The sequence below is a fragment of the Mauremys mutica genome, chromosome 1 (assembly GCF_020497125.1).
Source record: "Mauremys mutica isolate MM-2020 ecotype Southern chromosome 1, ASM2049712v1, whole genome shotgun sequence".
Taxonomy (NCBI): Eukaryota; Metazoa; Chordata; order Testudines; family Geoemydidae; genus Mauremys; species Mauremys mutica.
Genome location: NC_059072.1, coordinates 181,263,144 through 181,335,232, shown reverse-complemented (window position 1 = coordinate 181,335,232; position 72,089 = coordinate 181,263,144). Strand labels below are relative to the sequence as shown.

General features: G+C 43.0%; 1 long non-coding RNA gene across 1 annotated transcript; it reads right to left on the bottom strand.

Annotated features, from left to right (window-relative positions):
* Positions 1-33,052: 33,052 nt before the first annotated feature.
* On the bottom strand, positions 33,053-52,016 carry LOC123361795. The gene is made up of 3 exons (XR_006576231.1): positions 51,929-52,016; positions 40,011-40,077; positions 33,053-33,191 (listed from the first exon to the last, which is right to left on the bottom strand). It is a non-coding gene; the product is annotated as an uncharacterized LOC123361795 (long non-coding RNA).
* Between the last annotated feature and the right edge of the window lie 20,073 nt (positions 52,017-72,089).

The following is a 72,089-nucleotide window of genomic DNA, read 5'->3' as shown; positions in this document are numbered from 1 at the left end:
ACAAGTTCCTGCAAGATTTAATGGTTGATGAAAGTACAGCAATTTCTAATTTCCAATGGGAACAACAACATGTAGGTGTAGTAACCTGCAATAAGTTACAAATAATGTACCTCAACTGTACTTAATAAGGCTATAATTCCATCAAGGGCTTCTGGGGACATCATAAACCATAGGAGTGAAACTTGAGTGGTTTCTCACGTTACTAGCAGGCTGCGACAGAATTACAGCCTTAATTTATATTCATTTTGAAGGAGCCTTATTTAATATTACACATTGATCATGATTAATGCCCATGGAGCCACTAAAACCTACTAGCTGTGTTCGTGGCCTTTTAAAGACATGTTAAGTCGGGTATGCCAATGAAAGCCATTAGAAATGCTCAAGAGTGGAGTGTTCTTGTTTTTTTTTTTAAATAGGTGATGGTCCTGTATCACTACCAGTTGAACTGGAGTCAGAGGGCCCATGTTTCCTGCAGGGATTGTTATTGATGGGACACCAGTGGAACAGATGAAGAAAAGCTAGAAGCAACTTCATCACATGGACAGAGCAGTCCATAACATTTAAAAGAGTTCCACTTGTTCGTCTTAAGCTGTGTTCAGCTTCACTTTTTGCTAATGAACCAGGATGGCCGCAGCTGAGCTGTGAGTTCTCTGAAGTACAGCAGCTGGCAGCATGAGCCATGGAACTCTGTCTGAAGCCCCTTAGAGCTCAGGATTTTGCAAACACAAACCTATACCAGCAATGGCCCCTGTGGAAGGAAGAATTTGATCTGTACAGACTTGACCATCAGGAAGATGAAAACAGCAGGACAACTATTCTTTTATCTGACTGGAGAATGAGGCAGAGATGACTCCAACCATTCTGAAGCTCACTACTGCCTCAAGCCTCAGAGTAGTCCTAAGAACCCTAGGGACCTATTGCTCCCAAAAGCAAAATGAAACTGTGAAGCAACACAGGTTTTTCATTAGAGACCAAATCAAATAGGACGGGACAGATCCCTACACATTATCGCATTATGCACACTGGCTCATACATGCAATCTTGGGGATTTGACAGACTCCCTGATTCAAGACAGATAGTCTGGAGCACTTGGGCTTGGCACTGGGGGAGCAACTGCTCTGTGAAAGCAATCTCACACTAGACTGATGCTTAGACATGAGGCACGCACTGGCAGCCTCAGAAGAAAGGATTGAGGCCTTAGGAGGCACACCAGAACTAAATGCAGTGGGACAACAACAAAGGAGAGGAGGTGGCCAGTGTACGAGACAGCATATTTGGATAAAGGAAAAGTGCCCCAACCTAGGACAGCATTGCAAGGAACGTAGAAAGCAGAATCCCAACTCAGTGTGTGCAAAAGGAATGTCCCAGAAAAAGATTCCTTCGGATTTGTACAAAAGGATGATGGCACATCTGACAGCAGTGATGACATCATGACTCTCTCCTTGAGTTCAAGATCATATCAGATTCAGACTTCTGTGACAGGAAAACAACCCAAGACAATACCAACCTCCATACATGCAATAGCGATAACAGGAAAACACTCTGTGATTTCAGCTGATGAATAGGGCCTTCTACAATGTTATTAGTGAAGGTGAATTGGACTTGAACACACCCATTACAAAAAGCAGGCACGATCTAAGGGCAGGTCTACACTACGGGGCTCAGTTGACCTAAGTTACCTAACTCCAGCTATATGAATAATATAGCTGGAGTTGACATAGCTTAGGTCAACCTTTTGCGGTGTCTACACTGTGCTGGGTCAATGAGAGAAACTCTCGTGTTGACTTATCTTATGCTTCTCATTCCGGTGGAGCACCGAAGTCAACAGGAGAGTGATCGGCAGTTGATTTAGTGGGTCTTCACCTCTAAATCAACCCCTGGTGGATTACTCGCTGTGCATTGATCCCCCGGTAAGTGGAGACAAGTCTTAAGACTGTACAATGAAAGCATAATACAGCCTGACCTGTAGGAAAATGTAGGATCTCATAGTAACTAATCTGAAAAATAACAGATGGTACCAATTGAAGTTTGTGTATTGGGGAATACAGATATACAAGCTATAGATCTGATCATGATGTAGCATCAGAATTTTATAGCTGCAGAGCAAGAAGCAAAAATATTTTCATGGACAATGGAGAAAATTTTAAAATCATGGGGCAGTTTCAAAGGCAACAGGTGCTTTGAAGGAAAGCTGCAACAGGAAGACCTCACAGTGAGACCTGGAAAATTTCAGTGTCACTACGTAATCCAGTAAGCAAGGAGCTCAAAACTCTGCAAGCAGGGGTATCATAGCACCTGTAGAGGCCAGTTCAGCCTAGCTAAAGAAGCCACCAGGCAATTTACAAATCTGCATAGATCCAAAACCACTGAACAGGGCATTGAAAATATGCCATTATCCAATGCTCACAATTCATGACATTTTGCCAGAATTTTCCAAAGCCAGAATCTCTACAGTCTGTGGTGTGATTAATGGGATTTGGCATGTAAGCCTGGATAAAGAATCCAGAATGTTGACAACCTTTGTAACCCCATTAGGTCACTACAGATGGTTGTACATGCTGATGGGAATAAGCACCAGAGATGTTCCAGAGAAGATTCACCCAAGTGCAGTAAGTACTTCCTGGAGTGAGAATAATTGCAGATGATATCCTCATTGTAGGTGAAGTGAGCAATGATACAGAAGCTGAACCAGATCATAACAGAGAACTCCAAGCTTTTCTACAGTGATGCAGGGACACAAACATAAAATTCAACCCAGAAAGTATGAGGTGACATATATTGGATATCTGCTCACAGCAAAGAGGTTGAAAACAGATCCGAACAAGATCAAGGTGGTCATAGACATGCCATCTCCAATGGATGTAACAGGGCTACAGTGCTTCATAGATATGATACATTTTCTGTCCAAGTTCTTTCCAGCAGTGGACCCCATACACCAGATCCCAGGGCAGGATGTTGAATGGAACTGGGAAGGTCCCCAACAGCATGCATTTAATATGCTGAAACAAGTAACTGATGCCCCTGTCCTGAAATACTACAAGCTAAGAGACCCACTGAAACTGCAATGTGATGCAATGGAAAATAGTCTGGGTGTAGCTTTTTTTCAGGAGCAGCCAGTCACTTATGCCAGCTGATCCCCGTTAGAGGCTGAACAGGGGTAGGCCCAAATAGAGAAACAGCTCATGGCTGTGGTATTTGGAGTGGAGCAATTCCATCGGTACACCTCTGGCCGTCTAGTGATAGCACAATGAGATGCCAAACCCCTACAGACAATCATGGTAAAGCCCTTTCTTAGTGCTCCAAAAGGACTGCAGCACATGTTGCTTTGCCTCCAGAGCTACCAGATAGAGATATTGTCCAGGACCATTGCTGGTGTTAGCTGACACTCTGAGTAGGGTATATATACCTGGCATCAATAATTTGGGGGGAAGATCAGGACACTGAGAATCTACTAACATGATGAACTATCTCCCCGTTTCAACAGTGAAGCTGATGAAAAACAACAGGTCAACAGAACAAGACATCAACTGCAGGCAGTCAAGAGAATGATACCAATGAGGCTCAGAAAACAAAAGCCAGGTATGGGTAGAAGAACCATATTTTCAAATTAAAGATGAGCTGAGCATGTAGGATAGAATCATGTTTTGAGGATTGAGAGCTGTTCTCCCTGTCTTGCTACATAAAGATGTCAGGCAAGAAATGTATGCCTCAGACCTGGGCACTGACAGCTATCTTAGATGGGCTCGAGAGTGCATTTGGTTTCAGTGTGTTTATTGGCTTGGAACGAATACCACAACTGTTTCTTGATAAAAGGGTGTGACACCTGCCAGTTGTGTGATAACTGCCAAGAAATGGAGACTCTGTTACCACATTGCTCCCTCCTTTTCCCATAAGTTGGGTGGGCAGCTGACTTATTTATCTTCAAGGAGAAGCAATATTTGATTACAGTTCAAATTTTTGGGAGGTCATTTCCCTGCCTGATACAAGAAGCAAGTCAATGATTGGCAAACTGAAGGCCCACTTTGCAAGATGGTGAATACAGTATCCGGAATACCTTAACAATGGACTCCAATTTGCATCAAAAGAATTAAAGGAATTTTAACACAAATAGGAGTTTGACCATCACACCTCCTCCTCAGCATATCTACAGCTGTGGAATCAGCTGTGAAACCAGCTAAGACTATCACACAAGGCTGTTTCTTCTGGTAAAGGCCCCTTTGTAGAATTTTTGGCACACAGGAATACCCCATATCATGTGTGCCAGAACAGTCCAGTGCAGGCTCTGATGGGACAAAGGACCAAAACTTTGCCACCAATGTAGGGAGACCTGTTGCAGCCATAAGTTATTGAGCGAGGTCCTTTATGAAAGCCTATGACACACTAGTGATTAATATAATTGTGAATTGTATTTATTAATATTACATAAGGAATTATGAATACTTATTATGATTTACAGTCTGAACCAAAGGGAGAAAAAGGTCTCTCCCAGACCAGAGGGAACATCACAGCTATCTTCCTGTCACCAAAGAAATTAAGCAAATTGTAACCAACGGAAGCCCCATTTACAAAGAAATGAGAAGTGGGATAGGAATACCACAGGAAGGAAAAACAACATGAAGTCATCCTGCCTCTTGCAGCTAAATCAATGAACTTTGAGAGATAGGCTTTTCTAACGTTTACTGAACTATAAAGGGAGGGGCAGAGAACTCCTAAATTATCCATCACTAGACAGATACATGGGAACAGAGCTCTTGCAAGCTGAGAAAGATAGGTCCTTCAGCCCCGGGGGAGGGGGTCTCTGCAAAATGAATATAGGTGAGAAACCATGCTGAACAAAGCCTGTACCTTGCTAAACTACGTTTTAGATTTTAGACATGTGTTTTCACTTCTATTTGCTTGTAGCCCTTTCTAACTTTATTCCTTTTACTTGGCATCACGTACAGGGGCAGCTCAAGGTATTTTGCCGCCCCATGCACAGCAGGCAGGCTGCCCTCGGCGGCTTGCCTGTGGGAGGTCCCCGGTCCCGCGGATTTGGTGGCCCGCCTGCGGGAGGTCCGCCGAAGCCGCGGGACCAGCGGAACCTCCACAGGCAAGCCGCCGAAGGCAACCTGCCTGCCGCCCTCGCGGCAACCGGCAGAGCGTCCCCCGTGGCTTGCCGCCCCAGGCACGCGCTTGGCATGCTGGTGCCTGGAGCCGCCCCTGATCACGTAATCCATTTGGTTTATTCTGACTATAAACCAACTCAGTGCAGTGTTTAAATGGAAGGGTGTATTTACTCCAGATAAGTTAATAAGCTGTTATGTGCTTTTGTGTCTTTAGAGTAACAAATTACTTCTACTCTGCCTCTGAACTGTCCAGGAGAAGGCAGAGCACACAATTTTTGGAAAATTAGGGACCAGGATTGTGTTAGGGTCACCTTTCTGGTTGTAACAAGGCTGGTGGAAGCCAAAGTGGGGCTGTAGACAGACTTCTGGGGTCAGAGCTGCTGAACCAGGATTGTCTAGCACACAGACACTTAAGGCACACTTGTAGGCTGACTATGAGCATCACAGGCTGGGAGCTACAGCAGCAAAGCATTGTGAGGCACCCAGGGTTGCAGGGCAAGTGATGACACAACCCTTCACTGGTCTGGATTGCATCTCAGAATCACTATTTCTGAGGTATCCAGTCACACCTTATATCAGGGTGGCAACCGCCTCTCGCAAGCATCCCTGCCCCCCTCAGCTGATGGCTCTCTTGGCAGGTCTTTAGTGACACAGCCCTCCAGCTGAGCCGCATGCACTCTCCCCCCTTACAGTGTGTACAGTCCAAGTTCCTATCATGGTCCTGGTATGCGGCCATAGCTCTAAGGCTTCTCCCAGGATCACTGACTTCTTCAACCACCCAGCCGGGGCCCATCTTGGTACTCACAGCTGGTGGTGTTTCAGCAAGCTTCCCTGGGCTCAGTCTTCAACCAGACCAGAAGGGCCCATCTCGGTACCCTCACTGGCTTGCACAGGTTCTGTGTTCAGTCCCCTTGGGCTTCAGCCTACCTACACTGACCTTCTGTTGGTCCTGCTGCTCTTCCCGCCAGCCAGACACCCAGTCTTCAGCATCCTTCCCAGGGTTTCAGACCTTTCAGCAGTGCGCTCTCCACAGTACTGCTACTCTTCCAGCCAGCCAGTCACCCAGTCTTCACTCCTCAAGCTCCACACAGCAATTCAACTTCTCTGCTCTGCTGCTTGTCTTATATAGGGCCATTCTGTTCCAGATTGGCTGCTTCATCGGCCCCTCTTATTGGCCGCTCTTCTGCAGCCACTCCAGGCTGCCTGGAGGACTTCTTTCTGCTGTATTCTTGGGCAAGGTGATGCAGGGCCATGAGGCCTCCAGCAGGGGACCTCCAGACCTTGTCCACCTTCCCACAATTTCCTAGTTCATGTTGTGAACTTTTCCCCTTCTATTTAAAAATCCATCTCCCACCACCTACAAGAGAGATTCCAATTTTCAAGACAATGTGTTGTTTATAAAGCACTATCCTCCAAAATCTGGGTTGGCACAAGCTGATGCTCTACAACATATGTGTGTATGTGCATACATGCACACAAAACTAATTTTCTTCTTTCCTCCCTTTGCATTCCCTTCCACCTTATTTCACATTCTCTCCAAAATGGAATATGAATTCAACATTTCATTTCAAGATGTAAACCCAATATTTGAATTTCACTAATAATTAAGCTTTTTACAGCAGTTTTCCCACTATCTCAGGTGATGCTACCCTGTAGTCAATTTATTTTAATCTGGACAGCATTTTTTTTTCATTACAATTATTTGTTTCTTGGATTATTTGTATATATAGTGCCATTAAACAAAAACTTGTTGAAAGGCAAGATTATTTTATATTTGCTGGTGGGTTGCAGAATCAAAGGTGCTGATAACTGGAATATAATCCAAGATTAAGAGCATTTTACTAATCTAGTGTAGAAACCCAATTTGCAGGGAATCCATATAAAGTGATATGAGTGTTGGTGTTATGTAGGAAAAAGCAAAATTAAAAGCTCTCTTTTTCCCCCTCCATCCTGGCATCCATTAAACCATACCCCAAAATACCCTTTAAACTTTTCTTGAAACTATTAAGTGATCTAATAGAAGGTAATGATATAGCACATTTGCAAGGCACAGGTTAATAAAAGTAACTGGTGTGGTATAAGGTTTGAGATTCAGCTGGCTTCAGAATGATATCTGGAACAAAGTACTGTATGAGGTTTGGGGTGGATGCTCCCCTATAAATTAGCAGAGGAAAGTAGTAGCAGGTGGGAATGGGGCAAGAAGCATTGAATGAGAAACAATAGCTCAGAGGCTTGCTGTCCTCCTCTTCCTCCAAGCACACAAAAAACCCACAGAGTTGAGCATCAGCAAGCTGGGAGGTGGTATCTGAAGTCTGGGATGCAGACTTCCTATGTTATATAGTCTCCTCTGAGCATGTTAGATTCTCAATATGAGATAATAGGAGTGCTAAGAAGACTCCTCTGCTAACTGCCCCTCTGCTTCCTACCCACCACTCCCTACGCTGTTTTGAGGGAGTGGAAAAAGAGCATGAATTCAGGAAAGGAGAGCCAACAGCAGCTCATCTGATGTGAAGCCATGCTCCTAAGAAGGATGGAGGGAAAGAAACCATAGTGCCCCATGTGGTTGCCAGTGACTATGGTTACACTGCCTGGTTTCTGAAAGACAAGAGTTTGCAGAGTTATCAGATGACATCTCCTCTCCATGTGTGAGGATCGAAGCCTTTCCTTGTGGAAGGGGAAGCTTTGCAAGATAAATGTCTCAGAATGTCCAGTGTGTTTTCCTTCTCCCATAGTTTTTAATTCAGAAAGAGATGATGGAGCCATTAGTTATTAATTTGGTGGAGACTCTGTCTCTTTCTGTTGCGTTTTCAAGTAGATTGCACAATATTTTTATGCTAACTCCAAATTCTCTTGAGCTAAAGGAGCCTTCCGCACCCAATATCTGAAAAAATCTCCCTTTACTAGTTGGTGTCACATTAACCAGCTGTGTCTTGAAACATAAAAATAGCCAACCTAAATTTTGCTGAATAGTTTGTTTTAAATGTGGATTTCATCTTCTAACATTCCATATTATAATATTAATTAGCTCAGTGTGAAAATGTTGTTCTGTATATCTAGCAATGCTGAAATGGAGAAAGAAAGAATTAAATATTCTCTTGATATCAAGAAGAGCTGAAAAACTCCTCATCAGGTGCATCTGTAGTCACGGGCAGACACACACACAAAATAAGTGCCTTAATCTGTATCTAACCAAATCAAAGGTCCTTTCTTCATGAACCACCCACCTCCTTCACTTTATTTTAGGACAGATTTTCACAACTGTACATATGCAACCATTGCATCTTCAATGTGCATTTGCAACCACTGCAGGGATAAGTAAATCATCATTGGAGATGTACAACTGATCATTAACAAATATGTTCGCCATCATTGCATGTATTCCCATTGTAATTGTATGTTAAAATTAGGGCCCCAAACCAGCATAATACTTTAGGAGGTGCTTAATTTCAAGTCTTTAGGCAGTGTTTTAAATCAAGTACATGCTTAACTGCTTTGCAGTATCAGGAACAAAGTGCACATTTACACAATCAAAAATGTGCAGGCATAGTTCTGAAAAGCTGGGCATATATGTCCCTTTATAAGGTAATTTATTTATTTCTTCTGGGAATGGTCATCAAAAACCACTACCTAACACTGATGATGAAATAATATGGCATTTCAGTGTAGCCAATGTTTGAAATTAGTTTGCCATTCTGTGCCCTGAAAAACTATCATAAAATACTCAAGCATTACATTTATGCCATATTTACCATTGACTTTCTATCAGAGCTCCTCATTGATTTTAAATGAGGAGTTCTCATTAAACATCACTGGCCACCTGTATTGGATTGATTTAAAAAAGCTAGTTAGTAAACATGATTATTATTAGTAACAAGAATTGTGTCCCATATTGTGAGCAACAGTAGTAACAGTTATCTAACCTATACCATAGAAGTAATTGTAGTGTGAAAACAGCATTTTAGATAAATCTCCAGTTCCTCAGGAACTAGAACTATGCAGGTTACACAGTATGAACCAGGATTACTTTTTGAAGAAGTAAAAAAATAAATCTTTCAGAGCCCAGAAGTTTCCCCGCAGTGGGAGCCATCTTGTGGAGAAAAAATATTTTCCCTCTCTTCCCCCTACATAGCATAAAAAACACATTTGCTTTTGCTGAATCAGGAAAATATTCACAGTATGTGTAGACAGCATCCCTGAGTAATTCTCCATTTCACAGAATCCTAAAAGAACAAGCAAACTAGCCATATGTATCAGGCTCCTTTTCTGTTGCTTTTCCCCCCCATATTAGACACTGGAGATTTATTTCTTGGAGATCTCTAGTCAAGATCCAGGTCCATTGGTGGGTGAAGCCAATAAAAAATTCCCTCTACAAGGAAAAGATCTTGAGCACTGTTTAAAAATAAGTTTCCAGTTGTGTAGGAACTGCAGGTATGCTGTAGTGCCTGCATTTCTATCTGCCCACGGAACTTATATGGTTCCTATTACCTACTATTACCATTGTCTCATAATCTTTAATGTATTTATCCTCACAACACAGCCATGCTATTATCCCCATTTTACAGATGGGGAATCTAACACACAGAGATTCAATTATTTCCCTATGGTCACACAGGAAATCTGTGTCAAAGCATGGAACCAAACCCAGGTTTCCCAGCTCAGCTTTCTCACTACTGGACCACACTTCTTTTCTATTAGTTACACCACCTAAAATTCTCCATGCATTCTGGAAGTTTCAGCACAGAGAGCTGTGTAAAATGTAGAACAATCATTTTTATAGATGTTTGATTTTCTGTCCCTGAAATTGTTTATGTAGTTCTTTACCTATTTTAGAAATATTACAATTTAGCTAGCTACAGTTTTGGACCTTATATCTGGGCCTTATATCAGTTGGTGATGTGGACTGGGGGCCCCGTGCACTCATTTTTATTCCATAGGGTCTGGAAATGCTCTCTTTCCTACTAAGCAAACCATCACTGACAGGAAAGAAATCATGTCAGTTCTTGCTGCCCTCCCTTAGGTGCATGTCTGATGTGCACATTCTGTTCTTTTGTTCTTTCACTCTTGCCACTAAGTGCTCTGCTTTTGCAGTGAGCTTGTTCTAGCCCCAGTTTCCATTAGTCATGTTGGGATCCAAGGTTGTTATTCAGTCTTCATATGCTGGGATCCACTCTTGTAAAAGAGTCAGTCTCATTGTCTAACTTCTATACTGCAGAGTTCATTTCTTTAATGATCTGAGCATTGTTAGCTTTCATTTCTGCCTTTACAAGTTGAACTGGTATCTCACTGTTGGCTGTCTGAGGAGAGAACGATAGGCCTGCTGCTTCTCAAAGGAATTCAGCAAGGCTGGCGAATCTTTCAGGAAATTAGTTTTCCCTTGCTCTAAGATTATTCTTTAGTCCTAGCTTTTGTATTAGGTGTATTTACCCCAGATTTCCTGCCTTTTGGAAATGACAGAGACCAGCTTTTCATCGGAATTATTTCAAAAGGGGAGGTGGGTGAGACACTGCTCCATTAGTTAAAGGGAGCGGCGATATAGAAGAACGGCTTTCTAACTCCCTCAAAAAAAATATTATAAAGTACATTTTCCATCAGATTTTCTCCAGGCTTATCATTTCTATAGGAAACAGTTACTTTATGGATATGCAAACTTCAAAAGGAAACAGAAATCAACACAAAACTAGAACCTATCCAACTTCCTTGTGTAGCACTGAACCATCACACATGAATTCCATTCTTTGTGATATCCCAGATTTATGCATTCTAGGACACTGATAGCAAACCTGCAACATGTCAACAAGTTTTGAGAAACCTACAAAGACTGTTTTAAGGGTTAATATATTTACATGCTGCTCCAAGTAACTAGACTGCAGAGGCAGAGATCATTTGGTACATTTCTGTGTTTGGTTCAATTTTTGTTTTTCTTTTTGCAGTTCACCATGAAAGTTCAGATCGGTTCAGAAATGCATCACCACTCTGTGACTCCGAATATCTTCTCCTACACCTCCTCAACATGCCCACTCAGGTTCCCCCATCTTTGATATTCTCATTCAAAGGTCAACTCAAAGACTTCAGTGCTTCCCCCAGGGACAGAGATGTATAATTCCCTCTAGTTGCCTCTGACCTACAAAACTAGAAGAGCAACCAATCTGAACAGAGCAGCGATTGAGGCAGAAGAAAAAGAGCACAGCTTTCAAGATGAAAATATCAACTCAGGCAAGCAGTTTACTGAGGGTTAAAGGAGAAGAGAGACTTAAAAATATTAAGGTAAGCATCCAAATTTTTAGGGGCTTTGAATATATATATATTCATTCTCAAAGCCATGTGAGGCTTAAGCCTTTATTCTGTGTTCCTTTTGTGGCAGTTTCATCTTATGTACTTTTCCAAACAAATCTAGCAAAAACAGCTGTAAAGTAGAACTCCTAATACAGGCTTTCAAATCTAATGGCTAGTCATGTTACATTGTAATTGGTCAGCACTTAGTTCCTGTAACCAACATATATATATATGTAGTGTAGTTTTCCCCCACACAGATCACTCTAAAGTATACTCTTGAATGGTTAAGGCTCAAAATTTGATCAGCTTTACTATTGTCTGCTGCACAAATTCCTCTGGATTATAAGTATCTAGAATTTTGTTGTTGCTGTTTTAAGCTGAATAATTAGGGTCAAAGGGCCTGAATAGATTATTATTATTATACATGTAAACAAGCAATCACTTTCCAGTAGTTATTTATTATTCATATTTCAGTAATATCTAACGGTACTGATCAGGATTAACGCCCCAGTGTACAAGATACTGTACAGACACACAGTAAAGACAATTCCTGCCCCCAAAGTTCACAATCTAGGGTTCTCTCTCTCTTCCCTATATCACATTCTGGGCTTACTCAGCCCAGTTCACACATTCCATGGCACTCATCACCATTGCAGGTCATCCACACTACCAAAGATTTTCTCTTCTACTTAATTTTATGGCAAACTGACTCAGTCCCATCATTTATTCCAATAAGAGCAACTAACTTTCCCTAAAACTTCATTCAGGGCCAGTTTCTTCACACTGTGTAGTACTTTCTTCCACAAGAAGTCCCATTGAAATGAACAGGCACACATTTGGGATAATCTGTTAGCCAGTATAAGCAGGGTATCAGAGGCCTGCCCTTACATCTGCAAGTCCTTAAACGTCCATGTTTTATTTCAAAATCCTGATTTATACCAGTTAGCAAGATGAAAACCAGGCCCACACAGGCAGACATATAAATAAGTATTTGTAGAAAGGATTTAAAAGACTATAAAATAGATTTCAGGGAGAAATATGATAATTAAGATACCCTCAGTGAGGCCTTAATTAAAAATATCAGCATTTTTTTTTGGTTCCTGAGTTACAAGGGCCAGATCTTGAACTGGTGTCAATTGCACCAGCTAAGCAATTGGCCCATAGCATTTTCCCTCCATTGAGTTTATCTGCATAAATGGCAGAATAGTAATCCAAGTTGTTTAATACGTTTTCATTTCTGATGTGGGGGCAACCATCACTCAACTGGGACAATTTGACCCATATCCGTACTGTTGCTCCCCGTATTAAGCAACATCACTCCTCCACCCATCCATTGTAAGGATAGTACAGCTAGAATGTTGAGAAGATCAGGACAACCCTGAGACTACCACTCTGCACTGACCTTTTCAACCACGACTGTCACTGAGGCCCCCCATTGTGGACCAACTTGTCCTGTCCATATTGCTCCATGACCTCAATGTGGCACAAAGAATAGTCTGCAGCCAACATCAGAAACCAGTTTCTTATAACTAACCTGGCCATGTGTTTACCTGGATTTGATATGCCACACCGCTCATGGGTCCTTCTGAAATAATTTAGAATGGGCCTAAGTGAATGGGCAGCCACCCTTCAAAACGAGATGATCCCACATGCAGCAATTGCCAAAGACAGGCAATGCCACACATCACTGATGACTGCTTTCTGAACACATTGGATAGTGATCTGATGAGGCTGTCGCATATTAGCTTGGCAAGCTTCTCATCCAATAAGAACATTTCTGACATCTTCTCTTTCACAAATTTTCTAGATTTGTTAATTGAATTTGACTGTAGACGCATGCATAAATAGGTCAAAGCAAGGCGGTTTAAATCAACCTAACTTTGTAGCATAGACCAGACCTGAGTAACCCCAATGTTAATAAAAAAGGAAAGAACTCTTTCCTTCATTGATTTGATTTATGAGCAATATATATTAAAATATTAATCTGTTCTTTAAACTGAGCTCATAATTATCAGGTAATGTTGCTGATTTTATTAAGACAAAGGTGTAATTTATGTAGGTCTCATTCAATAGCTTTTAACTGCTTAATAAAATCATAGACCTCAATCCAGAAACTATTAACAGAATCACACTCATACAACATATGAGCTGCAGTTACCCTCGGAATTAGTACAGGACCAGTAAATGTCATTGCCATTAAGCCTGGCTCTTTAGGATTTCAGTGGAGTCCACCTAACATTGTAGGGAATGAAGAAAGCTGAGTGATTGGAACAGATGAGGAGGCCTTCGTGTTTCTGGACCAGATTTTATTCCATCTGTATCACATAGTTAACACAAGAAGAAATTGTCATCTGCAATGCCTCTAATCTACCCCATCACAATAAATAAAATGGGGACTAATTTAAAATAGAATTTGTCAAGATACTCTTCAGACTGTTGACTTTAGACACATGCATAAATAGGTCAATGCAAGGTGGCTTACATCAACCTAACTTTGTTAGTTCATGGTCAGATTGGCTGTTTCCCCCCACATTATGTTTAAACTACACCTACATATTTTTTTTTCCTGAAAGGACTGTAATAGAAGCCAACTGTGTAAGCAGGATATATTAAGGACTAGAATTCAGACATATACAAGGTAATTGTTTAAGCTGAAATTTTTTGTCAATCGGAGAAAAAGATGAATCGAGAAATATGGATTCAAAATATATAACAGAAGATGATCTCCAATAGAGAGAAATCTTAGAATATGAAGAATACTGAAATTCCTGAAATTGCCACAATTTCTCAAATAACTATGACTGCCCCTTTTGTAAAGAAAATTGAGTAGAAGCTTCATCTCAGAATTAGAAGCACATATCCTATTAACTGGTTTGCCACCATAGGCAATGAGCAGCAGTTGCCTCAGTTGCAGGGTGTCATAAACAGATAGTTAAGGGTTAATGTCTCTTTTACCTGTAAAGGGTTAAGAAGCTCAGTAAACCTGGCTGACACCTGACCAGAGGACCAATAAGGGGACAAGATACTTTCAAATCTTGGTGGAGGGAAGTCTTTTGTTTGTGCTCTTTGTTTGGGGGTTGTTTGCTCTTGGGACTAAGAGGGGCCAGACATCAATCCAGGCTCTCCAAATCTTTCTGAATCAGTCTCTCATGTTTCAAACTTGTAAGTAATAGCCAGGCAAGGCGTGTTAGTCTTTTTGTTTTCTCAACTTGTAAATGTTCCTTTTGGCTGAGAGGATTTTACCTCTGTTTGCTGTAACTTTGAATCTAAGGCTAGAGGGGGTCCCTCTGGGCTATATGAATCTGATTACCCTGTAAAGTATTTTCCATCCTGATTTTACAGAGATAATTTTTACCTTTCTTTCTTTAATTAAAAGCTTTATTTTTAAGAACCGGATTGATTTTTATCTTGTGTTAAGATCCAAGGGGATTGGATCTGGACTCACCAGGAATTGGTGGGGGAAGGGAGGCGGGATGGTTAAATTCTCCTTGTGTTAAGATCCAAGGCGTTGGATCGGTGTTCACCAGGAACTTGGTGAAAAAGCCTCTCAAGGCTGCCCAGGGAGAGGAAGGTTTTGGGGGGACAGAAAGAGATCCAGACACTGAAATTTCTGGATGGTGGCAGTGTTACCAGATATAAACTAGTAATTAAGCTTAGAAGTGTCCATGCAGGTCCCCACATCTGTACCCTAAAGTTCAGAGTGGGGAAGGAACCTTGACACAGGCCTTGAAAGGGATAAAGGGAATCACACTTTGATGAGTCCGTTCTTTTTTTCTTGGAGAGGTCCTAGAGGATGATGTTAGCTTATGTATCTTAAGGAGACTCACCTGGGTGGTACCACTAGTTTCTCTTTAGTTATCTGTTTTAATCAGATGTGTGTGAAGTCACTAGAAGAATGGTGTGGCCTGCAGCATCATCAGCACACAACTGACACTTATCTCTACTTCTCTTTTTCATCACATCATAACAATGCAGTTATTGTCCAAGATTGGCTCAAGCTCAATATTGTGAATACTGAGTTGATTCCCATAAGCAAGAGAAATATCCCGATGATTTTGTTGAAGTGGCATGTACTCTACTGAGGCAATGTGCCCAAAGGTTGTCAAGGAGGGTTGCCACATAAGGATGCTCTTGGATCCCTAACTGATCTTGGAATTGCAGAGTGAATTACCACTCACATTGAGTTAGAAGCTTTTAACCTTTATTACTATTATTATTTCTATTATTATGGTACTGCCTAGAGAAGTTGTTTTCAAACTTTTTTTCTGGGGACCCAGTTGAAGAAAATTGTTGATGCCTGCAACCCAACGGAGCTGCAGTTGAGAGGTTTGGGGTGTGGGAATGAGGACTGTGGGGTGGGGCTGGGAATGAGGAGTTCAGGGTGTGGGAGGGAGCTCTGGGATGGGGAAGGGAGTTGGGGTGCAGGAGGGGGTCAGGGCTCTGATCTGGGGTGCAGGCTCTGGGGTGAGGCCAGAGATGAGGGGTTTGGAGCACAGGAAGGGGTTTTGGCTTTGGTGGGTGCTCAGGGCTGGGGCAGGGGATTGGGCACGCGGTTGGGGCATGGACTTATCTCTGGCGGCTCCCGGTCAGGGGCACAGCCGGAGTGCAGAGGCAGGCTTCCCACCTGTCCTGGCGCTGCGGGCCATGCTGCACCCTGGAAGCAGTCAGCAGCAGGTCCGCGTGGCTCTCACCTGCAGGCACCACCCCCCACCAGATCCTATTGGCCAGGGGTGCAGAGCCAGTGGTCAGGGCAGGGACAGCGCATGGAGCCCCGTGGCCCCCCTGCCTAGAAGCCAGACCCACAGCTGGGCTCCGGGGCGCAGAGCGGTGTCAGAATAGGTAGGCACTAGCCTGCCTTAGAAGGGCAGCACCTCCGACAGGACTTCTAACGTCCCGGACAGCAGTGTTGACCAGAGCCACTAGGGTCCCTGGGTGCTGAGCAAGGCAACCCAATGCCTTACATGCCGCAACCCAGTACTGGGTCACAACCCGAACTTTGAAAGACACTGGCCTAGACTTCCTAACTGAGATCAAGACCATGTTGTCTATACGCTTAGTCAAAGATAGACAAGGTCTTGAAGATGTTACAGTCTGAATAGATAGGACAGACAAAGCATGCCAAAAGTTTTATCATCTCTATTTTACAGATGAGGGATTGAGGCACAGGGAGATGAAATGACTTGCCTAAAGACAACTAAGAAATCTGTGGCAGAGTCAGAACATGAGTCTAGATCAGCTGAGTTTCAATCCAGTTCCTTAACCACAAGACTACTTTTCTGCAAGAACTTCAGATCCTTACCATGGATCAGTTGCGGAGAGCATTAAGGCATGACTGATCATTGTAAAGTTCTCTACCACTTGAAAACTATTCAGAAACTACAGTTAGTGCAGAAGGCCCCAGTGCGAGGAATAGCAAACCCATGTAGAGCATTTTTCAGTTGTGTCATTCATGATTTCTAGATTCTCTTTCATTTTTAATTCAAATCAACATGGAGTGCTTATGCTAACTGTCCCAAACGTAGGAGAGCTGAAGGAAAACAGTCTCAGTGATGGCCCTTATTGCTAGAACTTGCTTCCATAGATAATCTGCCATAGGTCAAGCAAACAAGCTCTGTCACTTTATCACAGTGAACAAATTCCAGGGTCACAGACCATTTCTGAAAATGATCTGACCTACTCTTGAGGTGCATAGACAGCTGCAGCGGCACAGGAGCCAGCAAACAGAGCTGTAAACAGGGGAGTTTCAGTGGGAGTTCTGTTGGAAAATAAGGTTTTTGTATTTTGTGTATTGTATTTTGTAGTTATATGTGTGGAGGCTGGTAGGGGCAGTGTGCTGGGAGAGAAGCTGAGCCCTGATTAGGGGGCGGGGCTTCTCTGCTTAAGGGTCCTATAAAGGAAGCCAGCCAGTCAGGCAGTGGTATAGACAGCTGCAACAGCACAGGAGCCAGCAAACAGAGCTGTAAACAGGGGAGTTTCAGTGGGAGTTTACAGGGGGAGACTAAGAGACCTAGGCAGAGGAATTGACAGGCTAGTGAAGGGAGGGGGTGGTGTTCTGGTGCCTGTTGGGGGTTTGTTTTGCTGTAGATGGTGGTGGTTCGTTTTGGTTTGTGTTTCCTGGACTAACAGGTTTTAAGTGGGAAGGCTATGACCGATACAGAGGCAGCAGTGAAAGACACAATGAGGATGACTGGATGTGGAAGCTGCAGCATGTACATGATCCTGGAGGGGGTACCTGAAAAGAGTTTCATCTGCATGAAGTGCCGCCTGATAGAGCTGATGGAAGAAAAGATCTGAGGACTGGAGATGCAGGTGGAAACTCTGGTCAAGTTTAGAAGGGGGTTCGAGCTGATGATGGAGCAAAGACATGAGGAGGCTGAAGGGAAAAGCTCAGACTTGCAGAAGGAAGCAGGATCAAATAACTCTGAGGGGAGAATGCTGGGTGAGGAAAGTGGACGGTGGAAGCATGTGACTAAGAGAACCAGGCAGAGGAAAAGACAGGCTAGTGAAGGAGAAATAGAGCTCAGGAACAGGTTTGCAGAGTTGGAAAATGAAGAAGGGGCACAGCAGGTGGTCACTGAAGGTGAGAGGGCAAGGAAGAAGAGAAGAGCAGTTAGTCCTATAGGAAGAGGCGAAGAGTCAATAGAGACAACACCAAATATGAGCCTCAGGAGGACAGAGGATGGGTTGCGGAGGATTGCAAGGGACAGTAGAAATCGAGAGGACTTGCAGCCAGAGGGAACAGAGGATAGATCGGAGAATCGCACTGTCACCAGGAAAAGGCAGGTCTACGTGATTGGGGACTCCTTACTGAGAAGAATAGACAGTCCTGTAACTAGAGCTGATCCGGAGAACAGAAGAGTGTGCTGCCTGCCAGGTGCTAAGATATGGGATGTGGACCTGTGGCTGAAAAGGATCCTAACGGGGGAAGAATCTGCAGGAAAGAATCTGCTGATTGTCCTTCATGTGGGAACGAATGATATGGCTAGATTCTCGCTGGAACGTATCAAGGGAGACTATGCCAGACTGGAGAAGACGCTTAAGGAAATCGAGGCTCAGGTGATCTTCAGTGGGATTCTGCCTGTTCCTAGAGAAGGGCAACAAAGGTGTGACAAGATTATGGCAATCAACAGACGGCTCAGGCAGTGGTGCTATAAGGAGGGCTTTGGGATGTATGGCCACTGGGAAGCATTCATGGACAGAAGACTGTTCTCTCAGGATGGACTTCACCTGAATAAGGAGGGAAATAGACTTCTAGGATGGAGGCTGACACAACTGATTAAGAGAGCATTAATATAGGAATTTGGGGGAGATGGTTGGGAGATGTCCAGGTAATCTCCACGCCGGAATTTAACATTGAGAGGGAAGAAAACAAAGTAAGAAAGGATACAGCCATGGGTACGAGAATTGACATAAGGAGAAAGGGTAGTGTAGATACCAGTCTAATAGGTGATACTGGTGGTAGAATGTCTGTGCCTAATCGGGTAAAGAATGTGAGAGAAGCCAAACAGTAAAAATTAAGATGTTTGTACACTAATGCGAGGAGACTAGGTAACAAAATGGAGGAACTAGAGCTACCGGTGCAGGAAGTGAAACTGGATATTATAGGGATAACAGAAACATGGTGGAATAGTAGTCATGACTGGAGTACAGGTATTGAAGCTATGTGCTATTTAGGAAAGACAGAAATAAAGGCAAAGGTGGTGGAATAGCATTGTATGTCAATGATGAGGTAAACTATAAAAAAATAAGAAGGGATGGAATGGATAAGACATAGTCTGTCTGGGCAAAAATTACATTGGGAAAGAAAGCTACTAGAGCCTCCCCTGAGATAGTGCTTGGGGTGTGCTACAGACTGCCGAGATCTGATTTGGATATGGATAGAGACCTCTTTAATGTTTTTAATGAAATAAACACTAACGGGAATTGTGTGATCATGGGAGACTTTAACTTCCCAGATATAGACTGGAGAACAAGTGCTAGTAATAATAATAGGGCTCAGATTTTTCTGGATGCGATAGCTGATGGATTCCTTCACCAAGTAGTTGAAGAACCAACATGGGGGGATGCCATTTTAGATTTGGTTTTGGTGAGTAGTGAGGCCCTCATAGAAGAAATGGTTGTAGGGGACAACCTTGGTTCGAGTGATCATGAGCGAATTCAGTTCAAACTACATGGAAGGATAAACAAAAATAGATCTGGGACTAGGGTTTTTTATTTCAAAAGGGCTATGTCATAGGTTTGTTCCCCACTTTGAACTTTAGCGTCCAAAAGGTGGGGACCTGCATGTACCCTTCTAAGCTTAAATCCTAGCTTAGATCTGATAGTGCTGCCACCAACCAAAAATATAGTGTTTTGGTACACTTTCCATTCCCCCCAGGCCTTCCTTGGGGAATCCAAGACTCAAACTCCTTGGGTCTCAACACAAAGGGAAATAAACCTTTCCCCCACCTTTCCCCCTCCCAGACTTTCCCTCCCTTGGTCGCCTGGAGAGACTCCACTGATTCAAACTCCTTGAACATTAACAATGTTTAAAAGGGGACTGGATAAATTCATGGTGGCTAAGTCCATAAATGGCTATTAGCCAGGATGGGTAAGAATGGTGTCCCTAGCCTCTGTTCGTCAGAGGATGGAGATGGATGGCAGGAGAGAGATCACTTGATCATTGCCTGTTAGGTTCACTCCCTCAGGGGCACCTGGCATTGGCCACTGTCGGTAGACAGATACTGGGCTAGATGGACCTTTGGTCTGACCCAGTACGGCCTTTCTTATGTTCTTATGTTCTTAATCTAAAACAGAGAGGGATTCACCTTCCCCCTCCTCTTCTCCCCCCACCTATCCCTGGTGAGTCAGACTAATCTCCTGCAGTCTCAAACAAGGGAAAAAATCACTCAGGTTCTTAAAAAGAAAAGCTTTTAATTAAAGAAAGTTTTTACTTTTTCTTTCTCTGTAAAATCAGGATGGAAATGCTTACAGGGTATACAGCTTATAAAACGAAAGGGGCTCCCTCCCTCCTAGCATAAGTACAAGTTACAGCAACCAGAGGTAAAATATTCTTCCAGCAAAATACACATTTGCAAATATAGAAAACAAACAAAAGACTAATCCGCCTTTTTATTTAATACTCACTATATTGAACAGAAGAGACTATTTCAGGAAGCTCGGAGAGCCTGGATGTACGTCTGGCCCCTCTTAGATCCAAGAGAGAACAACCCCCAAAACAAAGAACCCAAACAAAGACTTTCCTCCACCGAGATTTGAAAGTATCTTGTCCCTTCATTGGTCCTCTGGTCAGGTGTCAGCCAGATTCACTGAGCTTGTTAACCCTTTATAGGTAAAAGAGACATTAACGCTTAACTATCTGTTTATGACAGGCTAACTTTAAAGAATTAAGGAAATTAGTTAGGGAAGTGAATTGGACTGAAGAACTTGTGGATCTAAAGGTGGAGGAGGCCTGGAATTACTTCAAGTCAAAGTTGCAGAAACTATCAGAAGCCTGCATCTCAAGAAAGGGGGAAAAAATCATAGGCAGGAGTTGTAGACCAAGCTGGATGAGCAAGCATCTCAGAGAGGTGATTAAGAAAAAGCAGAAAGCCTACAAGCAGTGGAAGATGGGAAGGATTAGCAAGGAAAGCTACCTTATTGAGGTCAGAACATGTAGGGATAAAGTGAGAAAGGCCAAAAGCCATGTAGAGTTGGACCTTGCAAAGGGAATTAAAACCAATAGTAAAAGGTTCAATAGCCATATAAATAAGAAGAAAACAAAGGAAGAAGAAGAAGTGGGACCGCTAAACACTCAGGATGGATTGGACGTTAAGGATAATCTAGGCATGGCCCTATATCTAAACAAATACTTTGCCTCAGTCTTTAATGAGGCTAATGAGGAGCTTAGGGATAATGGCAGGATGACAAATGGGAATGAAAATATGGAGGGAGATATTACCACATCCAAGGTAGAAGCCAAACTCGAACAGCTTAATGGGATGAAATCAGAGGACCCAGATAATGTTCATCAAAAAATATTAAAGGAACTGGCACATGAAATTGCAAGCCCATTAGCAAGAATTTTTAATGAATCAGTAAACTCAGGGGTTGTACCATACGACTGGAGAATTGCTAACATAGTTCCTATTTTTAAGAAAGGGAAAAAAAGTGATCCGAGTAACTATAGGCCTGTTACTTTGACATCTGTAGTATGCAAGATCTTGAAAAAAAATTTGAGGGAGAAAGTAGTTAAGGACATTGAGGTCAATGGTAATTGGGACAAAATATAACATAGTTTTACAAAAGGTAGATCATGCCAAACAAACCTAATCTCCTTCTTTGAGAAGGTAATAGATTTTTTAGACAAAGGAAACATAGTGGATCTAATTTACCTCGATTTCAGTAAGGCATTTGATATGGTTCCACATGGGGAATTATTAGTTAAATTGGAAAAGATGGGGATCAATATGAAAACTGAAAGGTGCATAAGGAACTGGTTAAAGGGGAGACTACAATGGGTCATACTGAAAGGTGAACTGTCAGGCTGGAAGGAGGTTACTAGTGGAGTTCCTCAGGGATCGGTTTTGGGACCAATCTTATTTGATCTTTTTAATACTGACCTTGGCACAAAAAGTGGGAATGTGCTAATAAAGTTTGCGGATGACACAAAGCTGGGAGGTATTGCTAACACAGAGAAGGACCAGGATATCATACAGGAAGATCTGGATGACCTTGTAAACTGGAGTAATAGGATGAAATTTAATAGTGAAAAGTGCAAGGTCATGCATTTAGTGATTAATAACAAGAATTTTGGTTATAAATAGGGGACACATCAGTTAGAAGTAACAGAGGAGGAGAAGGACCTTGGAGTATTGGTTGATCACAGGATGACTATGAGCTGCCAATGTGATATGGCCATGAAAAAAAGCTAATGCGGTATTGGGATGCATCAGGCAAGGTATTTCCAGTAGAGATAAGGAGGTGTTAGTATCATTATACAAGGCACCGGTGAGACCTCACCTGGAATACTCTGTGCAGTTCTGGTGTCCCATGTTTAAGAAGGATGAATTCAAACTGGAACAGGTTCAGAGAAGGGCTACTAGGATGATCCAAGGAATAGAAAACCTGTCATATGAAAGGAGACTCAAAGAGCTTGGCTTGTTTAGCATAACTCCCCTCAGCCTACTTTTGGTTATGATTGCTCTCTATAAATATATGAGAGGAATAAATACCAGGGAGGAAGAGGAATTATTTAAGCTCAGTACCAATGTGGACACAAGAACAAATGGATATAAACTGGCTAAAAGGAAGTTTAGATATGAAATTAGACAAAGGTTTCTAACCATCAGAGGAGTGAAGTTCTGGAACAGCCTTCCAAGGGGAGCAGTGGGGGCAAAATATATATCTGGCTTCAAGATTAAGCTTGATAAATTCATGGAGGGGATGGTATGATGGGATGCCTAATTTTGGCAATTGATTGATCTTTGATTATTAGCAGGTAAATATGCCTACTGGTCTGTGATGGGATGTTAGATGGGGTGGGATCTGAGTTACTACAGATAATGCTTTCCTGAGTGCTGGCTGGTGAGTCTTGCCCACATGCTCAGGGTTTAACTGATCACCATATTTGGGGTTGGGAAGATTGGCAGAGGCCCTGGAGGTTTTTCACCTTCCTCTGCAGCATGGGGCACAGGTCACTTGCTGGAGGATTCTCTGCACCTTGACGTCTTTAAACTGCGATTTGAGGACTTCAATAACTCAGACATAGGTTAGAGGTTTGTTACAGGAGTGAGTGGGTGAGATTTTGTGGCCTGCATTGTGCAGGAGGTCAGACTAGATGACCATAATGTTCCCTTCTGACCTTAAGTCTATGAATCTATGAATAAGTGATTGGCTGACCTTTGTTTCCAGGTGAGAGCAAGAATTTGATTAAATAGGCAATGGTTAATTTGTGATATTAAGTATTATTTTGCTGTACATGAATTCAGAGCAGTGTGAGGGTCCTAAAAAAGGAAGTGCTGGAATGGACTCAGATGTGATAGTACCGGAAGTACTAGGATGCCCCCAAACCGTGCCAGAACAGTGTTCTGACAAATCTCAAGCCCTGATTCAGAGGCCCAGTTTCTAGATAAGATAATTAATTTAGATTAAAATTATTAAAAATCATCTTAAATCAGTCAAGTAGCTGGAGATTTGCGGTGTAGTATGGTGATGTGCAAAGAGTATGAAGGTTAGGGAAGAGGACAGAAAGAATATTAACAGGGAAATTGATAATTTTATGTGTTACAGAAGGGCTTGGGTGGTAGTAATGATAGTGTGCATGTGAGAGATACAATGCCTGTTGAAAGTCATGGTTAATGGCTAATAGCAGATAATACCTAACACTTAAATAGTGTTCTGTCTCCAACTTCAAAGCATTGTAAAACCATTAATTTATCAATCCACAAGTCTTTAAGATTATCTATTTAGATAGGAAGATCCTTTTTGGCATGTTCTGGGCAAAAAAGGCTGCACTGGTGGCTTTCAAAATATAACAAACAACAACACCACTGCCCTTATGAACATAGCTCACAGAGGGGAAACTGAGGCACAGAGCAATTACGTGACTTCTTTGAGCCAATCTAATGAGTCACTGACAAAACTGTAATTAGATCTGAGAATTCCCTGGCTTTCAGTCCCACTTTCAGTTTGCTAGATCCAGTAGAGGGTCAGTGTGGGTTAGTGAAGTAAAGAAGTACATCTAAGTAAAATTGTCATGACTATGATGTGTGTGTGATGGCAACATCAGAATTGCGTGGGATTACGGAGTCATCCTAAAATCAATTTTTTCCCCTGTAATAGGGAATTGGAAAAGCCAAACTTGGCCTGCATTGTATTGAGTGGAGCTTGAAGAGAATCACCATCCCCCCCCCTTCTGACTCCTGATAGTATCTAAATGGCACTATCATATTTTAAGCATTATGGTGTTCAAGAGCGGTTTGAGGATATAACCATCCTGTGCCAGTTATTGAATATAGTCCAACAGGTGAGGTCAGCTGGGTGAAAACGTCAGCTGCTGAATATATGTTTCACTGTGTTTCCCAGTGTGAGTAGTTGTGCTTATGAGTTCGACATTAGCTTCAGTTTTCCATAAATTCTCTCAATATTCACTTAAAACTTTATTACTGTGAGCATTCCTGCCTCCAGACTGGTTTGCTAGCTGCAAAATGAGGATATTAATACATACCATACCTTCATCCCTTTGAAGGCTGCTGTGACTTGATGTTAATGTATTAATGCGTAGGCAGAGGACCAAGTCTCCATGCCAACAAGGATGCAAAACAAGGAGGTCAAATACCAAAAATCTGGCTGAATCAGGAAACCAGGTAGTCAGGGTCAGGAGACAAGCTAGAGCTAAAAAAAAACAAAAAAAACCCCACAGGATCTGTACTACCCAGTCCAATGTGGTCAAGTTAGAGGAAGTCACATGTAGTTTTGGGGGTAAAATTGAGGCTGATAACCTTTGTTGGAAAAAAAAAAAACAAAAAAACCCAGCTTTGACTTGTGGTTATGTGATCTGCATTATTATATACAAAATCCGCATAAGATAGAAGTGAGGACCAATCATCCTGGTGACAATTGAAAGAGCATTGCAGGCACTGCTCAAGGATTTGATTCACACACTGTCTGGCTGTTTGAGGACAGTAGGCAGATGAGAGGTAGGTAGGGGTGTGTGTGTGTGTGTGTGTGCGCGCACCACCAGTAAGTGTCGGGTATCAAACCAGAACCAGGACATGAATTGTAGCCCTTGATCATAGGTAACCTTGTCCGGGAGGCCATCAATATGAACTAATGGTCATGCATAGGTGGGCGGTTTCCTCAGCAGGAAATGAAGTGGGACATCTTGGTGAACTGGTTTGCCACAGTCAAAATTGTGATTCTGTTGGATGCCAGTAGTTCCATGATGAAATCCATGGTGATAGCTACCTAGGGTGAGGGTTGGGTTTCCAGAGGTTGGAGAAGACTCCAAGGTTTGTTGAGTGGTGTCTTGATGCAGGTGCACACACCACCAGAAGTAATGAATGCCTGTGTGCAGGGCTACCAAAGGAAATAGGATGCTAGCCCTGGGTCTTAGAGCACCCAAAATGTCCTACCAGAGGGGAGTCATGACATCACTATAGTACCACCACTCTTTCAGAACCCATGGGAACATAAATATGCACATTCTCAAAGGTAATTCCCTCCTGAGTGTTCTGTGATTCTTTATGTTCACCGGTTGGAAACCCTGAGGTAGAGGCAGAATGTATCAATGTGAGTAGATCCTGGTAGAGAGCTGCATTAAGGAACTTTGAGACTTGAGAACATGTGCTAGTTCCCGGTTGAGGCCTTGAGGGCTGGTACCATATTCTCCCTTTTAAGACAGAGCATTGGCCTTGCCCTTTTTCATCCCAGGTTGGTATGTAATGGTACAGTTAAATCATAAGAGGAACAAGGCCCACCAGGTTTATGGCCAGGTTTATGGCCTTAAGCCTAAACAACTACTCCAGGTTTTTATGGTCAGTAAACACTTGGACCTGGTGATAAGTCCCTTCTAAGTAATGTTGCCACTCCACAAAGGCAGTCTTGATCAGCAAAAGCTCTTTATCCAGGATCGCGTAGTATTGTTATGTGGGAGTTAGTTTTCAAGAGTAATAGTTGCTTGGACCTGTGTTTTTGGGAGATAACTGCTAGAGACATCAGTTTCCATGACAAAAGCTTATGTGACATCTAGGTAAGACAACATGGGAACAGTGGTGAATGCCAACTTCAACTGTTTAAATGGACTCTGGACCTCAGGGGCCAATGCAACTGGATGGGTTTTTTTCCTGTAGTGAAGAGGTGAGAGGTGCAATTTGTTTTAAAAAAAATTGGAATGAAGAATCAACAGAAAGTTGCAAAACTTAACACACTATAGGTCATGTACATTGCAGGGAGCTGCTCAGTTACAGACAGCCTGGACCTTGCATGGGTCAAACTTGATTCCCTCTGGGAACAGAATAACATTCAAGAATTCTGTGGAGGTCTAGTTGAATGCACATGTCTCAAGTTTGGCATGGAGACCATGCTGCTGTAGCCTCTGCAGGACAGGACGGAAATGAATGGCATACTGTCCAGAATCATCCGAGAAGACCAATGTATCAGCCAGATGGAACAGTATGTAGTAGTCTAATATGTCTCATAACATATCATTACTAAAATGTTGAACGGTCACTGGACTTTTGTCAACCCAAATGGCATCACTATATATTCAAAGTAGCCATATTGTGTTCAGAAAACAGTCTTCCGTCTGTCCACAGCCCTGATGCACACAAGGTTGTAGACTCCTCGGAGGTCCAGCTTGTTATAGACATGCAGTCCCTACCAAAGTCCAATAATTCTGGAATCACAGAGAGCAGATACCAGTTAGTTATCTGATAGTTTGGCTGAGTAGTTGACACATAGTCAGAGGCTGCTGTCTTTTTTTTTTTCTTGAAAAAGAGAACCAGTGCACCAGCCAGCAAGGATAACTGGTGGATGAAATATCTAGCCAGGTTCTCTTGAGAGGTATTCATGTAGCACAGCCAGCTAAGGTTCTGACATATCATAAATCTGCCCAAATGGATTGTCACTCCTGGTTGCAATTCCCTGAGACAGTCACAGTCCTGGTATAGAGAGAGGTTTTTTCACATTCTTTTCAAACATGCTGCTGAAGTAGAGATATTTAAGGGGGATTCCCCCTGCAGGTATGTTCAGAGGGTGCCCCTTCCTGGGAGACCATCTCTACCTGAGCCCTACAGGGTCCTGGCACTATGGCTGCTTGCTTCTAACAAATACTGGCAGCAGAATTTTGAATGGAAACTGACCTCTTGTTCTTGCCAATGAATGAGGAGATTATGAAAGGTCAGCTAGGTGATACTAAGAATCAGAGGGAAATGCAGGAACTGAATTACACTGAATCACAATATTTTTGGTGTCCTGGATAATGGATTCTAGGGGGACTGTCTCCTCAATCACTCAACCCAAATACACAGGGGAGCCATCAATAGTTTCCATTGGGTCCGGAGTGGCCTTGTGTTACAAAGGAATTTTTAGGGACCAGGCTGCCACAGCATCTATGACATTTTCAGCTGCTCCCAAATCAGTGAGGGCCCTTTGGATGAGAATCCATGGGGCTCTCTGGGGATGTCCAGCCAAATAGGTACCTGCAAGTGGGAAGCCCCAGAAAGTGATCTGTCTCAATCAGAATCCAAGCCAGTTCCCCTTACCAAACTTGAGCTGATTCATTTCCCCGGTCACTTGAGGCTTGTATGGGTCAGGCAGAAATGGTGTGGCCACGTTTTCTCCAATAGAAGCATAGGAATGATGCCACCAGCACAACCTTTCTCCTTCAGGAGTTGGATGTTCATAAGCCAGATCTACCTGGATTTGTTCAGCAGGTGGAATGGGCACTGAAGTAAGGGTACATGGAGAGGGAAGCTCCCTGTTCCACCCTCCATTGCTATAACGAATTATCCATGCAGATAGCAGTGTCCATGAAGCCAGATGGACCTGTGGGCATTTCCACTGGGGCCAGTTCATCTTTGTTCTCTTATTGCTGACCCCACCAGAACTGATTCTTTTCTTCCACTCTGTGTCCCCAGTGTGATGGCAGAGGTGCACCACGTAGGAAGCACCAGTACCCTGCCCCAGCATAGTTTGCTTAAAGCAGTTTCGGCCAAATGGACACAACAGAGATGGTTGAAGATTGCTGCTATAGATTGGAGGAAGGCCATCCAATTTGACAGCATTGGTCTATTGCTCTTCAGCAAGGGAGAAATGCAGCCCAATGCCTCCCCTGTCACCAGAGTGATCACCAAGCCCACCTTAGCTGGGTCAGTGGCATAAGGTTGGGGACACAACTGGAACAGCAGGTGGCATTGATTCATGAAGCCCCAGAACCACTGGTGCTTCCCATCCAATTGTTCTGGAGTGTTCTCATTCAGGATAGAGCACTGTGGGCTGTGTCTGAAGCACAGTGTTCTCCAAAAGAAGCTGACTTACTTGATCCTGCAGCAGCCAATTCTCTGAGGTTATCTGCACCACTTAGGCCTACAGCACTTTGTTAGCAGCCTGGAGGCAGGTGGCTCATTTGAGTGAGTCTGGTACTTCTTGAGGCAATGGTGGGCTGCCGGTTCCATGGGCCCACCTGCTTGGGGATTACTATATGGTCCATACAAAAAAATTGTCAGGGTTGGGAAATAGGCAGCCAGGCCTAGTGGTTGGCATAGGATGAGGTCCAGGTCCCCACACCAGCTGGGGTTCAGACCCAGTAAGTCACTAGCTGAGTCAGACAGAGAGAGTCAGATATCTGGACTCAGGCCAAATCAGGAAACCAGGAGATTAGAATCAGGAAATTCTTTACCCTGGGTGAACAATCCAAAACAGGCTGGAGCTCAGTTGTATAGATGCCTTCCTGTTCCTCCTTCTGGCTTAAGTAGGGGAAGAAAGCCAATCAGGAGCCCTTGTTTGCCACCAATCAGGGTCCAGGTGTGGAGTCTTCTCTTGGAACTGGGCTTGAAGGAGTCCCTGATTCCAATGGATGCCAGTAAGCTGTCAGGTGGAGGGTCAGAGTGTGATGAAGGCAACACTGAAAGAGTCAATCTAGAACTAGAAACTTTATCACAGCAATTTTTCTTAAAATCTTAAATTATCCACTGTCCCATCTACAGTCAGGCATAACTGGCATTGGGGCATATGAAACCTGCTCCCCATATTCCAAACTTTCATTTAAAATTAATCAGATAAGAATTTTCTCATTGATTCTCTCAAGACCCCTGACACTGATCCTCTGCCTAGTAGTGTGATCACAGTGGAGACGAACATGTTCAGATTTGGAACGTACGGAGGGGAAACATTGCTTTAGAGGCCCATCCCAGAATACTAATGCCAGCTCTGGAAGGTTAAAAGATGAACTGGCACAAACTTCCACTAACTCTGACCTGTTTCTCAGATTGATCAGGAGCTTAATACAGTGGCAGAAGCATTAGTTCTTGTCAGAATGTGATGTAGTATCATTAGCATAGCTATTCCCACTCTAGTAATACAGTGCCTATCTGTACTATGGAAGCATCAGTTACAGATCCAAAGTTAAGGTTGAATTTTCTGCTTAAAGCAGAGATTCAACAATTTTGTTACATATGAATAAACATATCGTTAGAGCATTTATTTTTTGAATACATAATTAATTTTCTGAGAATTTACAACTTATCAGTTAATTAGTTTACATGTCAAAATTAATTTTAAAATGGATCATTTAAGAAATAGAGCACCCTGTGACACACCATTCAGCCTCCCCCCTCCGCCCCATCCTCCCGAATTATTTGAATAGCAGAATAAGACTGACTCCTCAAACTTCCCATAGAGTTAAAAGTCACTGAAATCTAGTTTGTTGCCTATACAAATTACTGAACTGAATACTGAGGTCCTTCTGTAGAATTTGAGAAAGGCCCACATTCCTTCAAGTTGCATGAAGGTCAACAGAAAGTGTCCCTGTCTTGGCTCTCAGCCATATTAAGGTAGGGTGTGTGTGTGTGTGTGTGGGTGTGTGTGCGCGCTGATTTGACTTCACGTACTCAGTCTCAATTCTTATCTGCTCGGTGCAATGATCATCCTGGTGTCTAGTAGGCTGTCGAGGGAGCTGGTGGTGATCTTTACATATCTAAGGAAAGGAAGGGGCCCTGCAAGGGTTTAATTCTACAAACCTCTCCCTAAAGTCACTTTGAAGGCTTTGGCAATTGGGGATTAAAGAGTGGCCTATTGGCTGAATAACACTGCCTACTGAATGACTTTCCCGGCTCAAGGATGTTACTGTGGTACAAACCATAATAGTTAAAGAAAGACAGTGCTGTGTTAAGACAAAGGAGAGTTTCTTAAAATCGGATGTGTCTTTTCTCCATTCTATTTGCAGTCTTCTGAGAAAGTTGACCCTAACCTGCACTGCAGCTTTTCCTTCACAGTTGCATGCTGCTGAGCAAAGCCAGAATCAACTTACTCAGTGGGCAGCCAAGAAAAGCATGGAGGAGGTTATTGCCCTATATGTCCTCTCTCAGATTTCACTCAGTTCAGGCATCCCCTTAAACATTTAGGTTTGCCCTATCCTTAGTTCCCTCCAGTTTGTAAGTCTCTTTCTGGTATTAGTTATCCACAGCTGTAGTCACTGTTTGAGGTGGACCATTCAAAAAGAACCATCACCTCCTTCATTCTTAATATATTGCTTTCTGTATAGTGTATGCAACGTAAACACTATATCAGCAAAGCTGATTGAAATTTTCCATTTTTTTTTGACAGAAAATGGCAATGATAAAATGCAAATGTGGGGGATTGTTTTAAAACACTTTTGGGATTTTTGTTGAAAAAACAAACAAACCTACTTTTCCCCCCCAACAAAATAATAATAATAATAAACTAAGAAAAATATCAATGAACTTTAAGTCTTGTCAAAAAAATGTACAGGGAAAAAATCCCTTCCTAACCCAATCTACACATCAGCTTTTCTGCTGTTATATTCCACTATGAATCATTTGCTTACCACAGTCTACTATAGTTCTCTGAACAAACTATAAGCGTTGCCTCCCATTGAATTTCTGCTCTAACGGAAGTAACATATATATTTCCAGTCAATTTCATGTTATTTCCTGTCCACGCAGAATGTTTCTGCAGTTTGTCCCTCTGATTATTGGTTCTCAGTCATCTCTAATGTTTCCAAGACATTCAAATTTAGTATTGTCTGCAGTGTTTGTGATGTATACTACTTCCTCCAGATTATTAATAAAGATACTAAATAAAACTGGACTTAACACCAATCCTGCTTAGAGAAACTCAGTGGGAAAAAAAACCACCACAACTCGAACTCCATACCATGCTTTTGTTTACAGTCCTTTTGACAGTGCTCTATGCCAATTGCACTATTTTTTTTCAAATAAGACTCTGAAAAAAAAAAAACTTGGCTGAGTTCTAGACATATTATCCTTGAACTCCCTTCAGTTGCTATTTACATTTGATCAACAACAACAAAAGCCATCAAGTTTGTCTAGCCCAATTATTTATTTATACATTTATTCTTTTCATTGCTCACAATTCCATTCTCCTCTAGCTACTTACCACTTTTATCATATCTGTTCCATTTTCACAAGGGAATAAAGTAAAATTTACTGGTTGATTATTGCCAGGATTCCGCTTGATTCTTTATTCTTCAAGAACTCTTGTGATAGCAAACTTTTAAAACCTTTTGCACTACCAATTTGCTGGTACCTGTTATGTTAGTGATTTAGTATATCTGATATCTAATGCTTTTAACACTTTGGGACATATAATCTGGAACTGCTGGTTTCTATGACCTATACCCAGTTTTTCCAGGTATTCCATTATCTGCTTTTTATCAGCAGTTATGGTGACAAGTTCTTCATTGCTTCATAATTGCTCATATTCCTTTTCTCTTTCTTCTTAAAGATCAATTTAAAAAGCAATTTGGTAGGTTAGCCACTTTAGAATAATCATTTATTTGAGTTCCTTCCTCATTTATTAATGGAGCTACTATCTCAAGTTTCCCCCCCCCCCCGACATATTTATAAAAGACCCTTTCAAGCTCTTTACAGTTATGTTCAGCTTTAATTCATTCTGATTTTTGCTACCCTTATCTCTTCCCTAGAAGCCTTAATTGACTCTATATACTTGTAAAGTTTACTTCCCCATTTCTCCATTTCCTATACCTTCAAATCTCCAAGCAGTCCCTCACAAAGCCAAATTGGCTGCCTCTACTAGTCATAATATATAACCTGCCTTGACTGTCTTACACAGGAACATATTCCAAAATGTTTGAATGAAGCCATAAAATTACTACACCTGGCAGAAATCAATAAGTATTTTATTTAGTAGATCTCTACTGTGTATATAAATTGAGATCTTTTATTCTTGTTGGACAGTAATCTAAAAAAAATGTTTTTGAGAGTACTTTAAATGAATAGACATAATTTGATTCCTCATTTCCTTACTGCTCAATTTATGAGTGTGCTTCACAAAGAAAATACATTTTTCTTCTCCTAGAATCTAATTCCGACAGTCCATTTCTAGTTTCACAGTACTCTATATTCAGTTATCTACATTTGGCAACTGACCCGTATGCCAGTTTAGATTCTTCATTGAGATACACCTTGCCCCATAGGCTCCAAATCTCTTTAAATATTTTTCTCTTCAGAGTTATTTTTCCTTCTCAGATTGTTAGGTGTCTTTAACACATAAGTGAAAAACATTTGAGGATCTGCATATGGTATATGACACCTATGTAGAAAGTAATTAATGCAGAAAACATCTGAGGACTTCACAGATGAAGATACGTTAGGTATAAAACTGAGTGAGAGATTTTCAATAACTATTTATTTATCAATAGGATTTGGATAATATGAATTTGTCTGCTGTGTGTTCCACAAGTACATATTCACAGAGTTTTCAGTATGGGGGTGGGAATACATTTCTTTGTGATATTAATTCCATTTAGTAGCAAATGACACTTTCAGAATATAGCTGAGTTCAAATAATTTAAAGTGTCATAAAAAGATATTTAATTTTGCAATTTTTGTTCATTAACATGTACTTGACAAAAAGAGAATTATCAAGATATATTTTTGCTGTCATTGAGACAAATTGCTCACAAAGCAGTTCACCTGTGTACAAGAGATTTCAGTATGAGAGGCAGGTTTATCTAGTGTTTAGACCAAGAGTCTGAGTCACATTCCTAGGTGCTGTGTCCAGTTTGCTGCCAATTCTTCGGGTTTCTGGTGGAAGTAACCTCTCTGTGTCCTGTTAATCCATGGGAAAAGTTATAATTACTTACTTATTAAGTGTGTTGCCAGGCTTAACTAATGTTTATGAGGCACTATCCAACTCCCCAAATGTAAGGTCCTGTAGAAGTGTTACATTTTGCTGTCAGTGAACTCAGTTCATTTCTTTTTAACATTACCTTTTTCATTATTTATCATTTCTGATTTTGCAAATAAAGAACCATAAGAAACAATGTACTTTACAACAGCTTCCCCTGGCTTTCTTTTAAATCTTAACCTATAAAACAACAATAATTGTGTTCAAATAGTTAAATAGCCACAGGCCAAGGTTTCTAAAAGATAAGTGCCTAAATAAAGATGTAAAAGGTCTAAATAAATGGTCTTCTTTCAAAAAGTGCTGAGCACTGAAGTCAGGGGGAGCTGCTCAGGACTCAGCACTTCTGAAAATTGGATCACATATTTAGGTACCTAAATATGGATCTAGGAGACTAACTTTAGGCACCCATTTTTTAAACCCTTGGCATAAATCTCCACATTACACACCTACAGAGATTTGTAAAACATATGGGGCCTGATGCAATGTACACTGATGTCAATAGAAAAACTTCCATTAACTTCAATGGGCATTGGGTCAGGGCCATGGTAGACTAACTTTTACAGCAGACAGGTAACCAAACCTGCAGAAGCCAGTTTCCTGTAGTATGTAGGTCTCAAGGAAAGTTGGTAAAAGAATGGATTTTTTCAGTTTACTGGCAATCCAAAATATTTAATTTGACCCAAAACATTATTTATTTCTGATTTCAAACTTTTAATTTTTTTTAGTTTAATTAAGTTGAGGGAAAATTTTGTAGTGATGTCATTGAGATTCAATAAAGGAAAATGTTTTGTTTTGAAAATATAAAAACAATGGGACCTTGAGTTGGAGGTCTGTTGGAGGAGAAGGCAACCCCCTTTCTTTAGGGGCAGTGATTCAGTGAGTTTGTGTGTGTGTTTGTGTGCTGTGAAAGAAGCAGAGTCCTAACTAGTGGGTGATTCTCATGTAACCTCCATGCCTGATTCTAACATTGAGTGGGAGGAAAATCAGGTAAGAAAGGATACAACAATGGAGAAAGGAATGGCAGTGGGTGGAAGAATGGACATTAAGAGGAAAATAGCTTCTTTGGTGTCAGCACTAACAGTTAGGTAGGTGATACTGGCAGTAGAATGACTATACCCAATCAGGTGAGGAATGGGGGCAAAGCCAAGCAGAAACAACTAAGCTATTTCTACACCAATACAAGGAGTCTGGGTAACAAAATGGAGAAACTGGGACTACAAGGGCAGGAAGTGAAACCCGATATTATAGAGATAACCATGGTGGAATAGTAGTCATGACTGGAGTATAGGCATTCAAGGGTAGGTGCTGTTCAGGAAAGACAGAAATAAAGCTAAAAGTGGTGGAGTAGCTTATTAATGATGAGATAAACTCCAAAGATTTTAGAAGTGATGAAATGGATAAGACAGAGTCTGTTTGGGTCAAAATCACTTTGGGGAAGAAAGCTAATAGAGGTTCCAGTAGGATAGTGCTTGAGGTATGCTACAGAGACCCAGGATCCCATCTGGGTATGGACAGAGATTTCTTCAGTGTTTTTAATGAAATAAATACTACTGGGAATTGTGAGATAATTGGAGATTAATTTCCCAGATATAGACTGGAGTACCGGTGCTACTAATAAGAGTAGGGCCCAGATTTTCCTGGATGTGACAGCTGACAGATTTATTCACCACATAGTCACTGAACAAACAAGAGGTGATGCCATTTTAGATTTGGTGAGTAATGAGGACCTCATAGGAGAGCTGGTTGCAAGGGACAACCTTGGTTCAAGTGATCATGAGCTAATTCAGTTTAAACTAAATGGAAGGATAAACAAAATTAGATCTGCAACTAGTGTCCTTTATTTCAAAAGAGCAATTTTTTAAAAAAAGGGGAATTAGTTAGGAAAGTGGACTGGACTAAAAAAAAAATCAAGGATATGAATGTGGAAGAGGCTGGGAATTACTTTAAGTCAATATTGCAAAAACTGCCTAAAGCCAGCATCCCAAGCAATGGAAAAAAAATTGTAGGGATGTGTTGCAGACCAAGCAACTCGAACAACTGATAAAGAGAAAGCAAAAAGCTTACAAGCAATGGAAGATGAGATGGATCATCAAGGAAAACTACCTCTTGAAGGTCATAAAGTGTAGGGATAAGGTGAGTACTGCCAAAAGTGAAGCAGAGTTGGACCTTACAGGAAATTAAAAACAATAGTAAAAGGTCCTATAGCCATATAAATTTATAAAAATATATGTAATCTCCATCCAAGAATATTAAAGAAAATGGCAATCCCAATAGTAAGTATTTTTAATGAATCTGTAAACTTGGTGGGGTTGTACGCTATGACTGGAGAATTGCTAATATGGTTCCTATTTTTAAGAAAACACATTTTAAAAGAGAAAAGTAGATAAGGATATAGAAGAAAACAATAATTGGGATGAAATACAACATGGTTTTACAAAATGTAGATTATGCCACAACAACCTGATCTCCTTCTTTGAGAAGATAACTGATTTTTTAGAGAAGGGAAAAAGGCAGTAGATCTACAAATCTAATCTACCTGGATTTCAGGAAGGCATTTGAAACAGTTCTACATGGGAAAATATTAGTTATATTGGAGAAGATGGAGATTAATATGAGAATTGAAAGTTGCATGAGGAACTGGTTAAAGCAGAGACTACGACGGGTCATGATGAAAGGTGAAATGTCAGGCTAGAGAGAGGTTACTAGTGGGTTAGTCTTGGGACCAATCTCATTTAACATTTTCATTCATGACCTTGGACAGAAAGAGGGAGAGTGCTAATAAAATTTGCAGATGACAAAAAATTCAGCAGTATTGCAAATATGGAAGAGAACCGGAATATCATCCAAGAAGATCTGGATGACCTTGAAAACTGGAGTAATAGATATCAGATTAAATTTAGTAGTGCAAAATCCATGCACTTAGGGACTAACAACATTTTTTACTATAAGCTGGGGCATATCAGTTGGAAGAGCCAGAGTAGAAGAGGCCTGAGTGTATTGTTTGATCACCGGATGGCTGTGAGCCGTCAATGTGATATGGCCATGAAAAGGGCTAATGCAGTCCTAGGATGCATCAAGTGAGGTGTTTCCTGTAGAGACAAGAAAGTGTTAGTACCATTATTCAAGGCACCAGTGAGACCTCACCTGGAATACTGTGTGCACACTTCTGGTCTCCCATGTTTAAGAAAGATAAATTCAGACTGGAACAGATGCAGAGAAAGGCTACTAGGTGACGCAAGGAATGGAAAACCTACCTTATGAGATGAGATTCAAGGGGCTTGGCTTGTTTAGCCTAACCAAAGACTGACTGAAAATATGATTGCTCTTTATAAATACATCAGAGGGATAAATACCAGAGAGGGAGAGGAGTTATTTAGTTAAGCACCAATGTGGACATAAGAACATATGCACATAAACTGGCCATGAACAAGCTTAGGCTTGCAATTAGATGAAGGTTTCTAACTGTTAGAGGAGTGAAATTCTGGAACAGCCTTCCAAAGGGAGCAGGGGGTCAAAAAACCTAACTAACTTCAAGACTGAGCTTGATAAATTTATGGCCAGGATGGTATGATGAGACTGGCATGTAGCCGATCTTGAACTGCTAGCAGCAAATATCTCCAGTGGCTGGTGATGGGACACTAAATGAGGAGCACTCTGAGATCTGATCAGGGTCTAACTGATCACCATATTTGGAGTTGGGAAGGAATTTTTCCCTCCGGTCGGACTGGCACAGACCCTGACAGGGGTTGCCTTCCTCTGTAGATGGGGCATGGGTCACTTGCAGGTTTAAACTAGTGTAAATGGTGGATTCTCTGTAATTTGAAGTCTTTAAATCCCGATCTGAGGACTTCAGTAACTCAGCCAGAGGTTAGAGGTTTATTGCAGGAGTGGGTGGGTGAGGTTCTATGGCCTGCAATGTGTAGGAGGTCAGACTAGATGAGCATGAGGGTCACTTCTGGTCTTTGAGTCTATGAACTCGTCTGAAAAACACGCTCACTCTTTATGCCAGGTTTGTTGCTTGGTAACATAGGGCAGCTGTCTGAATTGTATTCTTCTGTGGTGCTACTAGAATTGGAACTTTCCATTATTTAAAAAAATTTATAGAACAGTGAAAGAGGTTTCAAAGTGTAGTTTTGCCCTTTTTTGGTCACAAGTCTGAAAAGTAATTAGAAACAAACCAAGAATTAACTGGCTAGTTGACTGTATATTTGTAACTATACCAAATGGATAGGGATATAACTTAAAGAAGGTAATGGATAGTCTTATAGCCATCATGCTTAAATCCGCCCAATAACCCAGAATTGATTATCAGTTACTAAGAACTAGCTCCTGCAAACATGCCCATGAGCAGCTTAGTTCATGTGAGCAATTTTATTGTAGTCAATAGAACTAACTTGCATGAGTAAGGTTATTCACATCAGTACTATTTGTAGGTTCAGGTATTAAGGCACCAAAGTGATATGCTTGAAGAACTTTACTGAATCAAGGCCAAAATGACCTGTGCATGGCATAACTAGTTCTGATTATAAAATCAAGAAAGTGGATGTAAGGAAAGTTATTAGAAACTAAATTATATATCTTTCCTTGTAACTGAGGGAAACCATGATCTCTCTTTAGTACACAAATGGTGTTTACTAGTCCCACATATTGCTATAAAAATGTTTATTGATATTCTGATGTATTCTATATATCCTGCATTACAACTGATACATTTGTCCTGACAGTAAATTTCATTTTGTCTGTGTGATAAAGACATCTTCTTGGGAAAAAAAATGTGTAAACAAAGAAAGCTGCACACCTTCCTTTGTAAGACCTGCCTTAGGAATAGTTGGAATAAAACTTGGAACATGAACATTAGTTCATGTGTAGGGACAGGCCTTGTTATTTTCATTTGCCTATCTCCACTCATTGAATTTATTACCAGAAAAAGATGGAATGAGACAATGAGAAGGTTTAAAACAAAATGACTGAAAGTAAAGTAATTAAACTCCAGCTTGCTGTCTGCTCCATCTATTGAGTAACCAGAAATGGACATGTTTTACTTAAAAAGGGAAAAATTGAAATAACTTTTTTTTTAAATAATGATTATTCAATACTACAAAGTTAACTATAAAGACTTTCAATGTAATATTTTCAGTTAAAATTGTTTGGAATGAATTAAAACAAATTGGACAAATTGGAAAAAATCCAGAGGAGAGCAACAAAAATTATTGAAGGTGTAGAAAACATGACTTATGAGGAAAGATTGAAAAAAATGAGTTTGTTTAGTCAGAAGAGGAGAAGACTAAGGTGGGAGGGAGGGATGATAACAGTTTTCAAGTACATAAAAGTTTTTACAAGAAGGAGGGTGAAAACTTGTTCTCATTAACATCTGGAGGATAGGACAAGGCTTAAATTGCAGCAAGGGAGGTTCTGGTTGGACATTAGGAAAAACTTCCTCTCAGGGTAGTTAAGCACTGGAACAAAATTTCCTAGGGATGTTGTAGAATCTCTGTCATTGGAGATTTTTAAGAACAGGTTAGAAACACATCTGTCAGGAATGGTCTAGTTATTACATAGTCCTGCCTTGAGTGCAGGGAACTGAACTAGATAACCTGTTGCGGTCTTTTCCACTCCTCCACTTCTGTGATTATTAACTAAGGAAAGCAACATTTGACCCAATTAACAAAACAAAAACAAAACAAAAAAAACCCAGAAGAGCACAGTCACATGATAAATATTTAAATCCACAATGTGTAGGGACATTTTAAAAAGAAATCATAATATTACATTAGTCAAAAACTAAATCACATTATTATAGAATTAATGTTATGTGATTAGTCTATATAAATTAGAATTTGCACTATGTGAAATGTTATAATGGTAAAATATTCAAGAACATTTCATGTTTAGATAGGACTGCATGAATCAGGACTTATAGACTTTAAGGTCAGAAGGGACCATTAGGATCATCTAGTCTTACCCCCTGCACTACTTCACTCTCACTGAAGATAATGGGTCAAATGCCTTGCATACAGGTTACAGGATCAAGCTACTAGTGATTGCTACAGTTTGATTTACAGTGGCATCCCTATGTTCTAGCTCTTTCAAAACCTTATCCAATCCCAGCCAGCTATTGTTTAGCTAAAAATCAAAGCTGAATTTTCAAAGCAGTCAAGGATTTTTAGATATATACTCCATTGAAATTAATGGAAGCCAAGTGTCTAACCTAGACTGATTTGAAAATCTCAACCCAGTGTTTAGACAGTGAGAGCCAAATATTCAAATACACCTCTAAAATTATGCAGGCAAATTTCGTACGTGCGCTAATTTGCACAACTAAAAGAGTTTTGGAGGGGTCATCATATACACATACACTTGTGTGTGTACAAATAGATTTGTGCACAAAATTTGTGGATGTAGTTTAAAATGTGGCTCTTTTAAATGAATCAGTCATTTAAAGATGCGTGGGATTTATTTAATGCCTCTTGCAATAAAGTTATGTATAATCACATACAGGATATATTGTATATAGCATGCTTATTTTTCAACTAATTATTGGCTTGATGCTGGAGAGAGGGGAGCATTTGCCGGTGGAAGAAGGTCCAGCTTCTAAGCATATGATAAATTGAAACCAAATGATGCCTTCTGTATATAACAGAGGTGGGCTTGGGTTTGCAAAACCAGGATGGTTTTTTTTTTAGTTCATGGCTGTTAAGATTTGGATACTAATAAATATAATTGACGTTTAAAATTACTTACGGGTGTATCACATTGATCAGATCATCAGCTTAGAGTGGAGCTTGGTTCTCACACTGACAAGTGACAACTGTACAAAAAAATCAATAATATCAGTGTATTTTTATTTTACATTACTTACGTTGTGTCATAAAAGTCACTGAAAAAAAAGAATATATTTTATTCTTCAGCACTAGAGAGCAAGGAAGAACTAAAGAGGGTAGAGTAGGGAATTATCGTGTCTCTCTTGCTGTAGTGGGAGACTCAGGAATTAATAATATAATAAATATAGAATGCTCAGCGCCTCTTATAATTTAGACCTTAGAGTTATTATCTAAGGGTATGTCTACACTACAAGACTATTTCGAATCAACTTAATTCGAATTTGTGGAATTGACCTTATGAAGTTGAAGTTGTGTATCCACACTAAATACACTAGTTCGACTGTGCGAGTCCACAGTAACGGGGCCAGCGTCGACTTTGGAAGCGGTGCACTGTGGGAAGCTATCCCACAGTTCCCGCACTCCCCGCTGCCCATTGGAATTCTGGGATTTCCCCCCAATGCATGCTGGGGGGAAAAATGTGTCGAGGGTGGTTTTGGGTAACTGTCATCATTGAACCGTCAGTCACGCCCTTCCTCCCACCCTGAAAGCGCCTGCGGGCAATCTGTTCGTGCACTTTTCTGCTCAGTGACAGCGCGGGGGCCACAGCACTTTGAGCACGGATCCCGCTGCAGTTATGGCCGTTGTCAACTCCTCGCACCTTATCGTCCACCTCTTCCACAGTCAGCTGCTGAGAAATAGGGCTACTTTTCAATGGTGCTGCGAGCACTGGTGGACCATGGGGGACGTTTTACCAACATCAACGTCGGGTGGCCAGGCAAAGTTCATGACGTGCGTGTTTTCAGGAACTGTGGTCTGTTTAGACGCCTGCAGGAAGGTAGTTTCTTCCCGGACCACAAAATAAGTCTTGGGGATGTGCAGATGCCTATAGTGATCGTCGGGGACCCAGCCTACCCGCTAATGCCCTGGCTCGTGAAGCTCTGTGCAGGCGCCTTGCACAGCGACAAGGAACTCTTCAAGTAACAGCGAGCAGCGTGACCTGTGACTGTTCAGTTTCTTTACAGAGAAGCTGAACCTGCCCCTGTTTCTTTACCAAGTGACTGTTGACTAGCATCTGCAGTTACATACCCCGCCCACCCCGCTTCCCCAACTTCCAACACACGTTTAAAAATAAAATACATGTTCCACTGTAACTTTACAAAGGTTTCTTTATTGATGACTTTGCGTTACAGGGTTGAAACTGGGACACGGACTGTGCTGGGTAGGGTGTGCAGTGATGTAAAGACCGCCTGTAAACTCGAGGAATGACAGGCTCCTGCTCCCAGAGCGGTCTGCAGTGCCGGACTGGATGTTTCAACGGAGCCTGCCATCTCTCCTTTTTGGGACTCTGTGTGCGGGGGCTATGTGGCCTTTTGGCGGGGGAGGACGGATACAGATTCCTCTGCTGCGTGGCTCTGTGGTCCAGGACAGGGACCGTTGCATGAGGTCTGTAACCCCCCTCCCCCGCTACAAAGTCACGTACCCCCCCACCCACACAGAACCTGCAAACCACCTCCCATACCGACCAGGGTGCGTACTGACTGCAGTGTGTGTGTGACCTGCTGCTGATCCTGCCCCCGTGTCTGTACCCTGGTAAAGGTGATTGTCCTGTCAAATTACCAACCCCCTTCCCCCCCTTCAAACACAGTCTCCTCTAAAAGAACATGACGGAAACAGTAATTAACAGAAAAGTATTTTTTATTATCAACTAGACAGTTAGGGGATGAAACTGGGATGGGGGCTTGGGTGAGGCGGGAAGGAAAGGACTTCTCAAAATTTAGGGTATGAGAGCTTTTGGGTACTTGAGCACTCTGCTGGAGTGCAGTGACAGTTTACACGGCCTCTGGCGCCCCTCCTTCTGGTTATTTTGGGTGAGGAGGGTATGGGACTTTGTGGCAGGGGAGGGCGGTTGCAGATACACTGCAGGGGGGCTCTGTCCTCCTGCCTGAGGTCCTGCAGAACATGCACAAGGCGCAGGAGCATGTCCGTTTGCTCCCTCATTAGTCCAAGCAGCGTTTGAGTCGCCTGCTTGTCTTCCTCATGCCACCTCTCCTCCCCTTCGCTGTGTGAGCGCTGGTACAGAGAGAGGGTCTCCCTCCACTGGCTCTGCTGCTCCGCCTCGTCTCGGGAGCACCCCATAAGTTCAGCGAACATCTCATCCCCTGTCTTTTTCTTTCGCCGCCTAATCTTTGCCAGCCTCTGTGAGGGGGATGCTGTGGCGGGTCTGGAGACAGTCGAAGCTGTGTGATGGGAAAAAGGGAGTGAATTCCTTGCAAAGATAAATTTTTGCGAACAATGAACACAGTCTAGTTTGTCTCTGTGAATTCTGGGTTGAGATCCCAGTGCCTGATGGGGCAAAAACCATTTTCGCGGGTGGTTCTGGGTAAAAGTCGTCAGTCATCCCTTCCTCCGGGAAAGCAACAGCAGACAATCATTTCAAGCCCGTTTTCCCTGGATTGCCCTGGCAGATGCCACAGCGTGGAAACCATGGTGCCTGTTTTGCCTTTTGTGCCTGTCACCGTATGTGTACTAGATGCCGCTGACAGAGGCGGTCCAGCAGCGCTACACAGCAGCATGCTTTTGCTTTTGCATGACAGCAGAGATGGTTACCAGCCATATTGTACCATCTACCATACCATAAATTGGTAATAAGATGGGCATGGTTACCAGTCCTTTTGCACTGCACCATTTACTGCTGTCATAAGTGCCCCTGGCTGCTCTTAGCCAGGGGCGCAAAAGCCAAAATTGGGAATGACTCCCTGAGTCAATCCCTCCTTTTTGGTATCTAAAAATAGAATCAGTCCTCCCTAGAATATGGGCAAGTGTACTAGAGAACCACTGTATCAGAGAACCAGAGAGAACAGCTGCTCTGTGTCAGATCCTGCATAGATTATGAGCTGTATGCTATTCACAGGGGGTGCTCCTGCAACAACCCCACCTGTTCATTCCATTCTTCCCCCAGCTTTCCTGGGCTACCATAGCATTGTCCCCCCACTTGTGTGATGAAGTAATAAAGAATGCAGGAATAAGACACAGTGACTTGTTAGTGAGAAATGAGTGGAAGGCAGCCTCCAGTTGCTATGATAGTCCAGATAGGACATTAAGGAGTGTGGAGGAGAGGAGCCCAGCATCCTGCTGCTAGTCCAGGGGCAATTGAATCTTTTCTTTACACATGAAGGGTGGGGGCTGATGAAGCTCAGCCCCCTGTTGCTATGATGACGATGGTTATCAGCCATACTGTACCATCTACCACGAAAAATTAGGACCAGGCGCCCTTGATTGACCTTACCGATGCTAGTCGGCATGGTTACCAGTCCTTTTGCACTGCCCCATGTGCCAATAGGCTGATGATGAGGATGGATTTCCATCATTTTGTACCATCAGCCATCCATAGCGTGGGGGTAGCAAGGATGTTGGTGTTGAGTGCTGCACCATCGCGTCTATCTGCAGCATTCAGTAAAGATAGGGTGACATGTAAAAGAGTCAAGAGAGGATTGTTTTCCCTTTCACTTCTGGGGGTGGGTGGGGGGCTGCATAAATTGCCTAGCTATGCCCTGACCCACCGCGGACACTGTTTTTGACCCTAGAAGCATTTGGAGCTCAGCCAAGAATGCAAATGCTTTTCGGAGACAGCAGGAACTGTGGGATACCTTGCGTCCTCAGTCACCCCTCCCTCCATGAGCGTCCATTTGAATCTTTGGCTTTCCGTTACGCTCGTCACGCAGCAGCGTGCTGAGTCTCTGCTATGCCGTCTGTCCGGAGATTTTTTACAAATACTTTGGACCAGGCGTAACATTACAGTAATTCCCCTAATTAGATGCAGGAGTCTCCGAGCGAGATCACCCTGAGGACGGTCACTGAAGGAGATAGAGAGCGCATGCTGCGTGAAAGCCAGCACAAACCAGGGCCCTATGCAGCCGTGCTCGGGGAGGCAATGCTCCCTGAGTAGCTCATGAAAGCCTCGCGCGGAAAACTGTGCTACCACGGAGCACCCAATAAGGCAGCTCTCCCCAGGAGCCTCCTGCGGAGGCTTTTCGATTACCTCCAGGAGAGCTTCGTGGAGATCTCCCAGGAGGATTTCTGTTCTATCCCCATATATAGAGAGACCTCCTTTTCACATACTTCAGATTCCTGTTATATTAAGAATAAAAGTTAACATGGTTAAAGCACTTACCGACTGCTCCTTCCCCTGATTCAGGGTCCGGGTTAATGGCCGGGGACGGTTGGTAGGGGATCTCCGTGATGGTGATGAAGAGATCCTGGCTGTCGGGGAAACCAGCGTTGTAAGCGCTGTTGCCTGCCTTGTTGTCCACAAACCCTTCCTCATCTTCCCCGTCCGCAAACATCGCCGAGGAACTGGCCGTCGACACTGTCCCATCGTCAGAGTCCACGGTCACTGGTGGGGCAGTGGTGGCAGTCTCCGTAGCGTCCGTTTGCCGCTTTGATTTTTTGGTAGCCTTGTCTGGGGTCCTTGATTTTCACGCAGCGATGCGTTGCATCCCGCCTGTATCCTCTGTCTCTCATGGCTTTGGAGACCTTCCCGTAGGTCTTTGCATTCCGTTTTTTGGAGCGCAGCTCCGAAAGCACAGACTCCTCGCCCCACGCACCGATCAGATCCAAGACTTCCCGGTCAGTCTATGCTGGGTCCCTCTTTCTATTCAGAGATTACATGAACTCCTCTGCTGGAGAGCTCTGCATCACTGCCGGTGCTGCTGAGCTCGCCCCGATGTCCAACCACGAAATGAGATTCTAACTGTCCAGACAGGAAAAGGAATTCAAATTTTCCCGGAACTTTTCCTGTGTGGCTGGTCAGAGCATCCAAGCTCGGACTGCTGTCCAGAGTGTCAGCAGAGTGGTGCAGTGTGGGATAGCTCCCGGAGCTAGTAAGTTCGATTTGCATCCACACCTAGCCTAATTCGACATAGCCATGTCGAATTTAGCGCTACTCCCCTCGTTGGGGTGGAGTACCGAATTCGAACTAAAGAGCCCTCTAGGTCAAATTAAATGGCTTCCTGGTGTGGACGGGTGCATGGTTAATTCGAATTAACGCTGCTAAATTCGAATTAACGTCCTAGTGTGGACCAGGCCTAAGTTTGTTTTTCTCAGTTCTTTTTTCAAATGCTTTTCTCAACCACGTATTATAGATTTTAAAGGATTTCCTTTTCTTTCCAAGAGACAGGCCTGTGAACATTAACTGATCTCACTTATGTTCAGTAGCACTTGTGCAAATGTTGTTTGAGTGAAGTTTCCAGAATCTGACCTTAAGGCTGTTCCTGTAACAAGCTTTGTGTGGATGGGCCACAATGACCATGCAGACTTCATTGCAAAATGAGAGCCTAAGGCCCCAATCTTACAGCTGATGATGATTTCCTATTTCTAGGTTCTTTGATGCCTTCCCCCATGGATATGCAGCCCAATCACCTATCACTGCCCATCTGGAGAAACAGCCTGCCTACCTCCTTTCTCCAAGACATAATTCACTTATTGCTATCTGTCTACATTAATGTCATTGAGGGATCCAGCCCTTGAGGCCTGCTCCCTGTTTCCTCTTCACATTTTATATCTTCTTTTTTCTACGCTGCTTCTGTAAGTCTCCAACCTCTTCATTGCAAAGAAAGAGCCTAGAGGCTTCTAAAAGCAACCGGAAACAAGAAGGAACTCCAGCAATATTATTAGGAGCTGGTGAACCTTTTGGAAAAGGAAGATTCTATTCAAGAAGGATGGGGTCCACCTAAACAAAAACAGAACTAGATTGCTGGCATGTAACATTAAAAAGGTTATAGAGTTTTCAACTAAGGGCTGCGGGAAAGCCAATGGATGCAGAGGAACACGGTTCAGGCAGAGACATCCCTTAGGAGAGGATTTATTAAAGGGAATATTTTATATCCTAGTAAGGAGGAGAGGATAGAAGTGAACAATTTACAGGTATGAACTGAAGTAGGTGACTCCCAAGCATCTCCTAGGAGGAAGAGTCAGAGTTCAGCAGGTTGCAGACCGCAGCAATGCTCTTCCAAATGCAGCATCGTCTCTGGCCTGCTGTGTAATGGCATAGTTCAATGCAAAGGTGTGAACTGACGACACGTCGCTGCCCTGCAGCTGTCTTGAATGGAGACCTGTGCCAGAAACACTGCGAAGGTGGCCTGCACTCTTGTGGAGTGCACTGTTAGTGCTGAGGCAGGTATCTTTGCTAGGACATAGCATGTCCTGATACAGGCCATGATCCATGAAAAGATCCTTTGGGACAACATCGAAAGCCCTTTCATTTGCTCAGCAATTGCTATAAGGAGTTGTGTTGATGTTCTAAACAGCTTTGTCCACTCAATGTAAAAGGCTAACACTCATCTGACATCCATGGAGTAAACCATTCCCAGTTACTAGCCTGCAGTTTAGGGAAGAACACCAGAAGAAATATGTCCCGACTCGCATGGAATTGCGAAATTGCCTATGGGAGGAAAGCTGGGTGTGGCCGCAACTGTACCTTGTCCCTATACAAAACAGTATAAGGGGGCTCAGACATCAAGGCTTTAAGATCAGACACTCTCTTGGCTGAAGTTATAGCGAACAGGAATGCCAGTTTCTGGTAAAGGTAGAGAAGAGAGCATGTCACTAGGGGCTCAATGGGAGGGCCCAGCACCCTCGAGAGCAGCAAGCTGAGATCCCATGCGGGGATTGGCTGTCTTACTTGAGGATACAGTCAGTCAATCTAGTCCTTTGAGGAAGCAGCCAACCATATGAATACTGACTGTCCAGCTGAACCGGGATGGAAAGCCAAGATAGCAGCCAGGTGCACCTTTATTGATAACATCGCCAGGCCTTGCTGTTTCGGGTGCACCAAATACTCCAGGATGAAGGGAAATCAATGACTGTAAAGGTAGAGTGTCCTTTTGCAGTGACCAAATCGAGAATCTCTTCCACTTAGCCAAATAAGTGGCTCAGATGGATGTTTTCCTACTGCCAAAGAGAACCTCCCTAACAGGGTCTGAGCATGTGATCTCCAAAGGCTTTAGTCACAGAGTTACCATGATGTGAGGTTGAGAAACTCTAGATTGGGATGCTGGAGGTGGCCATGGTCCTGCATAATCAAATACGGTACCGGGGCTGTGCTTTAGGTGTGTCCGCAAACAGGTCTAGAAGCATGGTGAACCAGTGTTGACATGGCCATGTTGGTGGTATCAAGATCATTGATGCTCCCTCTCTTTGGGCCTTCAGCAGGATCTTGTGTACAAGAGGAAAAGGTGGGAATGCATACAGCAGATGCCCCTGCTAACTAATCCTAAGTTTAACTATTTACAGATACAAGTGAAAGACCATGAGGGTCTGACTAGCCATAGCAAGAGAAGAGAGCTGCTCCAACAACCATCACTGGTGGTAAGAAGGAACTGAAGAGGTGGTGGTTTGGCAAGGACCTATATATACACACACCTCCATGAAGGCGCAACTCCAGGGGGCTCCACAGCCGACCCAACGGGTACCGCTAGGGGAAAAACCTTCCAATGACTATGCATGTAGCATACGCACACCTACTTGGAATCGACATGAGCAAGCACTTAAAAAAGAATAGGATCTTTACTGTGACCTGTGCAATTCAACTTATTAATAAATGATCTGGAAAAAGAGGGTAAAAAGAGAGGTGGCAAAATTTGCCCACAATACCAAATTACTCAACATACTTAAGTCCAAAGCAGACTGTGAAGAATTAGAAAGGAATCTTACAAAACTTACACAATGGCAGACAAATATACTCTAGCTTTATTAATATGCTTGGCTATGTTTGCTCATCATCATCAATCTATTTGGTAACTTTTTAAAAAAAATCTCAATATATTTTGCATCCTAGAATTATTCTCTTTGATAGTATGCAGTTCAGTTAAGTCATATGTGAGCAATTATGTTTTACCAAACCCTTATTCATTCAGGGCCTACGCATGCAACATTTATTTACATTGAACAGTGCTTCCTCATATGAATGATTCTCAATGCAAATACGATCGTGAAACTCAGACCCTGAATTTTCCAAGCTCCTTTCATTTTCAGTTTCCTCTCTCTTTAGTCAGCCAGGAGTCTGTACATTAGCTAGGCAATGGTCCCCAAACTTTTGAGGCGCCAGGGTCCCTTTTTGACTGGGCATTCCGGTTGAAAACAGGACACCTGGCAAACCTACTCCTGGCTCCAAACCCACCCCCAGCTATAGCCCCCTTACCTCTATCCTTGACCCACCAGTTGGGGCCAGGAGAGGGCCACAGCTGCAGGGGGGGGACCACTGCTGATCGGGCTGTTAAAAGTCCAGTTGGTGGTGCAGGCAGGCTTCCTACCCGGCTCCGCGTGACTCTCGAGAAGCTGCTGGCATCTCCATCTGGCTCCTAGGTGGAGGGACGGCCATGGGGGCTCTGCATACTGCCTCCGCCTCAAGTGCCAGTTCAGCTGCTCCCATCGGCCAGGAACCACAGCCAATGGTAGCTGAGGGGTCAGTGCCAGCAGGTGTGGGCAGTGTGGAAAGCCACATGGTTGCACCTCCGCTTAGGAGCCAGACAGAGATGATGGCAGCTCCCTGGAAGCCACCGGAGACAAGTGCTGCCCGGAGCCCACATACCCTCCTGCACCCCAACCCTAGCCTAGAGCCCCATCCTGCACCCCAAACACTGGCCTCGCCCCAGAGCCCATACACCCTCACCCCCCTCGCCCCAGCCTGGATCCCTCTCCTGCACTCTGAACCCCTCATTTCTGGCCCCATCCCAGAGCCAGCATCCTGCAGCCCAGAACCCATACCCCCTCCCACACCCCAATCTCCTGCCCGAGCCTAGATCCTGTACCACAAATCCCTCATCCCCACCCCAGAGCCCACACCACAGGTGGAGCCTTCACCCCCCCATACTCTAACCCCCTGCTCCAGCCCTGTGAAAATAAGCAATTGAGTGAGGGTGAGGGAGAGCGAACAATGGAGGGAGGGGGATGGAGTGAGCAGGGGCATAGCCTCAGAAAAGAGGTGGGGGCAAAGGGCAGGGCAAAGGTGTCCGTTTTCTGCAAATAGAAAGTTGGCAACTTAGCTGGGAGCGAGGCCACAGCCAGGGACTGAGGCTGGGGGTGGGAGTGGAGCCACAGACAGTCTGCAGTGGGAGCTGACAGCCAGGCCCACAGACAGATGCAGCTCCACTCCCAGCCTTTCCTCCAGCCTCGGCCCTGAGTCAGGAACGGAGATGCGGCCAGCGGCCAGGGTTAGGGGCTGGCACGGGGTCAGGAACAGAGCCTCAGCTGGGCCACAGTGTGGGTTGAAAGCCAGGCTACTGGCTGGGTGCAGAGCTGGGCCCAGGCTAGGGATGGGGCCAGGAGGAACTGGGAATGCATCTGGGGACAGGACTAGAGCAGAGCTGGGGTTGGATAGGGGGTGAGTGGCGCTCCATCCCCATTCCCATGGGGACTGGCTTGGAGCCCGCTCTGACCCCCTGGATGGTCCTCCACTCCCCTCCTAGTGAGGCATGCCCCACACTTTGGGGACCTCTGAGCTAGAGTATTGGGTTTTTCTGCATGCATTGTTTTGAAACACTGGCTTCTTCTGCCACAAGATATACAAGCAACATACTGTAGTGTGCCACGCTACTGGAATCAGCTTCCCTCCCCTTGGGAAATAGAGTTCTCTCTCTTCTAGTCACCCCTGCTATATCAAGTCTTGGTTTTTGTTTCAATGTATTGCTGCTTTAGTAACATAACAATTTCTGTATGTCAGCTCTTCTATACAAATTTAGGACTAGATTCTGCCACCCTTACTCACACCGAGTAGTACCTCTATCCAGGAACAGTCCAACTTTATTCAGTGAGATTCTCAGGAGTATTCTCAGCATGAATAAGGGTGGAAGAAACTTGACTTTAGGAAATAATGTATTGAATTCACAGGAAATAATGTATTGAAAATTAACACAAGAATCCATTTCAAATACAAAACAAAAAAATCCATTCATTTTCCCAATAAACAATGGTGTAAAACTGAAAAGGGTTCTGTAGTTTTTAATGTTCTTTGTTAACAGATTGTAGTTCACTCTCAATCAGTGGAGATTAAGTTTTAATATTAGCAAAAAACATCCACCTGCACATATTGCAGTAGTATAGAATTTATGCTGCATTTGCTCTAAAATACTGAACTTTTCAGTGGCCTGGAACAGATTTAGTAGCATAATAGATTGTCATATGTCAAATAGATCATTTTGTCTAGTGAAGTCACTATAGGTCAAGGTCGCAGCAGCAAATTTTCATTTCTCAGCAGTTCATCATGATAGGTTAAAGGAAACCTACGTATACTACACTTTTGGGAAATTGATTTACTGATTTTCCTCACTCTTCATTTGTCACGGGCATTATGAGATTGAGCTATGAAATTTTCACACAGATTGTAAAGAGAACTTTTGCACTTCAGTTTTACAAAGGGAAAAAACTTATGTAGGCACAAACTGGGATGTGCTCAGCCTATATTTGTGTCTAGCAGCTAAATAAGGGAAATTCACCCTTGAAGAATAAAATATACTTAAAGTAAACAGATGGGTTTGGGAAAGCAAACAAGCCATGGTATAAGAGTTCCAAACTTAAATTCTGCACTCTAAATGGAAGATTTTAAAACAAAAAAGTTAAGACAGCAAAATAAGATTTAGCTGGATTTCTCCTAGCAATATGAAGTCATTGTGCCATGTCTTGTATTCTTCAGATACATCATTGTTTGCAGTAATCTGAAAAACAATACATGCTTTTATCCTGGATTTGTTGAACGGTCAGATTTTGTGGCGTGGATGAGATGTCAACAATAGGATGAAATTTTTAAGAGACGGGGGGGTGGGGGTTGCCAAAAAATGCAAATTTGGATCAACCAAAACATTTCATGAATTTGTGTCAAATTGTTTGTCCACACACAAAAAAAGTCTAACATTTTTTAAATGAAAAGTTTCCATTTTTCAGTTTGAAAGTCTTCATTTTATTAATATCAGTCTATTTTATGGAAAACAGATCCTGTCAAACTAACGTGCTATTTTTTATTTATAAGTTTAGTTGACAAAGGCAATTGTTCTGATGTCATATACTTAGACTTCTGTAAGGCATTTGATTTGGTACCACATGACATTTTGATTAAAAATTCTAGACATATATAAATGTCACACATTAAATGGATTAAAAGATGGCCAACTGGTTCTTGGCCCAACAGTATTTAACATTGTTATAATGATCAAGAAGAACACAAAATCATCACTGATAATGACACCAAAATTGGGAAAGTGGTAAATAATGGGGAAGACAGGTAATTGATACAGAATGATCTGGATTGTTTGGTAAACTGGGTGCAAAGAAATATGTTTGAATACACATACATGTAAATATATACATCTAGGAAAAAAGAATGTAGGCCATACTTACAGGATGGGAGACTGTACCTGAAAAAAAATTGGGGGTGCTGACCATAAACTCCCAATGTGACACTGTGGCCAAAAGGGCTGATATATAAAAAGAGGAGCTGCTAGTAGGAGTAGAGAGGTTATTTTAATACTGTATTTGGCACTGGTGTGACTGCTGCTGAAATACTTTGTCCAATTTAAGAAGGAAGTTGATAATTTGGAAAGGATTCAGAGAAGAGACACAAGAATGATTAAAGGATTAGAAAACATACCTTATAGAGAAGCTCAATCCATTTAGTTTAACAAAGAGAAAATTAAGGGGTAACTTGTTTACAGTCTATAAGTATTTACATGGGGGACAAATATTTAATAATGGGCTCTTCAATCTACCAGAGATTTAACACGACAAATTCAGACTGGAAATAAGACGTACATTTTTAATAGTGAGCAATTAACAACTGGAACAATTTACCAAGGGTTGTGGTGGATGCTCCATCACTGATGACTTTCAAATCAATGTTGGATGTTTTTCTACAATATAGGTGTAACAGGTTCTCTGCCGGCCCCTCTTCCAGAGCCCGCTGGCTGTCCCAATAAAGTGCAGAGAGGCTTTCAGTTATGCAGCACCTGCAGCTTTATTTACACATACATGGTTCTCCCACCACCAGTGTTGAGCTATATACAAGGCTTACAGGGTTAGTTCCCTCTTTTCCTGCAGTCAGCCCACAGCTGGGAGTCTGACCTTTCCCTAGCTGGCTTTTCTTCTGGCTCCCAGCCCTTATAACTGCTGGCTTGTCAAGCCCACAGGTGGAGCCAATCCCCAGGCCAGGCATCAGGTCTATTTCACCAGCCCCAATCTATTTCCCTTGATTGGAGCTGGCTGAGCAGGGGTAATTAGGTGCTTTTGCACCAGCACCATGCTACAATATGCTCTAGGAATTATTTTGAATAAGTTGTGCTATTCAGGAGGTCAGACTATCACAATGGTCCCCTTCTGACCTTGGAATCTATGAATTTTACTTCCGTTTATTTTATAGAAAGGTAGAAAAGCCTCAGAAATGAAACACTTCCTGTTTGGTCAAACACAATGGTTGTTTGACCCAAAGCATCCCTTCTCCCCAATTTCTTGGTTTAACCAGTAAGCAAAACAAAAAATAAAAAGCTACTTGCACAAGTCTAGTCAACAGCTTTTGCACAGAGGTAGAGAAATAGCCATAGTAAAAATTATAATGCTGCTGCCCCCATAACAATTTCATGGAACATCCAGCTTTCACCTCATATCATTGTTAGATTCTCCACTTTAATTATCAAGGTGAGGGAGGGAAAGGCAGATTATTTTAACTGAAATTAAATGTGCAGAGGTAGTATTTTGCACAAATTCTTTAGCTGACTTTAAGAGATCTTATTACTGGCCTTTTAATAAATTTATTCAGTGAAGTGTAACAGAGTAGGTGGGATGATAATGTGCCATTATTGTTCAGTAGCATTATCTGAGTTGGTGCATTTTGGAAAAAGAAATATTTTAAGAACTATTTTGGTTTCAGCAATCCCCTTTTTCCTCCCTTTTCTTGACCACCCACCCTTCCTAGAAGAGGCATGTTAAGAAAGGGATCAGAATAGTGTAATCGAATTCTGACTGATGTTTTTTGTTTAGCTGCTTTGTTTGGCTAGCCCAAGGGATACTTTTGAACTTGGCATGAAGGGAAAAGCTTAAAAGAGGAATAATAAACATATGATGAGTTATGAGGATCCTGTTTCCAGGGCCGGCGCCAGGGTTTTTGCTGCCCCAAACAGCAAAAAATAAAAATATAAATAAATAAATAAATAAAAACCGCGATTGCAATCAGCTCTACCGCCACCGCTTCAGTCTTCGGCAGCAATTCGGCGGCTGGTCCTTTGCTCCGAGAGGGAATGAGGGACCCCCTGCCGAATTGCTGCCAAAGAGCCGGACGTGCCGCCCCTCTCCATTGGCCGCCCCAAGCACCTGCTTGTTGGGCTGGTGCCTGGAGCCGGCCCTGCCTGTTTCCTTGATCTCTAAAGATAATCTTCCACTCAAGCTCCAGTCACATATTCATGGCTAAAATTCATATGGATCCTTATTCAATTCCCAAAAAAGCCCCACAAAACTAATACAAAACTATATCAAAACTAATATCAACTAATATTGCTGGGATAAGTGACAATGTAAATTACTTATCACAAAAACTGAGTACTTTAAAAACAGTGAAATGAGTAGGAACAACAAAAAATTGTATACTGTCCACATTTGTTAAACTTGCATATTATTCTGATCAACCATAAAGAAATTCATATTTCATCACAACACAGGAGCAGTGTGATTTTCATGCAACTATTGGTAACTCTATTTCTGAGTTATGATGCCTGAAAATGGACTTGTAAATATTTCTCTTAGCCTATGGAGGCATTGTAGTGGGGAATACAGCAGCAGTCATTTCAACAGATTCCAATATTTCTTTTCACTTTTGAGAAACAGCAATATTTGGCTTGGGGGTTGCAGAAGTTATTCTTCATCAATACATTTTGTCCATTTTTTGCTCTGTCTAGTTTTCAGATAATGGCAATTTCTTAAACTTTTTTACTCTTCCTACCTTTTAAAACTGCGTCATGCACTAGCTAGTTTCAAAATCTTCTTATGGTTCACATTTTGTGGTGGAATGTGATTTCACTGGGTATGTAGAGGAACACTTAAGAGCTAGACAGTTTGCCAAGTGTCAAAGAAGATCCATTTTTAACTATTTCAGTCTCAAAAAGTGTTTATTCAAGAAATCAAGATAACTAGAATGTGTTCTGGTTGTCAGTAAACACTAAACACTTTTAAAAGCCATGAGGATTTTTCTTTTCCAAGAGGTTCAACATCATCCTCATAATAATAGTGTTGCTATTAACAACTATGGAGATGCTATCGCCTCTTCATAAAACACATGCCTGCAGAGCACAGAGAGATTGAAACTCTAGCTCCAAAAACACCTGAGCTAAAGAAAGATCGGTTAGGTACAGAAGTACCTTCAATTCTTCCTAAGCCTGCATCTGCCCTTATAAGGCAATATGGTCACACACCTTTAGAGTGCTGAATCCTGATCCCACTGAGGTCAATGCCAAAAAATTCTTATTGACTTCAGCAAAAGCATAACTGCCCTTTCAAGTTATGCATGGAGTTTAGAAGGCTTGTTTGTCTGGGAACAAGTAAACAAAAAAGGAGATCGGTTATGTTGTTAACATATTATGCAACTCAGGGAGGTACATGTTAAAAGTACCTTACCTTGTTAGTTGCTGCATATAATGACATAGTCATTAGCACAAGCAAGAAAGCTGCTGCTACTAGCCATAGGTTAAATCATTGCACAATGGCGATCCATTTAACAGTGGCAAGGCCAGAAGCCAGACTCTCTTATACTGAGCAGATAGTGGGAACTTTGTCTATAGCCCTATGGTTTTTTTTTTAAAAAACCTTTTGATCTCTGTCATTTTTTATTTGTAACTCATCATAAAGAATAGGGCATTTGCTCTTTTTTCTAGTATCTCTTTCATGCCGAGGTATCCCTGAACAACATGGAATCAATAAGAGGCAAAGGAGAATAGCAGATGACAAGAAAAACTGTGACAATTCAGGTATTATTTAAAAAGCAGGTCCAGAGCTGTACTGTGATATAGGTATATGGTTTTGCACTGCCAGATTTCCATATTATTAGAAGAGCTTCTGAGAGACCCACACTTAAAAGGTCTGAAAAGAACAAGTGTGTTGGCATACAAGACATGAATTGCCCAAGCAGGTACTGGCTTTGTAGAGCAATGTAACGAGCAAATGATGTGGCTTAGATGATCAGTGATTCACTGTAGCATCTATGACAGGTTTCAGAGTGGTAGCCGTGTTAGTCTGTATCAGCAAAAAGAACGAGGAGTAGTTGTGGCACCTTAGAAACTAACAAGTTTATTTGGGCATAAGCTTTCATGGGCTAAAACCCACTTCATTGGATGCATGCAGTGGAAAATACAGTAGGAAGAAATATATACACAGAGAACATGAAAAAATGGATGTTGCCATACCAACTCTAACGAGACTAATCAATTAAGGTGGGCTATTATCAGCAGGAGAAAAAAAACTTTTGCAGTGATAATCAGGATGGCCCATTTCCAACAGTTGACAAGAAGGTGTGAGTAACAGTAGGGGAAAATTAGCATGGGGAAATAGTTTTTACATAGTTTTTACTTTGTGTAATGACCCATCCACTCCCAGTCTTTATTCAAGCCTAATTTAATGGTGTCCAGTTTGCAAATTAATTCCAATTCTGCAGTTTCTCATTGGAGTCTGTTTTTGAAGTTTTTTGTTGTTGGAGAATTGCGACTTTTAGGTCTGTAATTGAGTGACCAGGGAGGTTGAAGTGTTCTCCGACTGGTTTTTGAATGTTATAATTCTTGACGTCTGATTTGTGTCCATTTATTCTTTTGCGTAGAGATGGTCAAGTTTGGCCAGTGTACATGGCAGAGGGGAATTGCTGGCACATGATGACATATATCACATCGGTAGATGTGCAGGTGAATGAGCCTCTGATGGTATGACAGATGTGATTAGGTCCTCTGATGGTGTCCCTTGAATAGATATGTGGACAGAGTTGGCAATGGGCTTTGTTGCAAGGATAGGTTCCTGGGTTAGTGTTTTTGTTGTGTGGTGTGTGGTTGCTGGCGAGTATTTACTTCAGGTTGGGGGGCTGTCTGTAAGCAAGGACTGGCCTGTCTCCCAAGATCTGTGAGAGTGAGGGATCGTCCTTCAGGATCATCCTCCTTGATGATGGGCTGGAGAGGTTTTAGTTGGGGGTGGAAGGTGATGGCTAGTGGCGTTCTGTTACTTTCTTTGTTGGGCCTGTCCTGGAGTAAGTGACTTCTGGGTATTCTTCTGGCTCTGTCAATATGTTTCTTCACTTCAGTAGGTGGGTATTTCAGTTTTAAGAATGCTTGATGGAGATCTTGTTGGTGTTTGTCTCTGTCTGAGGGATTGGAGCAAATGCAGTTGTATCTTAGAGCTTGGCTGTAGATGATTGATCATGTGATGTGTGTTCTGGATGAAAGCTGGAGGCATGTAGGTAAGGATAGCAGTCAGTAGGTTTCTGGTATAGGGTGGTGTTTATGTGACCATCACGTATTTGCACTATACTGTCCAGGAAGTGGATCTCTTGTGTGGACTGGTCCAGGCTGAGGTGGATGGTGGGATGCAAATTGTTGAAATCATAGTGGAATTCCTCAAGGGATTTTTTTCCATCAGTCCGGATGATGATGTCATCAATGTAGTGCAAGTAGAGTAGGGGGTGTTAGAGGATGAGAGCTGAGGAAGCATTGTTCTAAGTCAGCCATAAAAATGTTGGCATACTGAGGGGCCATGTGGGTACCCATAGCAGTGCTGCTGGCTTGAAGGCATACATTGTCCCCAAATGTGAAATAGTTGTGGGTGAGGACAAAGTCACAAAGTTCAGCCACCAGGTTTGCTGTGACATTATTGGGGATACTGTTCCTGATGACTTGTAGTCCATCTTTGTGTGGAATGTTGGTGTAGAGGGCTTCTACATCCATAGTGGCCAGGATGGTGTTTTCTATAAGATCACCAATGGATTGTGGTTTCTTCAGGAAGTCAGTGGCATCTCAAAGATAGCTAGGAGTGCTGGTAGCATAGGGCCTGAGGAGAGAGTCTACATAGCCAGAGAATCCTGCTGTCAGGGTGCCAATGCCTGAAATGCTGGGGCATCCAGGATTTCACACCTTCACACCGTACTCACACCTTCTTGTCAACTGTTGGAAATGGGCCATCCTGATTATCACTGCAAAAGTTTTTTTTTCTCCTGCTGATAATAGCCCACCTTAATTGATTAGTCTCGTTAGAGTTGGTATGGCAACATCCATTTTTTCATGTTCTCTGTATGTATATCTTCCTACTGTATTTTCCACTGCATGCATCTGATGAAGTGGGTTTTAGCCCACAAAAACTTATGCCCAAATAAATTTGTTAGTCTCTAAGGTGCCACAAGTACTCCTTGTTCTTTTAGCATCTATGTTTAGGAAAGTTGGAGGAAGCATACTGAGTTAGCAATAGAAAGTTGCAGTACATAGTCAACAAGCAAAAATAGTACAGATGAGAGGCCGTGTCATCTTTTGACAGATTCAAAATTCCTCATGGTGGAAAAATCATTTTCATTATTTTGTTCAATAAATGATAAAATTATAAAGCTCAGAACACCAGGCTTTTTCTCCAAAGCCACCAGACATCTTCAGTGACAGTTACTGAAATAACAGACCCTACACAACATATTCAGATTACCAAAAGAACATTGTTTTACCAGTACTAAGCTTCAGCAAACTTTGGAACATTTCTGTTTGAACATCTGCCACAGAACTGGCTATAGTACCAATGTGCTAGGAATACGGGCCAGTGGAAAATCCCTGGTATGCCTGGGTTCTATAATCATAAATATAAACATTCAAATCATAACACTGTTCCAGGAAAGTCAAAATTGAGCCCCGAGGAACCTTAATCCAGGAAAAACTTGGATGGTTCACCCATAAAAAACAATGTAAAGCATATATAGAGAGATTTCATCTAAGTGAAAATAGCATTACATAGTATTTGTTTTCTGTGTGGAAAACCAGCAGGTGTTTTAGCAATAAAATAAAATGTTGAGGCTGTATATATTTCCTTTAAACCATGTCTGCATCTCCCATTGGGATGAATAGAGTGTATCCTTAATTATGCAGTGTGACGGGTTGCTCCCGAGGTGCCACTGGAACTGGGGTACCACTGAGCCCTCTGACCCACCAGCCTGGGCTTCCTCTCTCATTGTGCTGCTGTGACAAGCTGCAAAGCCCTCCAAGCTTGCACTTTCACCAGCATTCACATAGGTAGGGACACATCCAGCTGCAGTTATATGCAGGTTCTCTAACCAGCAGCACAGTTGCCATCTTTCAAGTGATAAATAAGCACCCCGAATTTCACAATAAACCAAAAATCAAGCTAATCCCATTTCACATCAATGCCTGGTATTGCACAGTAAAGAGTAGAATGCTAAGGTGTTCTGCTAGCTCTTACTAACTGACAAAAGGTGAACAAAGCTCTGATCTTAAGAGCTGTCATCACTTCACAAACTGCCTGACCTCAGGCTGAATCTAAGTGAGACACCAATTAGGAAGGTTGAGTAGACAGGCATGCTCTGTGTGGCCTCAGGCTCTTAGAATTATCTTGAGGTTGAAGTTTTCAAAGCTGCCCTAGGGGATTCAGACACCCAATTCGCATTAACCTGAATGGGAATTAAACATCCAAATCCTTTAGACAGCTTTGAAAATCTCAGATTTAATATGAATGAATAAATACTTTGGGGAGTAAAGCCATATTGGGGTTGCATGGATCCACCTTCCCTTACAAAAAGATATCCACTTTCTAGTGTTATAAAAGTTGCTGAAAATAGCAAATAGGACAAGGAAAAAGAAAGCTCTTATGTTTGCTGACAAATTGCCAATGAACTGCAGTAGAGCAGTCCCAAAAAAGTATCCATCTCTATATCCAGATTGACATTTTTGAAACCAAAGCAGAAAACACCACCTAAAGAGAAGGAACTAGAGTTCTGAAAAAGGTGATGATAGTTAATCAGGATATCAAAGCACAAAGACTTCAGAATTAGAGAAACAGTAATTTTAAGCAGCCACAGAACCACTCTATCCACATCTGTGGTGTTGTTAATTCCTGTAATAAAAAGTAGAAATAGACACTGGCTAACCATGCAGCTATTTGATCTAATACCGAGGTGATCAGGTACAGCAGAAGAATAATCCATTCATCGCACTAATAGAAACAGACTAGATTTTCATCCATATCTGTGTTAAGGGCATGAAATAGATGAAAGAGACATAGAAAAGGTCATAGCCATGAGCAGAGAATGAAGCAAAACAAGTCTTCTGAGGGTTGAGGTTTTTAGTAATAGCACCAAAAGGGGGAAAAAAAGGGAGCTGGACGAATGTTAGCAGAGACAAGAAAATTGGTGGGGGGGGGGGTAGAAGTGGGGAATAAAGGCCTCTAGCTAAGTCATCTATCTATGCTTTAGCTGACATGACTTGCTACCCAGGAATACCTCCACTGTCACCGAAGCCTGTTATTTACCTACAAAATATTTAGACCACAAAAATGTTAAGTGCACAACAGAGAATATTAATTCAAAGACACAATGATCAGGAAAACCAGTAGCCAAATAATTGGATTTTTTTTTGTGTATGACCAGCATATCTACCTATCTATAATAGAGACTCCTAAGAAATTAGAGAAACACACATTGCCGTGAAAGGGATCTCTGACAGTGGTATTCAGAAGGTCACAGATGGTTTTATAGTGAGATGGAAGCCTCTCCATCCAATTCCAAGAGAATTAAAATCAGGACAGAAGCTCCTAAAAAGAGAGCAGATTTGTGGAGGAAGACTGAGCAGGTCAATATAAGAAGGGAGTCTATGATCATCGAGGAGAAGCTAGAGAAAAACAATTAAACTCTATAAGGGTCTGAATTCAACATCCAGTGAAATCAATGGAAATTCTCCCATTGACTTCAATGGACTTTGGACCAGGCTTTATGAAACACATTGATGTATAAGGTAACAAGACACAAAAAAGCATGGTTGAATAGAAAAAGTGCAGAGAATTAAACAGGTAGGAACAAGGGGTAAGTAGACAGTACTAGGACGCAGGAGGAAGATAAGAGAAAAATATTGAAGCATCTATGGGGTTTTATTGTTTTTGTTTTTAAACAAAGAGAGAATAAAGGAGAGCGAGAAAATGCTAGACGCACAAGAAGAAATTAGGAAATAGAAATAGAGAATGGTTTAGAAAAAGATAAGGAGAGAAAAAAAGGCAAAAAGAAACCAGAAAGTTTGAAAAATGAAGAACAGAAAGGGACTCACAGCTTCAAGTATGATAGGTTATGAATATGCCTATCACTTCTTACTGCTGCTGTGGGGAAGTGTTTGTACTTTTAAATTTACATACCTCTATGGCACTCAATTCCCCGCCCCCCCCCCCCCAATGTGCAGCCCTTATTTAGAACAGGGGAATATTGTGAAAACTGAGAGTGTATTTTAATTAGGGATATACAAGGAGAGTAAAGGAAATTGGGGATGGACAGTTTGGATATCAGTTTGTTACCTGTCTACCTTGAGCAGATAACTTGCCCAAGCAGTCACCAAGAATACCAATCACAAAGCTAACCAGAAAAAGCAAAAATTGAGGGCCAAAAGACATTTCTTTGCTGCATTTTCATCTTTAAGATGATTGTTGTGATGTGGAAGATCTATCTTTGAACAATTTATGAATTTTGTTGATGTTATGAAATATATCAGTGGATGCAGAGTCAGCCATCTGCTGTCAGGGCTGTAGCACCAGACCAGGTACAATGGAGTGTTATTAAACCCTAATGTTATTAAATCCTAATGGTTGTCTATTCAAACAGATACATGTTAGAATAATGAGATGTCTGAAGTCTCAGGAAACCAGTTTGACCAACTAGGTCTACAGGGAAGGGAGACAGCCTGTGGAATTTCCAGTGGAGAGAGATCAACTAAGACTGTATGACAGACAATGTGGAATACTTTTGTTCGCTTTACTTTTGATTACTAGCTTCACTATCATAACTAACTCTACATGGTTAGTTTTTCCCCTTGCCTCAGTATGGTGCTAATAAATATTGGGCTCCTGCAGATGTTAAGAGATAAATCCCAATAGCTTGTGATTATTATAGATCCCAGGGCACATAAGAGGCCTCAATTCAGTAAAACAGTTAAACACATGCTTAATTCCTTCCATCTCTATTCCAGAAAGCACTTAAGCCAGGGGTCGGCAACCGGTGGCTCGCGGCTCGCCAGGGTAAGCACCCTGGCGGGCCGGCCCGGTTTGTTTATCTGCCGCGTCGGCAAGTTCGGCCGATCGCGGCTCCCACTGGCCGCTGTTCGCGGTCCCAGGCCAATGTGGGAGGCAGGAAGCGGCGCGAGCCGAGGGATGTTCTGGCCGTGGCTTCCTGCCTCCCGCATTGGCCTGGGACCGCAAACCACGGCCAGTGGGAGCCGCGATCGGCCGAACTTGCTGACGCGGCAGATAAACAAACCGGGCCGGCCCGCCAGGGTGCTTACCCTGGCGATCCGCGAACCACCGGTTGCCGACCCCTGACTTAAGCCTTTGCTTAGGCTATCTCATCATCACTGTATAATGCACTTTCTGGCATATGCCACAGAAGAAAGAGGAATTCAGAGTGGTACTCAGATTCCTAAGCAACTTGAGAATTTTTGCACATAGGATTTCTACTGCTAAATCTTTTAGGTGCTTTTGAATTTTTTACCTTTAGAGATTCCAGTCACAGGTTCTATAGAAAACCCCCAAATATAGAGAGCAATAAAGAGAGAGCCACCACAGCCATAGGAGAATGGGCTGAATTGTGTTTTAGCTCATGCAGCATGAACAGAATTGCTAGGTAAGGGCATGGCTACACTTGCAGATGTAGAGCGCTGTGAGTTAAACCAGCCCTCGAAGAGCGCAGTAGGGAAAGTGCTGCAGTGTGTTCACACTGTCAGCTACAAGCGCACTGGCGTAGCCACTTTGTGGCACTTGCAGTGGCATTGCGAGTGGTGCATTATGGGCAGCTATTCCATAGATCACCCTAACTGCGGAGGGGCGATAGATGGGATGCATATTCCAATTCTGGCACCCAGCCCACTTAGCCTCCAAGTACATTAATCAGAAGGGGTATTTCTCTATGGTTCTCCAGGCGCTTGTGGACCGTCATGGGTGTTTCATTGATATTAACGCTGAGAGGAAGCTGCAGTCAGTGCAGTGGTGGGGGCAGAGGAAGGAGGGTTAGAGAGGAGCAGTATTGACCAAAGCAGCAGACAGCAGGAGCAACTCCTAAAGCTGTGGATGGATAGAAGTCCTTGGCAGGAAACCTTCATCCTGATCCTGAAGAGAATATAGCAGATTCCGAGGGTAAAACAGACTGACTTCTCTCAGAGACCAAGCCAGAGTGATTCCTCCAAAGCCATTACACTGGGGCTGGATTGTTGGAAGCACTATAGACTTACCATTCTCAACCCTCCTATGCTTGGACCACAGGGAAGGAATATCCCTGAATGCGTGGGGGTTGTGGCTTTCAGGTAGGCAAATGGGGTCTGGGTTGTGGCCACTCCTGTAGCCAATTGATCATGGTCAGGTTCCCCCACGCTCCTGTGGGAGGAACCACCAAGACACTGTTACAGAGACTAAGAATTTAAACAACTTACTTACCAGCAGGACTATTATTCAAACACATAATAGCAGATGTAATCAGGAAGACAAGTATTAATTATTGTCAGATAATCACCAATGCAAAAACCAGTCTCCATTAAACATGCCAAGTAATTAATTTTTAAAAAATACTAATCAGAGGAGAGGTATTCACTATTAACCTAGTATTCAATAAGTGAAGAGGTTTCACTAACAGATGAAGATTTATGAAAAGGAGAAGTGGGACACAGAATAGATTAAATTTAATGTACAGAGTAGACAGAACATTCTTAACTTTGTACAATATCTCTAGGCCTGAAAACTGGTCAAAGATGTATCATGCATAAATAGTGGTGGGGAAAAGTGTACAGTTTATAAATCTGTAGAAGTTCTGTCTGAGAATGTGGTGAGTAATGAGGATTAGACTGAACAAAGAGAATAGAATATCCAAGGAGTAAATTATGGAATAAGTCAGTCGACATGACAAATTTTCATTGTCAAATTGAAATGGTGATTCCTAAAGTCAAACGTCATAAGTTAAATATTTGACCCAAGTACAGATATGAAGCTAATTTGAGAATGCAAGAGAGGAGCAGTAGCAGTCGAAACCTACTCTGTCCTAGGCCTGGTCTACACTGGGGGGGGGTCGATCTAAGGTACGCAACTTCAGCTACGTGAATAGCATAGCTGAAGTTGAAGTACCTTAGCTTGAATTACATACCCGTCCTCACGGCGCGGGATCGACATCCGCGGCTCCCCCGTCGACTCCGCTACCGCCACTCGCTCCGGTGGAGTTCCGGAGTCGACGGGAGCATGTTCGGGGTTCGATATATCGCGTCTAGAGACGCGATATATCGAACTCCAAGAAATCGATTGCTACCCGCCGATCTGGCGGGTAGTGAAGATGTACCCCTAGAAAGCCTTGGGTGAACCTAAACCAGCCTCTAGAAAATCCATTGCAGGACTTCTAAGATGGCACTCCAGAGCCTAACCTCAAAGTGGTTCATACAATGCTCTCTAAAAGTTCAATCAACACCAATTCACAATCTAGGAATAAGATGTACCTGTGATCTAAACCATTTTAACCCTTTAAAACTACAAACTTGTATGAAACCAAATATAAATAAATAGTCTTAGGGCTGGTCCACACTAGCACTTTAAATCGAATTTAGCAGCGTTAAATCGAATTAAGCGTGCACCCGTCCACACCAGGAAGCCATTTAATTCGACATAGAGGGCTCTTTAGTTCGACTTCGGTACTCCACCTCGACAAGGGGAGTAGCGCTAAATTCGACATGGCTATGTCGAATTAGGCTAGGTGTGGATGCGAATCGATCTTAGTAGCTCCGGGAGCTATCCCAGAGTGCAACACTCTGCTGACGCTCTGGACGCCAGTCCGAGCTTGGATGCTCTGACCAGCCACACAGTCAATGCCCCTGGAAAATTTGAATTCCTTTTCCTGTCTGGACAGTTTGAATCCCATGTCCTGGTTGCTCATCGGGGCGAGCTCAGCAGCACCGGCAACGATGCAGAGTTCTCCACCAGAGGAGTCCAGGCAATCTCACACTACAAAGAGGTCCCCAGCATGGACTGACCGGGAAGTCTCGGATCTGATTGCTGTGTGGGGCGATGAGTCTGTGCTTTCGGAGCTGCGCTCCAGCAAACGGAATGCAAAGACCTTCGAGAAGGTCTCCAAAGCCATGAGAGACAGAGGATACAGCCGGGATACAACGCAGTGCCACGTGAAAGTCAAGGAGCTGAGAGAAGGCTACCAGAAACTCAGAGCGGCAAACGGACGCTCCGGAGCCCAGCCCCAGACATGCCGCTTCTACGAGGCACTGCATGCCATTCTCGGTGGGTCTGCCACCACTGCCCCACCAGTGACCGTGGACTGAGAGGATGGGATACTGTCGACGGACTGTTCCTCGGAGATGTTCGCGTACGGGAAAGTTTAAGAGGACGAGGCAGTCGACAGCGCTTACAACACAGATTTCCCCGACACCCAGGATCTCTTCGTCACCGTCAATGAGATCCCCTACCAACACTCCCCACCCGTTACCACGGACCCTGAATCAGGAGAAGGATCAATCGGTAACTGCTTCAAACATGTTAACATTTATTTTTTAAATAAACTGGGAAAACAACTAGGCGAACACAAGGTCTATGTACAGGTGGATGGAACTGTCATCTTCCTCTGACATCTCCAGGAAGCTCTCCAGGAGGTAATCGCCAAGCCTCTGCATGAGGTTCCTGGGCAGGGCTTGCTTATTGGGTGCCCCGAGGAAGCACACTTTTCCACGCAACGCTCTCAGCTGGAACTTGGGGACCAGCGCCTTCACGAGCATGGCAGCATAGGCCCCAGGGTTGTGTTGGCTTTCCTCCAGCATGCGCGCTCTCTCTCTCCGTGACACTCTCCTCAGTGTGATGTCGCACGCAGACTCCTGCATGTAATTAGAGTAATTTGTGTACCATTAGTAATGGTTGTGCTTAACTGTTCCTTTGCATAACAAGAAGCGTCACTGTACAGCCACGTGTAGGAGGCTGCAGAGTGGGAGAATACAGGGATCTCTAACAGGGAACGGCCGCGAGGGGCTGCAACAGGGGCACCGATTCTGCTTTCATGTTTGCCTGCAGCAGGAGGACAGTGCTGTAGATGCAACTTAAAGCTGCAAAAAAAAATTGGCTTACCATGCCTGGCCGCTCCATGGATTCTTCTTTCCTGCCCCGCTTCTCTGGTCTGCAGTGCAATACCACAGGCAATGAAAGCGAACCCAGAGAAATCGAACTTTCCCCGAGTGAGTGCTCATGAGAGAGGTGCTGTGCTTGCTCTTGTTCACACACACTGAGTAGACTTTGTTTCTTTTTTGACCAAAAATATCTCTCTATGGAATTCACTCACTTTTTCCCGTCACACAGGTGCAACTGTATCCCTACCTGATCCAGGCGCCTTGTCGATGTTCTGCAGCACCGCAGGAAGGAGGACGGAGCTCCCCTTCACTGCATCTGCGACCGCCGCCCCCCGCCACAAAGTCCAATCCCATCATCACCCAAAATGACAAGAGGAAGGGGCACCAGGGGCCGTGAAAAATGTTAATGCACCACAGCAGAGTGCTAAACTTACAAAACGCTCTCAGTACCTTACTTTTGAGAAGTCCTTCCCTTAATGTGCTGTTCATTATAAAAAGTTTTTATTTTTTGGTAATTTCTTTTCCCGTCAGGTTTCTTTGCAGAATACTTTCCGTGAAGGGGGGAGAATGGTTTGGGAATTGCATAGGACTTTCACCGTTAATAGTGGTACAGATATGGGGGCAAGATCAACAGCTGGTCACTCACAGAGTGCAGCCTCTAGTCACCCTGGTCAGTCTGTGGGGTGATTTTCATGTTCTGCTCATAGGCGGAAAGTGCCCTGCGCCAGGTATATTTGCAGGTGGGTCTCTCCACCGGCCATGCCTGGATCGTGCCCTGTCCCATGCGGGTCTCCCCCAGCCCCGTCAATTCCCTGCCTGGAGCAGCTACCAGCCCCCACCTGCCACCCCTCCCCCGGCATGTCGTCTCACACCCCCCCCCCCGCCGCGCCGCGTCCCTGTGTCACAGTAGAGAGGCTACCCGCAGAAATGCTGTCTGCTGCCCCAGGGTCATTGAGCATGCCATCCACAAGTGGCAAGGCAGGTTGCCCTCACCCTGCCCTTCTATCGTAGCCCTGAGCCTCTACAATGCATCAAACCATCAGTCCCCAGCCCGCAACCCCCTACACCTCCTCCCCATTATCACACACCACTCACACCTTCCTATGCCCCCAACCCCCAGCCCAGAGCCTGCACCCAAACTCCGTTGCAAAGCCTGCACCACTCACCCATTCCTGCACACGCACCTGTACCAGTCCTCACCACAGAGACCGCTGTACGAGCAGGAGCCTATCAGTCCTATAGTCTAGAAGCGGTCTCTACATCACTGCACACCCAACCCACCACAGTCACTGTCCCTGTGTCAACCCTTTCACGCGAAGTCAGTAGTCCAGAGAAGGTTGTTGCTGAACAATGCTCTATTAACTTTATTTGTACACGTGTGTTGGAAGGGGGCAAACGGGGTGAACGGGATATGAAACTGTAGAGGAGAGTCAACAGAAACTGGGTAAAGAAACAGGGGCAGGTTCCGCTTCTCTATACACAAAGTTAATAGTCACAGGTTACCCTGCTCGCTGAGGAACCTGGCTTTCAAAGCCTCCCTGATGCACACGGCTTCCCGCTGTGCTCTTCTAATCGCACGGGTGTCTGGCTGAGCGTAATCAGCAGCCAGACGATGTGCCTCAAGCTCCCATCCCGCCATAAACGTCTCCCCCTTGCTCTCACACAGATTGTGGAGCACACAGCAAGCTGCAATGACAATGGGGATATTGTTTTCGCTGAGATCCGAGCGAGTCAGTAAGCTCCTCCATCTCCCCTTGAGACGTCCGAAAGCACACTCCACCACCATTCTGCACTTGCTCAGCCAGTAGTTGAAGAGTTCCTTGTCAGTGTCCAAGGCGCCTGTATAGGGCTTCATGAGCCAGGGCATTAGCGGGTAGGCTGGGTCCCCGAGGATCACTGTAGGCATCTGCACATCCCCAACATTTATTTTGTAGTCTGGGAAGAAACTACCTTCCTGCAGGCGTCTAAACAGACCAGAGTTCTTGAACACACGCGCGTCATGAACCTTGCCCGGCCACCCGACGTTGATGTTGGTAAACCGTCCCCTATGGTCCACGAGTGCTTGCAGCACCATGGAAAAGTAGCCCTTGCGGTTTATATTCTGGCTGGCCTGGTGGGCCGGTCCCAGGATAGGAATGTGAGTCCCATCTATAGCCCCACCGCAGTTTGGGAATCCCATTGCAGCGAAGCCATCTATGACAACCTGGACGTTTCCCAGGGTCACCACCTTCGAGAGCAGGAGATCAACGATTGCGTTGGCTACTTGCATCACAGCAAGCCCCACGGTAGATTTGCCCACACCAAAGTGGTTCGCTACTGAGCGGTAGCTGTCTGGCGTTGCAAGTTTCCAGAGGGCTATGGCCACTCGCTTCTGCACAGTCAGGGCTGCTCACATCCGGGTGTCCTTGCGCGTCAGAGCAGGGGCCAGCAAGTCACACAGTTCAAGGAAAGTGCCCTTACGCATCCTGAAGTTTCGCAGCCACTGTGATTCATCCCAGACCTGCAGCACTATGCGGTCCCACCAGTCCGTGCTTGTTTCCCGGGCCCAGAATCGACATCCCATAGCATGAACATGACCCATTGCCACCATGATCTCCACGGCGCGGCGTACCGTGCTTTCTGAGAGGTCTGTGCCACTCTGAGACTTCATGTCCTCACCACGCTGCTGTTGCCTTCTCGACCGAGTTCTCAACATCTCACTGTGGAAGAGGTGTTCGATAAGGTGCGAGGAGTTGACAATGGCCATAAGTGCAGCGATGATCGCAGCGGGCTCCATGGTCGCAGTGGAGTGCTGTGGCGTCCGTGCTGTCACTTATAACAGGAAAAGTGCGCGAACTGATTTCCCGCCGGCGGGAGTGACGGTTGAATGATGACAGTTACCCAAAACCACCCTCGACACAGTTTCCCCCCCCCAGCATGCATTGGTGGGAAATCCCAGCATTACGATGAGCGGCGGGTAGTGCGGGAACTGTGGGATAGCTTCCCACAGTGCACCGCTTCAAAAGTCGACGCTTCGCCCGTTACTGTGGACTCACGCAGTTGAATTACTGTATTTATTGTGGATACACAACTTCGACTACATTAGGTCGATTCCAGAAATTCGAATTAAGATGAATCGAAATAGTCTTGTAGTGTAGACGTACCCTTAGTGATAATCTCTCTCTTTCCCTGACAAAGAAAAACAATGTAATACAGATGAATAAGCTTACTAAATTTATTTTATAATAATAATTGTGGTATATCAATAGCTTATACCCATTGTGACAAAGTTCCTCCTCTACCTTGGTGGGTCCTGCACTTATTGGCGGATTTGCTCACCTCAGTGATCTTCCCCTCTGGTGGAACCCACAGTCTGGGTCAACTCCTCCTGTGTTTGATCAGGAGTTGGGAAGTTTGGGGGGAACCCGAGCCCACCCTCTACTCCAGGTTCCAGCCCAGGGCCCTGTGGATTGCAGCTGTCTATAGTGCCTCCTGTAACAGCTGCATGACAGCTACAACTCCCTGGGCTACTTCCCCATGGCCTCCCCCAAACACCTTCTTTATCCTCACCACAGGACCTTCCTCCTGGTATCTGATAATGCTTGTGCTCCTCAGTCCTCCAGCAGCACACCCTCTCAGCTCCTTGCACCTCACTGACTAACTGGGAGGCTTTTAACTAGTTCCAGCCAGCCCTTGATTGGCTTCAGGTGTCCCAATCAATGTAGATATCTCCACAGCCTTCTAGAAGGATCTTAATTGGCCCCAGGTGTCTTGATTAACCTGGAGCAATCCATTTGGTTACCATGGTACCATGGATTTGTTTAGCCTGGGGCTAACATACCTATTCCTTACTACTTTACTGTAGCCATCTGGCCTTGCCCCATCACACCATATTTTCACCACCAGTAATTTCAGCCATTGTGAGTTTCATGAAGTCAAGTATTTACAAGTACAAGATCTTCTATACAGAGATTTCTTTAATAACTTTATTCAACTAAAGATTTCATATAGCCTCCAAAACAAAAGTGTTACCAAGCTGGGCAAATATGATAAATGGATCACAAATATTTTTGGCAAGGTCTTCCACAGTTTTATTAAGATCCATTAGAAAATTTGCTTAGAGAAGACAATAGCCTAATGCAGTTTGTCATTCAAGTTTACCATATCTTACAATCGGTTCCTCTTTAACTGCAGAGCCTCCTCTACAATGATGACAAACTTAGCCAGGAATTCTAAATCCCACTCCCTCTTCCCCCAAAATGCATGCATTACCCCTACCCCTTTTATCAGTCTTTTCTCTAATAAAAAATATAATGATCTCGACAAAAATGTCTCCTTCGATTCCTCCTGCCCATCACACCCAAACTAGCTATAGTCTTTGACGACATGGCCAACTCAATGTTATAAGTGAAACGGTAATGAAGACATAACATCTGGTTCATTATCTGGTCTCTTGTAAGTGCATAACAATCCAAACTCTACTCTTATGCAACCTCCTGAACTAATCTTTCTTCTTCTAACATGTGCTAGAATATGCATTAGATAACAATGGTGAGGTACAAAACACCAGGCCTTAGTTTCTAGCTACACTAAGGGTTCTTTACACAATGTGACAGAAAAAAACACATACATAATATAAAACAAACAATTAACCCCCCCTCTAAGTCCCCTTTACACAGTCAGACTGGTGTAAATGGGCCTTGTTGAGAATTCAGGCCCCAATATTAAATCCTCGTAAAGTTATATCTTGGAGGAAAGCTTCTATACCAGAATAAACTTGCTACACACATTCCCCTCACATTTTGTGTAAGATATAAATTCACCAATTTCATGAACAGAAGGACTATTGTTATGTTTATTTGGGTCAGGAAGCAGGAGTAACAAAAAGGATTATTAACTCCAACAATGTTACTTCAAGAATGACTGTATGGCAGCTGTTATTCTGTATTAGTCTATAGTCTTGTTCTGGCAGATTTTTTTTTTAATCAGAAGATTAGGGTTTCTTGCTTTCATTGATAAAAAAAAACAAAAAACCTGTAAGCTACCCTGAAACAATTTTGCACAATTCCTACTCCCCTTAATTTAAAAAAATGTTAATAAAAACCCAAACTCTCACAATGTTAGCTTTTTGGAAACATCAGTTTCTAGATTCCGTCCTTAGATTTGTTGTTAAAAAGTTGTCTAATACATCTTAAGACAGAGGAGTTGTCTAATGAAATTTTGCAGCTCACAGCTATTTTTGTGTAAAAGGAATGCAAGTGCATATTCTCTGAACTGAATTTCTGTCAGGAAGAAAAATTCTGACTAAGATGTCAAAACACTCTGGAAAATAAATTTTAAGAAACAAAAGATAAAGTCTGAAACTCAGCTTCAAAATTACATATCAAATTGCAGAAGAAACTGCCACTGAAAAAACAGAAATCTTACTTATAACTACTATCTTAATGTGTAACATTTAAGAATATTCAAATAACTAAAATATTTGCAACAATAAGATCAACTAAAGAGCAGTATATCAGAATTCAATTATACTAATGTTAAAGGCCAAGATTCTGCAATGGGAATTCACTGGTGATCAATGGTGCTAGTCATATGGCTGTCTCCACCTGCTAGATTGCTTTTAAGAGCCAGCTAACTACTTTTTAAATTATTCCCTAATATTGGAGCAGATCCTCAGCTGATGTAAATGCATGACTCCTTTGAAGTCAAACACATCTATGCTGAATTACACAAGATGACAAGCTGGCCTATTTCATTTTCCATCTACCATTTTCTGTAGTAGGAACCACAGGTAACTTATGAGGTTGCACATGAGGTTGCACAAAGTCGGGCCGCCGCTTGTTCAGGGAAAGCCCCTGGCAGGCCAGGCCGGTTTGTTTACCTGCCGTGTCCGCAAGTTCGGCTGATTGCGGCTCCCACTGGCCATGGTTCACTGCTCCAGGCCCATGGGGGCTGCAGGAAGCATGGGAGCCACAACTAGCCGAACCTGCAGATGCGGCAGGTAAACAAACCAGCCCAGACCGCCAGGAGCTTTCCCTGAACAAGCGATGGACTGGCTTTGAGAAGCACTGGTCTACAAGACAATTATGCAATTGAGATTTAGTCCACAGTATGAGCTTTTTAAAGAACTCCTGTATTATCAAATTTAATGGAGATACTCCCGTAAAATAGCATGTTGTAGGCCACAGGCTGTGTTCTGGGGCCAGAAACTTCAATATCCAGTTCCTATGCTTCAGCTTGATGCTTTTGTACATTCAGAGAGTAGTAGACAAAAAATTGTCAAGGCATCTAACACCAAGAACAGAGCTGCTGTCTCATTTTTTTCATGATATCACTTATTCTGAAATAGGTTACAACCTCAAATACATAAGCAATCTCTGGTACCTTAACTTCCCTTCATCTAGGTCTTCCAGTTTATTAATATGAGTAGCCTGTGGTCAGCTGAGCTTGAAAATACCAACACCCTGAAAAATATGTTTAGAGACTCATGGATCCCCACCTGTTCAAACATTCCCTCTCCAAGATGGGCATACTGAGTGATGGAGACTGAAAGCTATTTGTAATAAAGTATTGTGCATAAAGCCAGCTGGAAAACAAAAATTCCGTTTAATGAAAAAAAATATGAGGTTTGGAATTTTTTTGTTTTGCATCAGAGATGTGGCAACTTGCTTCTGCTGAGT